General features: G+C 38.6%; 1 protein-coding gene across 2 annotated transcripts; it reads right to left on the bottom strand.

Moving 5' to 3' along the window:
* Positions 1-27550: 27550 nt before the first annotated feature.
* Positions 27551-62912, bottom strand: LOC123852355 (desmocollin-2). 2 transcript variants are annotated; one of them, XM_064577785.1, is made up of 17 exons: positions 62458-62912; positions 54707-54791; positions 53408-53607; positions 52340-52459; positions 50922-51077; positions 47186-47330; positions 46078-46244; positions 41909-42043; positions 41476-41661; positions 39713-39969; positions 39222-39364; positions 34662-34889; positions 32394-32630; positions 31919-32043; positions 30403-30660; positions 29681-29726; positions 27551-29594 (listed from the first exon to the last, which is right to left on the bottom strand). In XM_064577785.1, exons 1-16 carry the CDS (start codon positions 62524-62526, stop codon positions 29691-29693), a joined length of 2547 nt encoding a protein of 848 aa, XP_064433855.1. In that variant the 5' UTR covers positions 62527-62912; the 3' UTR covers positions 27551-29594; positions 29681-29690. The 2 variants fall into 2 exon arrangements, with proteins under 2 accessions (XP_064433855.1, XP_045742349.1); XM_045886393.3 differs by lacking the exon at positions 29681-29726.
* Positions 62913-72089: the final 9177 nt, after the last annotated feature.

The raw sequence follows: 72089 nt of genomic DNA, 5'->3' as shown, positions 1-72089 counted from the left end.
TGCTAAAAGCATAGTGCTCTTATCATAAGAAAATAATACAAATTAAATAAAGAGGGTGGGAGGAAACTTTTAGAGATAATGGATATATGTATGTCATAGATTGTGGTGATGATTTCATAGATGTATACTTATCTCTAAACTCATCAAGTTGTATATATTAAACATGTACAGCTTTTTGTATGTCAATCTTGCCTCAATAAAGTGGTTTAAAAAAAAGGAGAAACAAAACCACATGATTATCTCAATAGATGCAAGCAATTGACAAAATCCAACCTCTATTTACAATTAAAAGCCATCAATAAACTAGGAATACAAAGGAACTTGCTCAACATGATAAAGGACATGTATGGAAAACTTACAACCAACATCATACTTAATGAAGAAAGACCGAACGCTTTCCTTTGACATCAGCAACAAGACAATGATGCCCTCTCTCACCACTTCTATTCAACATAATACAGGAGCTTCTAGACAGGGTGATTGTACATGCACACGCATGCGCACATACAAACACACACATATATACACACACAAATTAAAGGCCTCTAGATTGGAAAGGAAGGAGCAAAAAGTCTCTTTTTGCAGATGATGTGATCTTGTACGTAGAAAATCCAAAGGAATCAAAAATAATAAATGAGTTCAGCAAGGTTGCAAGATACAAGATTAACATACAAAAGTCGACTACATTCCTATATACTAGCAATAAAAAAATCTGAAAATAAAGGTAAGCAACTACTTGCATTCATGATAGGTGTTCCATCTTCATGGATCAGAAGATAAATTTCCAAAATTCACCAGAGTCAATGCAATCTCCATTAAAATCCCAAAAAGCTTTTTTCAGAAATTAAAAATTAATCCTTGTAGAAATGCAAGGGACCCAAAGACCCAAATAAACTTAAAAACAACTAAGTCATAAGACTTACATTTCCTAATTTCAAAATTTACTACAAAGATACGATAATCAAGACAGAGTGTTACTGGCATAAGGGTAAACATATAGACAAATGGAACAGAACTGAAATCCTATAAATTAGCCTTTACATTTGTGGTTAGCCAATTTTGGGCAAAGGTTTCAGAAAGTTCAAGGGAAAAAGTCTTTTCAACAAAGTGTGCCGAGACAATTAAATATCCTCATTAAAAAATGAATTTGTATCCTTACCTCATACCACATGTAAAATTACCTCAAAGTGGATCACAGACCTAAAGAACTAAAACTATTTAGAGGAAAACTGAAAATAAATCTTTATGATCTTGGGTTAGGCAATGATGCCTTATAACACCAAAAGCACAAATGATAAAAGAAAAATGAATAGGACTTAATCAAATTTAAACACCAAAAGCACAAATGATAAAAGAAAAATGAATAGGACTTAATCAAATTTAAAACTTTTGCTCTTTAAAAGATACCATACTGCAGAAAGTGAAATTATAACCTACAGCATGGGAGAAAACATTTCCTAATCACGTAAAAATAAAGGACATACCAAAAAAATATTAAAAACTTTTACAACTCAATAATAAAAAGACAAACACAAAAAATGGGCAATGGATTTGAGTAACTGTCATCCAAAGAAAATATATAAGCAGTCAATAAGTGGATGAAAAGATGCCCAACATCATTAGGCCCTACAGTTAGGCAAACTTAAACCACAATGAGATACCCACTAGGATGGCTAAAATAAACAAGACAGAAAAATAACAAGAGTTGCCAAGGATGGAACCCTCATGCATTGCTGGTGGAAACATAAAATGGTGCAACAGATTTGAAACATAGTTTGGCAGTTTCTGAAAAAGTTAATCATACACTTAACATATAATCTAGCAATTCTACTCCTACCCATAAAAAATGAAAACCTACATCCACACAAAATCTTGTACATGAATATTCACAGCAGCATTACTTATACTTACAATAACGAAAGAGTGGAAACACCCCACAGGGCCATCAACTTACAAATGGATACACAAAATGTGATACATCCAAATGGAATATTATTTAGCCATAAAAAGAGACGAGGAACTGATTGTAATGCTACAACACAGATAAACCTAAAAATCATTATGCTCAGTGAAAGAAATGACACAAAGGAGCACATATTGTGTAATTTCATGTATATGAAATGTCCAAAAAGGGTAAATACATAGAAACAGACTAGAGTAGTTGTGTAGGGCTGGGTGTAGGAATGGGAAGTGACCATAAATGGACATGAAGTTTCTTTTTAAGGTAATAGAAATATTCTAAAATTAGATTGTGGTAATGATTGTGCATTCTGTAAATTTGCTAAAATTTATTAAATTGTGCACAACATATGTGAGTTTTATGGAATGTAAATTATATCTTTAAAACACAGTTTTAAAAAATGGATTACATTGTCATTGATATAAAAATCATTCTTTGCACACCCACCTCTACAAATTGGCAGTGAGAAGCTCTTCCAAATTTACAAATTCACATAAGTAACTTCAGCAAGACAAAACTGGATAATAACCACAAAGAAGTATTGCACTTCTGACATAATCAAATGTAAAACAAATTCCTTCACAAAATTAAGAGTCATGGTGGTAACAAATTATAAATACATATATGCATATACATATGCTTAATCAAATCTTATACTAATATGTTAGTGCAATATAACTACAATGTATGATCTATCTTATCCTTGCTTGAATTAGTAAGGAAAACAACACAAAGATAGCGTCAACATGTAATAGTGTTGTTTAATTTAAATATAATAAGCAAAAAGTCATTTCACAGCATCATAATCAGATTGCCCTGACAATAAAACAATAAGTTGTTTGCTCATAAAAATAATTCAACCATATGATGTATGCTCAATTGAATATTGTCCCTAAGAATATAGTTGTCAGCATGGGTGAAAAATGGTTTTATTTAATAATGCACCCATTGGTCCAACTATGTTTGAACTCTATAGTTGGTATTTCTGACCTATCAAAAGAAAGCCATGTTCAATATATTTTAATCACAACTCTTTAAAAAATATTTGAAGTTAAATGTTAAATATTTAAAACAAACAGAACATATTATAATAAATGTGCATGTGCCTATCCAGATTTTTTAATTTTACAATTTTTGCTTCTTTTTTTTTTTTTTGAAGTTTATTTTAGTAACCTCTACATCCAACATGGGGCTCGAACTCATGACCCCTAAGATCAAGAGTTTCATGCTCTTCCAACTGGGTTTGCCAGGTGCCCTGTTGCTTCATTTTTTTATTAAAATTTACACATCTGGCTTTGCTCTACTCCATTTCCATTTCTCTTCTTCAAGGAAGAGTTTTTTCTAAATTGGCATTTATACTTCATTTTATTATATATGTATGCACCTATAAAATATAAGTTGATATTGTATGCAGTATGTGTCTTCATGCATCTTTTTGCAACTTGCATTTTTCACTCAACAATATATTTAAGATTTTTCTAGGACTACACCACAGTTTATTTTGCTCATTCCCCTATGATAATCATTTAGACTATATTCTTGTTTTCCATTTTCTCTATTACAAATGACACTCCAATAAACAGCTTTGCAGGTGCAGAATATTAGAAGAGAAATACATTACTTCAATTCAATTAACTATTGCCAAGTTGCTGTCCAAAGTGCTAACATCAATTTATATTAATGTCCCCAGAATATTAGATCCCTCTGTTTCTCATATCCTCTACTATAATTAATTATACTTGGCTTTTCTAATTTTTGCCCATTCTATAGCAGTCACTTTAATGTGTATTTTCTTAATTTCTAGTGAGACTGAATATTGTTTCTTCTGTTCATTTGCCATTTGCCTTCTGTAAATCATCCATTCCTCTCATTTAATCATTTCATTTATGGTCTTTTTAAATTATATTTTCCTTATAGATTTATGTAGGTTACTTTTTTACTCTTTTAGTGGTATCTTTCTGGATAAACAGTAATTCAGTTTTAAAGTAGTCAAATTTATCAAGCATTTCCTTTAGTTTTCTTTTTTAAAGATTTTATTTATTTGAGAGAGAGAGAGAGAGAGACAGCACACAGGAGGGGTAGAGGGAGAGAACCTTCAAGCAGACACCACCACCCCCACCTCACCAGTGTGCAGCCCAACTCCAGGCTTGATCTCAAAACCCACAAGATCCTGATCTGAGTCAAAACCAAGAGTTGGATGCTCAACCGACTGAGCCACCCAGTAGTCAATTTCATTAAACATTTCTTCTAGTTTATACTTTTGTGTATTAATATCTCCCCCTCTACCCTGTCATAAACATATTATCCGGTATTTTCTCATAAAAATTTTAAAGTTACTTCCAACGTTTTAATATTTTACTCATTGGGAATGTATTCTGTATGTGATTCACTATAAATATCTAATCTTATCATTTGCCATATGGATAGGCAACTATATAGAATCAGTACTGAGCAACTCTTCCCTTCTTAACTCACAATGATAATGCTGCATACATCACATGCATGGACCCCAAATATAGAATCTATTTCTGGGCCCTCTGCACTATTTCATCAATATATGTGTTTATCTCTACATCAACACTATATTGTTTAAACTAATATAGCTTTATTATAGATTGTAGTATTTGTTATGGTGACCCCAACCCCTATTATCTTCCTTTAAATTATGTTTGTTTTGTTAGCCTCCTACTCTTTCAAAAAATTCTTATGATCAGCTGACCAATTCCATGAAAAATCTTTCTACAATTTTTATCCAGGAAATTTGCTTACTTTTACTAGTTCTGGTAGTTTGTGAAGATAGTGTAGGATCTCCCATGTAGCTAATCCTAAAGCTGGCAAAATGGCAATTAGATTTTCTTTCTTTAAATCCTAACCTCTTTCATTATTGCTATTACATATTTTATATGATGCATGTGCTTGTTAGGACCTCCAGTAGAATGCTGAATGGGAACAGCTATAGTGACCATTCTGGATTTGTTTCTAATTTTAAAGATAATGCCTTTACCATTTCACCATTCATTAAGAGTTCCTTCCTTCCATTCCTCCTTCCTTCCTTCCTTCCCTCTTTTCCCTTCTTTCTTTCTTCCTGTCTTTTTTCTTTTTTAAATTTTTTTAACATTTCTTTTTTTTTTTAAGATTTTATTTATTTATTTATTTGTGAGAGAGAGAGTGAGAAACAGCATGAGAGAGGAGACGGTCAGAGGGAGAAGCAGGCTCGCCGCTGAGCCGGGAGCCCAATGTGGGACTCGATCCCAGGACTCCGGGATCATGACCTGAGCCGAAGGCAGTCACTTAACCAACTGAGAGCCACCCAGGCGCCCCTCTTCCTGTCTTTTTTCATTCATTAATTTTTGTTAGGTGTGCCTCAATATGTTTAAGACAAAAAAAAAAAAGTTCATTCCCTTACATTCCTAGTCTGCTAAGAATATTTTATAGCAATAAATGTAATTTCCACTTATTTTGAAACATATAGTTTTTCTCTCTGAATATGTTACTATGTTAAAATACAATAATAGTTTTCTAGGATGCCTGGTGGTTCAGTCAGTTAAGTGACTGACTCTTGATTTCTGCTCATGTCATGATCTCAGGGTCATGAGATCAAGCCACACTGGGCTCCGTGCTGGGCATGAAGCCTGCTTAGGGTTCTCTCTGTCCCTCTCTCTTTGCCCCTTCCCCCTCTCATGCACGCACACACACACACGCACTCACTCTCTCTAAAAAAAAAAAAACAAAAAACCAATAACAGATTTGGTAATAGGAAACCATCTTTCCATTTCTGAGATAAATCTTACATGGACATGATAATTTTTTTTTTTTAAGATTTTATTTATTTATTTATTTATTTATTTGACAGAAAGATAGAGAGACAGAGAGCACAAGTAGGCAGAGTGGCAGGCAGAGGGAGAGGAAGAAGCAGGCTCTCCGCCGAGCAGGACCCCAGGATCATGACCTGAGCCGAAGGCAGCTGCTTAACCGACTGAGCCACCCAGGTGCCCCGGACATGATAACTTTTTAAATATATGATTGGTTTGGTTTGTTGCTATTTATTTTAGTATTTCAAATATATGTCCATAAGTGAAATCAGGCTACTACTCTTCAATATCATACAATCCTTATAAAATGAGTTAAAAACAATTTCACTTTTTTCAGTTCTTTGAAACAATTTATATACGGGAGAGATTATCTGTTCCATATAATTATGGAAGAATTTACCTATCACAGTCCTAGGCTTGATGGATATGAAGGTGTCTGTATGTCAAAACATTTAACTTTTAATTCAATATCTTTAATCGTTTTAAGTCTATTTAGGTTTTGTATACTTCCTTGAGCCAGTTGGTAATTTGTATTTTGTAGGAAATTGCTCGTTCTGTTTTCAAATTAACTGAATACATTAATATTATTATCTATTTACTTAAAACATCTGTCCTCTCTATGACTACGCCTCCTTTTATTCCTAATATTGCTTTATCTGTGCTTTCTCTATTTCTTACTTGTTCAACCTTAGCAGGGTTTATGTATATTTTCAAAGAATAGCTTTTGGTTTTGTTGATGCTCCGTATTGCTTGTTTCTTTGTAAGATATAAATACAAAAGGCTATATATATAGCATACATGTTTTAAAAATAATAATATGAACACTAGGGTGCTCACTTTCAAAGTTAAGAAATAAAATATTACTACTATTTTCAAAGTTTCTCTATACCTCTCCTCAGGTACATTTTCTTCCTTCCCACAACCCCTAAAACTAATGGATAGTTTTTGTGTTAATTATGTATTTCCCTGCCTCTGCTTAATTTTATCTCATGTATCTGTCCTTAAAGAAGATACAGGGGTTTTTTTGCCAATTTGGGGCTTTTACATATACGTAGTCATATGCTAATTATATGCTACTTGATTTCTTTGCTCAAATTATGTTTGTGAAATTGATCCATGCTGAGCATACAGCAGTAGTTCATTCACATTCATTATTATATAGTACATCACTGCAATGTATAATTAATTCATTAATATAATTTTTGAAAGGGATCATATTCATGTGTAGATTTCAGTTTATGTCATGCTTCTTGAAATTATAATTTGGTATTCTGTTTGTAGAGATTGGCTATATTATTGAAAATAAAATAAAAATGTAAAGACACCATTAGATTAGTAATGGTGAATTAATGACCTTTAAAGCTATTTTAAAAATAACTTTTGTATAAAAGAATGCCCAATTAAAAAAGCAACATTCCAAAAATAATTTTAAGATTAATGAATTACGGATTGACTATTTGAGTTATAAAAGACTCTCTTTGAATGGAAAATCATTTAAATATCTGATTTATGAAGCCTAGAGCTGCAGAACTTTACATTAAAATGTAGCAAATTGAGTTTTAAAAAATGATAACCAAGTATTGTCCATGTGGTCTGGGAAAAATTACTTTGATTCATCTTACAGTATTATTCAAATTTGATTAATTCTGTGATAGAAAGTTTATCATACAAATAATTAAATCCGGATAAGAAAATCTAATGCCAAAGGAGAGTGAAAATGAGAGCGGTTATCTGAAATTGTTTTACTTCTCTCCTGTGTACAGTTTTACTGTGAATACACAGGTAGGCTTTCTAAAATGACACCCTTTTTCAACAAAGGAAAAAGAAGCTAAACAATGGAAATTTATGAAAAGTCTGAAAAATAAATAGGATCTTCTTAGCTGAGCATAATAGTTATGAAATTTTAAATTTCTCATTTCTCCTATAGACACCTGCCTTCTGCAAAATGGAAATATTACCTTTCAAATTCTTACCAGCTCAAAGGTAAATCAAAAGATTGACCTCTCTGTACTCACGGGACTTAGATCATGCTAATAAATTTCTTTCTAACCAAACTCTTTGTAAGACAGGAATTCTAGTTAAATGGAAAGCAGGATTAACCACAGGTGACCACAGATTCCATATATGGAATGCTAACTGCCAAGGGGATTACAACAGGACCAAAAAATGTGCATAGGCTTACATATATTTAGTGATTCAGAAGGTGTTGCAGGATCTAGCTCTATCTCAATACAAACATCAACAATCTCCTTTTAAAAGGCTAGCTGATAATGCACCCATCAAATATATACCAAAACTCTGACTTTCTTAGGATCGTAGTTTTAAAATTAACCAGTTGGCATTTACTTCCTTTGTTTGCCTTAGCGTTTTTGTCACTAATGCAAAAATCAATAGCAATTATTGTACTCTTATTTTTAAAAGATTAATATGTCAAATGTTATCAAGAACAACAACAACAACAAAAAGTCTGCTAAAGGAGTCACATTATTCTTGTTAATTAATGCTATAAAATCTGAAAAGCGAGAATGCCCATTTGTCAGCATAGGTGGCAGGTAGGATTCACATCCTCCGAGGGAAAACAGTATGTTATGCTAGAAAGGAAAACACTATTTTAATTCCTTTTGAAGAGTCCTTTCAGGAAAATGAAAGATTCACTGTGCCCAAGAACATACTATTTAAAATATATAATAGATAACAATTCCCAAAGTGGATTTAGTATGGTGAACAATATTAAACATATTTGAAAGGTACTGTTATTTATAATGTGGCATAACAGCTGAGCAACTAAGCTAATGCAAATTCGTGTTCAATTTTTGTTACATTCAGAGGAGAAACATTTTAAGAGACATTCAGTACTTTCAACAGCAGTGGGATGGTCTGATATGTTTACTTTCCAGTCCCTGCCCCACTCCTCTGCTCTTTTTTTTTTTTCCTGTGAGTTGGGGGGGGGGGGGTTATTAGGAATTTATTTTGTGGCCATAGTGTAGACTGTACTGAGGATAGAGAGCTCTGAAAGGGATGCAGATGCAGGAGAAGGGTGCAAATGGGAAATGCCTCAGCTTATGGGACAGCCGAGTGGGAAGGCTAACCTGTTAAAATCTCAGTTTTGTGTTAAAGACTTGCTTTGAAGAGCTCTCACTTCAAACAAGGAATTGTTTTTGAGAGATCCATTAAAGTATCTATAAAACGAAAACTGTGTCTCTAAAGTGTTATGCCATTAATACTATACTGAGTCCTATGAGTCAAAGGGAAATACCAACAGTAGATGGTCAACAGAGGTCTTCATTTGCCCATCAGGGCAGAAACTGAAGTTATTTGTGCACTGGGGGTTTTGGATGAAAGAAATTATTCTATGTACACTCTCCAGTATTCAAGTCTCCAGAAAATCCCATTCAGTCTAAACTTCAGGAAATTCTTTTAAAAATAATCCTAAACGAGTATGTCTAACACTAGAGCTGACGCTATCTCCGTATAGACTAACACATACTTTCTTGCCTTGCCACACCCCAACACCTGCACCTCCATTCCCGTCACCGTGACAGTTGCTTGAATTCCACACCCTCCCCTCCAGAGAGATCTTGGGAGCAAGGCACCTCTGCAGTTTCTTCTCTCCATTCTCCAATCCCTTTCGCAGAGAAAACACAAACCACTAAATCCATACTTCTAAACGTAAAAACTGGAAACTCTTCCAAATTTATCACAAAAGAGCACACTTTGAGGCCAGTTCTCATTTGTAGAGTCATTTCATCAGCTCATTTTGTTGGAACAGCTGCCTTGCAGATCAACGCCCTCATTTGTACAATTCATTGTCCATAAACATATCTTAGAATATTTCTAACTCGCTGATTCAAAGAGAAGACAAAGCTTTGCTCCATCCACTCGCCCTGCCTGGGGGCAGCGGAATCCGTGTAGCCAGAGCCAACCTACTCCCGAGTTAGGCAGGTCCTCCCCGCACCGCACCCCACGCCCATCCGTGGATGCGGGGATGCGGGTCTGCGGCTCCTCTCCACAGCACTTCCCGAGCGCAACCCCGGGCTACTCTGAAGCTCCGCGCGTAATCGCGCCGTCAGAGTTCCGGATTTTTCCCTGTATGTCTCCCAAATTCTCGGAGAATTGTCCCTAATTTCCTCTCCAGGCGAATCTCGTCCTGAGTCGCGGGTTTCCAGGGCACAGGAGACCCGAAGCTGGGCTCCGGCTTCCCCGAGCCGGACAAAGTACCACCCAGACCCACGCCTCTCCCACCCCTCCACCCACCCGGACTCTACCCTCTCTGCCCCACCCCAACAGCCCCCCTTCCCCCGCATTACACCACCGAGCCCAACCCCAGTCCCGATCCAGCCTTCCCACGCCCTCGTGCCTCAGGCACACTTCGCCTCCGGCCAGGAGACTCGTGGGTGAGCTCTGAATAACCTTTAGCAGAAGGACAACCTGGAAGCCGGTGTTCAGAGTTAATCCCACGCGGGGACCCAGGGACACCACTGCAGCCCCTCCACTCACTAACGTCCCCATCCCAGGGGACCCTGGGGTGGGGCAGCCTCTTGAACCTCATCTCACGTCTGCTTTACTCACTCAGGGATCCTGAAATACCTGACCAAGTACTGTTCGTCCCTCTCCACCCAGATGTGCCCCAATCATCAAAGCCAGCCCGGGGAGCCGGGGGAAGAGGGCGAGCCCCAGGCGCCCGCGAAGGCCCGGGAGAGCGCAGCCACGCCGGAGCGCCACTCGTAATTCAGACAATCGGACGTGATGTCCCAAAGACAAAACTCAGTCCCGAGTCGTCCCTCCAAGGATCGTTTTCTGCTGTCACCGGTCCGGGCCCAAATTTGGCTCGGCGGAGCCGCGGCCGTCAGCTCTCTGTCCGCTTCGCCCCGGTTCCGCTTTCCCCGCGGGACCAGGGCGGGTCCAGCCCTTCCCCATCCCGGCTCCCGCCCGGGCTCCCACTCACCGCGAGGGTCAGCAGCAGCCTGCGGAGGGCTCCGCGCAGGGGGGTCCGAGGCTCGGCGGTGGCCATAGGGGCGCAGGGCGGGAAGGGGGAAGGCGGGCGCCGGGCGGGAGGCCAGAGGTGAGAGCCCACGGAGGTGCAGCGGCGCGCGCGGTGCGGGCGTGCCTCGCTGCCACTCCTCTTTAAGTCTCCTTGGCCTCTGTCCGGCTCGCCTGCCCGGGAGCGTGTTCGCTCCTGCGACGGGATTGGACCCAGGAGACGCCGAGCCGCCCCTCCTGGTTATTTGTCAAGTTTTATCACGCGGGGAGCTGGGGAGCTGCCCTAGCCTGCCCCTCCGCTCCCCGGGGGCCGCGCCGAGTGCTGGCCCGCGAGAAAGCGGTCCCAGCCCCACCCTCTGCCGGCTTTCCCACGCCCCTCGTCTGCCCGGCGGCGCTCCCGCCCGGCCCTCGGTCCGCCCGGCCCCGGCCTCCCAGATTGTCCCGGGGCCTACCCCTCACCCGCGCTGCTTGCGCGCATTCCCGCTGCAGGGCCCAAGTCTGCCTGCAGGGATCCCTGTCCCAACACGGGCGCTCCGGGGTGCCAGGAACACCATTGTGATCGGATCGGGGAGACTCCCTTCAGCTCCTGGTCAGATGCTGGGCCTGTCTCTTGGTTAATACAACATTTATATATTCTTTCCAAATTGGACTAACATGGTAAGATAAAGGACAGAGGGAGAATTATCCCAAGTGGCATGTGTAAACTGGCATTGGGTATACCAGAAATTAAAACCAAGTAGAAGAAATTCTGATATCTGGCCATTTTAAGTACCTAAAATACGAGTGATTACATCCAGAGCTTTCTTTACTGCCAATTTTGTGACCTTATATGAAGCTTCTAAGGAAGAATTTGTTCTTATATGTAAATTGTTGATTTAGTAATTACATGGTAATTGTACTAAGGTGCCATTTTTCAGTTTGCTGTAAAAGGAAAATCTATCACACAAAACCCTCTACTCTAAATTGAGGCTTGCAACTCAATATCACTCAATAAACACGCATCAAGGCTCAGTTGCCTGGGCACTGAGTGAAGGGCTAGCGGAAAGAGAAGTACAAAACCCAGCTCCTGTCCCAAGTAACCCAAAGTCTAGGAGGGAATAAAGGCAAGCATCATAGCCCAACATGGTAAATGTTTTGATAGGTCACTTACAACAACACCTAGGCACATTCCTTTATTTCTCTCTAGATGAAATTTTGTGTCCTCAAAGCCCCCACTTGGCAGATTCGGAAGGAACTCCTTCTTAGATGCGTCACTGCTCTTCAAAGTCCATGTACAAGTTCCACGGTCAGAATCCTCAGATAGTCCAGATTATTCAGGGAAGGTGCCATGGCCTTCATTCATCCTGGCCTGGTCATCCCAGTAGGCTAGTGGACTGAAGTCTGGGGCTTCCCTGAAATGCACAGGCTCTTAGGATTTGGACAGTAAGTTCAGCATCCAGTCCCATCTCTGAGGCATTCAAGGCACCCATCAGAAATCCTGTCTCACCTCTGGAGGCCTCCATATGAAAGAGCTTTCCCAGTTTCAGAGCAAGGTCTCCAACCTTCTCTCCACTCCAATCATTTTCATCCCACACAAGAAAGACCTCAGGGAAAGTCTCTCAAAGATTCCTCTGGCCCCAGCCAGCCTTTAGAAACACAAGTGAATCATGGCTTTCCTGTAACAGAGATGATGCCGTGGATTGAACTGTGTCCTTTCAAAATTCATATGCTGAAGACCTAACCTCCATATGACTGCATTTGGAGACAGGGCCTCTCAGGAAGTAATTAACATTAACAAGGTTATGATGGTAGGGCCCTGATCTGATGGAATTACGTCCTTATGAGAAGAGCTCCCCTCCTCTCTCTCTGTCTCAGTCTCTCCCTCTCTCTCTTTCTCTGTTCCATGTGTGGGCACAGTGAGGTGGTGACTGTCTACAAACCAGAAAGAGAGTCCTCATCAGAAATCAAATAGACCAACACCTTAATTTGGGGTCCTTAGAATCCAGAGCTGAACACTAATGCTTGAGATAAGAACCAACAGAGAAAAGGAGAGGGTGGGAGCATGTTCCAGACAAAGGCCACAGCATTTCTGAAGCACTAGAGAGCCTTGTAACAACTTCCTCCATCAGGGAAACAGGAAGGGAGTTTCTCCAGAAAGCCTGGCATTCAGAAGTTCTATGACTGGGAATTAGATCAGAAAGATAGGCTGTAACAAACCAGGCTGAGGAGTTGAATTTCATCCTGGAAAAAATGAAGAACCTTCCACTCAATCTGTAAAAATGGTTACTAACTGCAGTTACACAGTCATCACTTTTGGTGAGTTAATGAACTCATTAACTTCCTTCGTAACCTGTTTATGTCTTCATACAGCTTTCCCTTAGTACTCAGGGAATAAAAGTCTTTGAAATGTTTTTCTTTATTCGAAGTAGCCCTGCTTTTCAATGATTTCAATTTTATCTACTAGAGTGAGTCCGACCTGTTTATTACTGTCATCCAAATGACTAAAACCATAAGATAGCTATTATCGTTTCAGTCTGTACTGTGTAATTGAGGAGATTGCTGAGCCTACTGACTATGGAACAGTTATTCTGAGCTTCCATTTTTAGCTTCTACAAAATAAAAGTTATAGGAGTCTTTCCAGAAATCCTGTAAGAAAGCATATTGGGGACATTTTCCATTTATACTGCAAATTTTCAGTGCAAAAAGAATACTGAATAACTGGGTGTAGTTTTAGTTACTGAGTTGGCGTGTCCTGTTTTGTTATAGCATGTGCTTGTCCATCATGAGTAGACTAGACTAAGTTCTAATGAAAAATGCATTTTTATAGTTTAGAAGAATCATCATAGGCAGTTAAAATTATAATATAAATGTGACTTGAGGATAAATTAAAATTGCTTTTATTTTTCCTATGTAAATTATAATATGAAATGAGTTTGTTGAAAATCTATTTAAAATACAAGCCTCAGTTTAAGGATAGTGAGACCTGAATCCTTCTATAAAGTTAACTTTAAATCATCACGAGACATCATAAAGCATAAAGAGTTATTCTGAAATGTCTTTATTTTAATACCCCATTTCCCAAACTGCCAAAGCAGTTGGAAATCACTCCTAAAAGAATAGTGTACAAAAATGGGAAGGAAAGGTATTATTTTCCCTTGTTATGTTCTTAGTTTGAAGGGTAAGAACAGCAAGAATAAAGAATCAAAATGGGAAGCGATTTTAGGCTGAAGTACAAAATTTCAGGAATCCAAGTAAATCCTAAAATTTTCAGTAGAAAGTAAACCTAAGATTATTAAGAAGAGTTGTCTGTACTTAGGCAGGACCTCTGGCCACAGAAAGGGTAATGACCTTAAGAGGCAGGAGCTAACCCCCAGCCCACTGAGAAACCTACCTTGCACAACTCAATGCCAACAGGTGCTGGTCTCACACACTTACTCACCTCTGTGGCTTATGTGGGTGGTGACATGGCAAGTGTGGGTCTCCTCACACACACCTATAAAATACAACCAAGACAACTGTATGATGTTTGGAATGAACCTGCTAATAAGGAAAGAGAAATTTGTGAAAAGCTTAAACTAAAACCAAGTAAAAGATTGGTCTTGAATAGTCCTTTTTTTTTAAAGATTTTATTTATTTATTTATTTATTTATTTATTTATTTATTTGAGAGAGAGAGAGAGAGAGAGAGAGAGAGAAATAGCATGAGAGGGGAGAGGGTCAGAGGGAGAATCAGGCTCCATGTTGAGCCAGGAGCCCGACGTGGGACTCCATCACAGGACTCAGGGATCATGACGTGAGCTAAAGGCAACTGCTTAACCAACTGAGCTACCCAGGCGCCCAGTCCTTCTTGAGACATAAAATGAGTTCCGCCATGATACAGCAGGTCAGAAGCACTTTGAGAATACTGCTTAGAATCAATGGTTGCTGTATAAGCAGTAATCGGGCAAATTACTTACTGGATCAGCAGTGAGGAATACTGTACAGATGTGTACTCAAATGCCAGGAGGCCGTGCAGACTTTATTTTTGGAAATTAGCTCTCCTTAACCTACCCACTTGCTCTTTCAGAGAGACACTTTCCTTCTACTTGGGAACCAAGCAGTCGTTTTCCTCCAAGAGTAATCACCTCTGCTACTACCACTCAGGTTCCAGGAAAAGACACTGCTCTTCCTGTACCATCTCTCTGAAGTATGACTAGAGGCCCTCCACTATTTCCCACAATGCCACTGAGAACAGCCTTGACTTTTTGGTCATTTAAAAAGACTGCTGAGACTTGGAATAATAGACAATTGAAGTCAAGAATAACCTATAGGGCGCCTGGGTGGCTCAGTTGGTTAAGCGACTGCCTTCGGCTCAGGTCATGATCCTGGAGTCCCGGGATCGAGTCCCGCATCGGGCTCCCTGCTCGGCAGGGAGCCTGCTTCTGCCTCTGACCCTCCCCCCTCTCATGTGCTCTCTCTCATTCTCTCTCTCTCAAATAAATAAATAAATAATCTTAAAAAAAAAAAAAAAAAAGAAATGTAAAATACCCGTCCATGACAGTCTTACGGTGCTTCTTCTACAAACAGGCCTTTTTAAGGCGGGAAGTGGTCTTCTAGCGACTTCTCACTGGACTGGAAGGAATGGTGATTTCCACACAAAATACAAAACCCCATTGTATGGTTGATAACTTCCTCCAGGAACTGGCCAAAAACAATATAACAAAGCCCTGACTCAGGGTGAAATTTTAGTCCCTCTCATTGTGGAATCATCCCATAATTCTTCACTTCAGTCTCCTTCAGAGTGGAAATCTCCTCCCACTGGGTGAGGCTGTAGTTTCTCCTGGACATTCTCATGTCCCCAGGAGCTCACTGTGTGCATCTGTCTGTTCAAAGGGCATTGCTCAAGCAAGAAGGTTTACAGATGTGAGTGGGCTGACTTCCAGATCCCATGTGTCATTTATCTCCATGTCATCCTCTGATTCACTGCCCCATCAGCCTTCTTTTGTCCTACACATTTAGGAGGACCATCCCTCAACACCAGCTTGGGGAAGCAGCATATCTCCCAGCTCAAATGCCTATCAACTAGCTCAGGACTAGAAAAGCAGCCTTTCCCACCAGTTCCCTATAGGCAGTAAAGTAAACTCAATAATTTACTTCATCTTTTATGGATTTATTGTTATTAATTTGTTCTATTGATTATCAATTATCTATTCATTATTTTTACTTACTCAAGATTTATTATTCTTGATTTGTCTTTTCTTTTCAGCCTGCCCAGTTTCGCAAGCCCTTCTGTCACTAGATGAGGTTTTCCACCCATGAGCTATTTAGTCTTTACTAAATTGTTTAGCCAATGCCACCACAATAATTGGTTCTTTTCTTGCATTGTTTTCAAGTGTCGTATTTGTGTTTGCTTTTCAATGTTATAAGCTACTCACGTTCCTAACTGGTAAACTGGAGTCTTAACTTGCACGTACCTATGTAAGGTTATGCCAGATTCTTACTCCTCTAAACAACCCTAATGCAAGGGTCTTACCCAAACATTTACAAACACAAAAACACAAAAACTGAAGGGCTAGTAATATTCCTAGTAGGCATATGGGCATGTACCAGGAAAGCTATTTTGTTGTCACCTTCTACTAACTTTGTTTTTAAATTTTATTCATTTATTTTATTTTTTTTTAATTTTTTTTAAGATTTTGTTTATTTTTATTTATTTGACAGAGAGAGAGAAACAGCGTGAGGGGGATAGGGTCAGAGGGAGAAGCAGGCTCCCCGCCGAGCCGGGAGCCCGATGCGGGACTCCATCCCAGAACTCCGGGATCATGACCCGAGCCGAAGGCAGCCGCTTAACGAACTGAGCCACCCAGGCGCCCCCATTTATTTAAGTAAGTAAGCTCGACACCCAGTGTGGGCCTCAAACTCATGACTCTGAGATCCAGAGTCAAATGATCTGGGCACCTGGGTGGCTCAGTTGGTTAAGCAACTGCCTTCGGCTCAGGTCATGATCTCAGGGTCCTGGGATCAAGTCCCGCATCGGGCTCCCTGCTCAGCGGGGAGTCTGCTTCTCCCTCTGACCCTCCTCCCTCTCATGCTCTCTGTCTCTCATTCTCTCTCTCGCAAATAAATAAAAAATCTTAAAAAAAAAAAAAAAAAAAGAGTCAAATGATCTTCCCACTGAGCCAGCTAGGCACCCCCCACTTTCTACTAACTTTACAGTGTTCTCAACATGTTCAATAAAATTGGCTGTTTCTCCCAGATTCCAAGTTCTGTTCAGATGGTGGTCAGAGGAGGTCTAATCTTAACTATAATACTTTACTTTTAAAATGAGAATCTTGGGCCAAAATCTCCTTGCCAGGCACCCAAAGTAATAAATATTTTTTATAAATGTCAGAATAAATGATTTCAAACTCAGAGGCATCCATAAGAACTTCTTTATTTCCTCTTCAAGAGAACATTAAGTAGCAATCAGATATTATCTGGAACAGCTTCTCAACCATCTAACGAATTATCTGATCTCAACTGCTGTATTGCTCCAAAGATCTAGGCAGAGACTGGAGACCACTGTCTCCCACACTCCTCTTATCCAGGATGGGTGGACAAGAAGAAGTTGGGAAGGGACAAACACTATGGATGTGGCCTTGAGATCTTGTCTCTTCTATGGTGACCTGTTTTTCTGTAATATTTCCAAGATAATTGACACCGGTGTTACCCAATCTCAACTTTTCTTTTCTCACTTGATACACTGAGAGTCAGGTTTTTCTCTTACCAGAGATCCTGGAAAGTGATAAGTGATAAGCACACACAAGTTTTTACGACATAATGGAAGACAAAGGACATCTTATTTTCTGTCATGTTCCCTTGTTATAACATATAAATGGTCCCCTGAGAATAAGGTCGTCTGAGCCTTGCTCTACCAGGCTCTCCTGTGACAGTTTTCCAAATTCATCTATTCTAGAAGAAAGTACTGTATTATGGCAATTGGCCAGGAATATACCAGGTCTTTTTCCCCAAGTTTGTCCAAAGGCCTCTAGTTCATTTCTCCCCTTAATTACTTCTTTTAATTTTGAACAAATGGGGCGACGTTCTTTAGTTCACAACAAATCTTTGTACTTTGCCATTGTTGAGGCAAAACAAAAGAGACTGTTTGGGCAACAACATAATATTAGTAAAATGAAGAAAACCACTTCAAAAATTACAAGAATTCAAGGGGTGCCTGGCTGGCTCAGTCAGTAGAGCATATGAGTCTTGATCTCAGGGTCAGGAGGTCGAGCCCCATGTTGGGCACAAAGATTACTTTTTTAAAAATAAAAAAAATAAACAAAACAAAAATACAAGTCAGCCTGACCTGGGTACTCTAGCCCCATTTGTTTAGAGGTTCTAAGTAAAGTTTTAAATTGTTTGCTAATGTTTGACATAATTGTCTTATGTCATTTTAGAATCTCTGGCCTCTCCATCTTGTAAAAATATAAAATTTTTAAAAAGATTTTTTCTTTTCCATTTGATCCAACTATGCGATTGATCTATACCAACCTGAGGAGGTTCCAATTTACCTCTCCAGTTGGTCAAACAATGATGCTCCTGGACCCTTCTATTTTTCTCTATTGAGGTATAATTTACATAGAGTAAAATTCATAGACCTCAAATGGACACTTCAGTAAGTTTTGACAAATATATATATGTACTGGTGTTACCATCATTCAAATCAAGATACAGAACATTTCTTTCACCCAAGCCAATACCCATCCCACGCAGAGGCAACCACTGTTCTGCTTTCAGTCACAGAGTAGTTTTGACTTCCTTGTAATTTCACATAAATCAGATCACACACTGTATTGCCATCACACATTGTTATCTATCACTGCTCCACTTTTTATCTGTTGGATGTCACTTTTGTGTTATTCCACAGTTTAGTGGCTTAAGACAAGAACCTGTGATCTCACAATTTCTGTAGAATGTAGACGTGGCTTAGCTGGCTGTCTCTGGTGCAGACACTCTGTAGTAAGGTGTTTAGCTAAGGCTGCATCCATCTCAAGGTTCCATGGGATCTGTGTCTTACTTCACTTCTGTGACTTTTGACAGGGTTTCCTTGATGACTGTTAGCCAGATACATCAGTTCCTGGCCACATGGTCCTCTCTAGGGCAGCCCACAACATGGGTACCTGGCTTCCCTCAGGACAAGCAAGAAGGATAAGGTGACCAAAGCGGATGCCACGGTCTTTTTGTAATCCAGTATCAGAAATGACATTCTTGCACCTCTGTCTAATTTTGTTGGCTAGAAATAAGTCACCAGGGATACTCTAAAGTCAACAGAAGGTGATCACAGGAGGGCATGAATACTGGGAGGCAGAGATCTTTGCTTTTGTGTCTGGCGTCTTTCATTTATCCTCTAATAATTAGAATAATGACTTGTTTTACTTAAAATATAAGAACTTTCACAGACAGGTGTTAGAATTTTAGTGTTTTCTTCTCTCTTTGCTGGTTTATATTATCAGAATAAAAGAGAGTTGATAAGCATTTTTTTATTTAATTCAAGTTTATATCCCTCCCACTTTTGAAAAAGAAGGCTTATCAAATTAAATTATATAAAGCAGATACAAAAAATCAGGTATCAGTAAAGCAACTGAAGTGGGTCAATTACTACCATTGAGTCCTGAATTTTGCTCATGACTTTCTTGATATTCAGGCAAGGTATCATACTTTTAGTTTTGGAGTTACATAGCTCTCAGTGTGCAATAAAAGAAAATATGAAAGTTGATCTATAGTGTTAAACATCATCCTAGCATTGTACTAGCATGCTAGAAAACCATTAGGTGAACAAAATGAATCTCATTTTCAAACATGCCTTTTCAAAAACTTTAGAGCACTATTTAGATGCGATGTTCCAATACTGAACATCTTCAAATGCAAATGGCATTTATATATAACTTCTGTCTTATCTCAAATAAGATGGCTTTTGAATGTGGGGCCATCCTTCTCTACAATATCATCCATTAGCACAGGGAGCCCTGGATTACATCAGGAGATCTGCTGGGAGGCCATTCAGTTCCTCCTTTCTGAGCAGTCAACTTTACAAGTCTTAGTAAGACTTCCTTTAAAGGAAACATGTAAAATGACTAAATAACAAATGATAGAATATTGCCTTTTTAAATTTCCTATACAATGCTGAGAGTCAAGAGAAGAACTTTGTCTAAATTACAAGAGACTAGAAATTGCCAAAAATATTATTGGCAACTTTACTAAAGATGCTCAGGCTAAAAAAGCAGAAGGGAGCTTCCTGAGGAATTCAGTTCCAAGTGAAGACAAATGACACAAATTGAAGCATCGAAAGTCCCAGATTTAGGACAGAGATCTGTGCATCTGCCCGCCAGAGACATTTTCTCAGGGGCACTTACCAGATTCATGTAGGTATGGAGCTAAAACCAAACTAATCCAAGCCCCCTTGTCCCGCCTCTGGCGTACAACCCCACATACCACAGACATTCAAAATGCAATCTCTTTAACTTGGGAAAAGTTTACAATCAAAGTTTTACTACTGTCGAATTACCATTTCACTCATATTTAATTAACATAGAATCATAGAAAATTATAACTGAAAGTGATTCTATGTTGAATCTAGTATAACTCTTTTTACTGAAGATTTATACCCAAAGGAGTTATGTGACTTACCTGAAGATAAGAAGGTTGAGATAAAACCCCAGAATTTTAGACTCCTACTCCTTTTTTTTTTAATTCTTATGTTAATCCCCATACATTACATCATTAGTTTTAGATGAAGTGTTCCATGATTCATTGTTTGTGCACAACACCCAGTGCTCCACGCAGAACGTGCCCTCCTCAATACCCACCACCAGGCTAACCCATCCTCCCACCCACTCCTACTCCTTTTATAGAGATAAATGAGCCAGTTAATCAGAACCAAAATAGTTGAAAGCAATAGCTGTTTTCTTTCTTTTCTGCTTAAACCTAAAATGTTTTGGCAGGGTTTAAATTATTATCATTCTTGGAAGAAATGGTATGCTCAATTATAACTGTCAAAAACAAAACTGTATCTGTAAGTTAAATCCTGTTCTGATTTCTAGGAAACTATCCAAAATCTCTTCTTGTCCTATAGCTTATTTTCTGAAGCCTTATGTGCAATGAATCATATAGAGCTTTAGAAATATTTTATTATGTAGAAGGTTTTTTAAAACCTTTCTATATGTGTTATGCAAAAAAGAGGAATTTAACTGATGTTTATTAAAAAAACTGTAAAAAGAAAACATTAAAATGTAATTATAATAATGTAAGCTGATGAATTTTTTTTCTTGCTTCAATTCAGTCATTTGCTATGAATATAAGAAGTTCACTGTAGGCTTGACACAGTAAGGCTGAGATTTACAGTTTTTCTTCACAGGTCAGCAAATCTTCAAAAATCCTAAAGCTTTTTTTTTTGCTCTTAATTTCATTCTTTTAATTTCCCCCTGATTTTATAAATAATAATATTCATTGTAAAATGGAAACTCAGAAACATATAATGAAGAAACATTCCTATCACCCAGGGATTACTGCTCAATATTTTAGTACATTACATATATTCTGATATTTAAATGAATTTGGGATTATACTAATCTGGACAATTATTCTAGTTTTTCATTAACACTATATTTTATGCCCTTAATTAGTCTTCAAAATAAGATGATTGCATGACATTCCCTTATCATCATTATCATAAAAATAGCAGTAGCTACCATTTATTGATATATTCAGGTGCAAAGCACTAAGAATCTTTATATCTATTTCCTCATTTATTCCTATTTTGTCCCCATTTTGTATGTAAGGAATCTGAGGCTTCTGTGACTTTCCAAGTCTACCTTGTTAGTGAGAACAAAGCTACAACTTGAATTCATGTCTTCCTAACTAGGAAGTCAGTGTCTATGATCATTATATACATTACCCTCGATTGTTGTACATTGTATCACAATAACATATTATAAATCATTTACTTTCCTGTCATGGAGCATTTGGTTTATTTCTAATTATCCACATATTTAATGCCACTGAGATAAACATCCTTGCATGTGTATGGGATCTTTGTGCCATATCTTACTTCTTTAGGATAAAGTCATTTTTTCTGATTTGACTGGTAATTTTGCACTGAAGCTTGTATGTTGACACCCACCCCCTGCCCTCCACCTCTGGCTTTCTGAACTTCTCATTCCCTATGAGTTCCCCTCATGTTTTTGGTTCCTAGAAATTTTCGAACTGGCCCCCTTTCCATGGAAACACTCCTTAAACTGAAAACTCTTGACTCTTCCCACATGGCCTTTTCCTGTTTCATAGGCCCCTATGAACGTCCTGGCCATGATAGTCATCCTATGAACTCATTCCCTGTCACCCTACCTGACATGGCTCCCAACACCACGGCATAGTTCTGCCAAAGAGCTGCCACCTCATGGACAGAGTCACCAGATGCACATGCTGTTGGCCTCTCTGGTCCTATTTGTCTCTGGAGATTTGACAATCCCGATTTGTTTTTGGAACAAACGCAATATAATTTGGATGCATCTTATTGGATAGCCACATTCATGTAGCAAAATCAGTTAGTTTTTATTGAGTATTTACTAACTGTCCTGGTCCCACAATCCTATCTTAAGATTATGCCTCTGGTTCACCTCCATGTAGTGAGTAGGAACCATGGAATACAGAGTACATCTGAAATGGTTCATTTAATGAAAGCGTAGAATTTTACTAATCACTGTCTTTCAACTCTTTGGTACAATTCTAGCATTTAATGCATCTTATATGAAGAAGGAAGCTGCAAATACTTAAGTGTCCTAAATCTCCAAACCATCACATAGACCCAATCAGTAAATCCCTATCAACAGTTCTCAACCTTTAGAGGATGCACCAGTGGCCTAGGAAACTTACTGCAAAGTGAAGGCTGCCATCCTTCCTCCCTGTCATCCTTGTGATTCTGATTCCATAGGGGATGTTTACTTGGACAACCATGACAGGTGATTGGATGCAGATGGTCTGTGAACCACACCCTAAAAAATAGTGCAAATATTTCAGCAGACTTGTTCTAATCTTTGTCAACTGCAAAAGAAACAATATTCTGCTGTGTCCTCTTCTGTATCCTAACATAACAACAACAACAAAAAGAGGCAGCTAGTAGAATCTCTACAGTTCTAAACTCTTAGCTATGCCCAGATTTCCTGCTGGGGCAAAAAGGTACAAGAGCTAAAGGAACTAGAGTGGCACAAAACAGCCCTTGACTTTTCCTTGCACTGTCACTACCAATAGACGGTCACCAGTGAGAGTCTTCTCTGTAGTCTCATATAGATCTAGAATTTAAATCATACCCAATGGGTTTGAAAGTAAAGAGTATGTCCCAAAGCCGTGACACAGCAATATTCCTCTATAAAATAAGATGTGGGTCTTTTTTAATAAAATAAGCTCAGTGTTCTGCGTATTACACTAGTTATAAACAGAGCACTAGTTTTCTTCACATTTCCTGTCTTGTCAACACTAGGTTGTTTTGTTTTACCTGAAGACTCTATGCTGTGTGTTTAATTTAAAATGCAGCTGGATGATGCATTTATTTGCTCTATTTTAAAAAGTGAAGCAAAAGTGACTTACACTGTTCTGTAGCTATGTGGGTAGTCAGGGGCAGGGGAAGGTGGGGACAGAGGACCCACCTAGGAAGGAAAAACAGGATCTCACTTTCTAAGACTTCAGTTCTCAGACTGAAACCCAGACCCGGGGCAGAGGAAATAAAAGAAGGCATATGAACGATTCCCAAAAGCCAAAAACCCAGAAGCATAGCTGACTGGCTATTTACTAAGCCTTGCCCACCATTCACTGAGTGGGTCTGTTCCTTAAAACAGCAGGACAGGCATCTCTGTCTTCTGTGTTATCTTCAGGTCACCTTATCAGCTCACAATGCAGTACAGTCACCGGCTCCCAGGCTCACAGCTACAGGCAACTTTTCCTTTCCTCTCCCAATTTCCTTCTGGCCATGCATTTGAGCACCGTGGTGTCCTATTACAGAGAGTCGTTGGAGGAAGCTCTGAGACCTGCACTTTCCTTGCTTCTGATTTCTCAAGATACTTCTTGAGTCAAGGCCTGACTCTCAACAGTTTATAAATAACTTGACTTTGGCAAACCCATAAGAATCATTTCTTGAATTTCTAAGATACAAGTGGCTCTTGGTTGCTTTTCTTCAGGAAAAGGAGGGTAATTAGCCCTTTAGCAAAACTTTTTTTCACTAGTGTTAGAACATGCTAATAATGAAAAGATGGCCACAAAAAAGATTTCCACATTGGTCAATGAGTTTCAACTGAGGAAAAACTGGCTTGAACTCATGACCTCGAGATCAAGAGCCGCACGCTCTACCGAATGAGCCAGCCAGGCGCCCTGGAAAAAAAATGGTTCTTTAAGCAAAGCTGCCATCTAATCTCAGTCCAGTACCTATGTGAATTCATTCATCCATTCATATAACAAACATATGGAAAGTCTACTGTTCTATATGCTGGGCACACAGTGGTGAAGATGAACAAGAACCTTTGAGAACTACATTTCAATGTGGTGTAGCTAGTTCTGAGAATGTCAGGCAATTGTTGGAGGTAGGAAGGAATTAGCTAAACTGAACCACAATGTACAGATGGTATCTGTCACTCCCACCACCCCAAGGATTCCAAAACCTCACCTCCTCACTTTCTAAGTAGTGAATGTGAATGTTTGCTGTTCTATGTATTCAATGTCCCAGTATTGAAAAAAGAATTCAATGCAGAATCTAATATGCATCACATCTCTAATAGGAAATTTATGTCAAGGGAAAGTTAGGTATTTTACTAGGAATCAAATAACTTAATTTGTAATCTTCCTTTTTTTTTTTCCCTTTGTGACCTGGGCAATATAATTTGGCTCATCAGAATGCATTGATGGCCACAGTTCAATGTGCATACAAATGGGAACACCTTTGTCTTCAATAAGTTTCTCATATGAGAAAACACACACACACACATGAATGTATGAATGCATACACACATACACACATACCTATAAGTGAAAATTTTACAGCAATGTGCTCTAGACTCATAAATGTCATATGGCTAGAGATGGTTTAAGTCATATTTTTGCAAGAAAGAAGTGGATAATGAGTAAAGATACTCACAAGGAGGCCCTATTATGAGCAAGGCGTAAGATAGAGAATGTATGTGGGGGGGGTACAAGAGGATTGGTATTTGAATGTGATTTGCATTTCAAATTTATCCTCTAAAATCACCGAAGGCCCTTAGGCAGGAGAATGCCATGATTCTCTTTGTTCTTTGACAGCAGGGAGAAGGATGGAAGAGCGAAGAGATTGGAGGCATAACCATTGCTGGAGCTGAGTGATGCCAAGGAGTTGAGATGGGATACTGGTGGGACGAACATATGAAGAGGAATGGAGGACAATAGAGGTAGGGTCCTCATGCTCATGAACGCTTGGCTTGGGAGTAATGGAAGCACAACTTCACTCACTGGAACAGTAGAGTTCTTTTGCATCATCTGGAATTTTTTTTACCTGTTTTGAGCACTTGCCATGTGCCAGGTATCATGTAATACGTTTTACAGGCATTGGACCATTCCATAGTCACGTCCACTCAAACCTACATCATATCTTTTCTTGCAGTAGAGTGTGTGGGTGGGGAGAGTAGCTAATTCATCTTGTACCTTCTCATACTTGCACAGTCTTTATTAGGAAGGCCTTGCATGGCTGGGAAGGCATTAAATGACTGTATGCAAATGAATGAATGAATAAACTTGTATTAAAATTCTCAGAAAGTCGGGCAGTTTGGGGCAACAAACAATATGCTATGCAAACAAGATAAAAAGGAATTGAGTTTTATGATGTCTACATGGATATTATGTAACCTCTTGGAGCTTCAGTTACTCAAGGAAGTGAAAAATCTCTATAGGCACAGAGAAGAAAAATCATTGGATTTCCAGTACGTTGCTGCCTAAGGTGTTGACCAGGGCAAAGTCTGGTGTGAAGACTTCAGTGTGGAGCCCAAGAAAAAGCTGGAGATGGGGACTAAAGAGAAAGCCTAGTCAAAGTCGAATTTTGCACAATACAATCAGGAACAAGATAAAAACTAGCCTTAAGATAAGGGATCCAAAAATATAAAGCAGAAAATGATTTCAGGGATACCCCAAATACAGACTGTATTGAACTAACAGTACATCCCTGCTGAAGTAGCTCTGTCCATTTCTTAGGGAAATCCCTCAAGGAGGCAAAATCTAGTGACTAGAAATTGTATCTGTTTTTCATTTAAGTCTCAAGATTTATCACACTCATCGGTGGTCTATGGGTAAGATGTAGCTTCCTGAATACCAATAATGAGAGACCTGAAAACAATTATGAGTCAAGAAGTTCCTAAAGGCCATCACAGGTAAAATGCTAGTTAGGCTTTCGGGAAAGATGAATGGGAACATCATGGCAAGATGTCAGCTGTAAGGCACAGTGAGACTTGAGACTGAAGCTATGATTATCCCAACTAAGGCGTTCTCTTCTCTTATGATAATAAGAGCAGCTAATGTATACTGAGTGTTCCTTTTGTGCCAATTCTTTTCATGAATTAACTCTTTTAATTCTGACAACAAAACTATGAAATGGACTCCTACAACCCCCTCAAATATAGGTCATATAATAGAGGACACTAGACTCCAAGTTTAAGTGACTTCTCAAATCCCACAGCTAGGAAGGGTGGAGTTGGGATTTGCATCAAGGCACTCTCTGGAGTCTTTGTACTTTTAGGGTTACCCTGACGAAAGCCAACAGTCTTAAATTCCCCAGGGAAGCGATTTCTTGTCTTTTTTTTTTTTTTAAAGATTTTATTTATTTATTCATGAGAGACAGAGAGAGAGAGAGAGAGAGAGAGGCAGAGGGAGAAGCAGGCTCCCAAGGAGCAGAGAGCCTGATGCGGGACTCGATCCCAGGACCCTGGGATCATGACCTGAGCCGAAGGCAGACGCTTAACCATCTGAGCCACCCAGGCGCCCAGCGATTTCTTGTCTTTGAGACAAGCAACCTTTCCAGCTGGGAGAGAAGCCTAGGAAGGGCATGGCAGGAAGAGTCTTAAGCATATATAACTTTCATAGGGTTTTAGAATTAGTGCCCATTTTAAGTAGATGTTCTGCTTTCCATCCAATTGGAACTAAACAGTTCCATAGTATTTCAAATTAGGCAATCCTTTGCAGATGCTTCAAAAATCTTTACAATATTCGTTATGAACAATTGGATATATAAGACCCAGTCATCAGGTAATCATTATGAAGAGACATATTCTCAATTGACAAACATTCTAAAGTAAAGCAAAACAAAACAGCTTTCAGTTATCCTATTTTCTTAACTGATCTTTGTTAACATGAATTGAGGTGTATAAGTGACATTTTAAATCATTTAGTATTATAGGAGTGCCTTTTAGGTGGACAACTCTATATGAATTTCATGCTTAAAAACCATTTTTTTATTCAAATTTCTTACAGCCACCCTAGGAAAGGAGTTATATTATCATCCCCCATTTCATGATGAAATTAAAAAAAAAAAAAACACACACACAGAGAAACTATGCAACTTAACCAAATCCCATAGCATGACAACCTTTAGAATAGCAAAATTATATACATGTGGTGATAACAATGGACCAATGATCTCTCCACATCAAACTCTAAAATTCTGAAAAATGTAGAACACGATTCTAAAGAATAGACTCACTTCTCAAAGTAAGACAAATATAATCTTATAAGGACACATGATTAACAAACTCACACTAATATTTTGAAACTACTTGATTTACTTTCTCATAACTAGTAACACACAACATTGTAGACATGATTTATTTAAAATAACTTTGGGAAATCGTATTTTTGACTGAACAATAACAAAACTATTAAAAAGATAAATTGACTATGGAATAATTACCCAATGTTAATTTTTAAAAATAATTTTTATAAGCCAAACTTGTGAATTTAAGATAGGCACAGTATTAACAATTGTTACTATCAGAAACACATTTAAAATGTGTGTTTCATTGACTGAAATCAGCTGTGAAACCTGGCCTGGAACTTGGTTGGCTGTTTAGTTTAATTTGTCTTATTGTTTCAAAATATAAATAGTTTGGCCCACTCTACATTTGTTAAAAACTGTAATCTTAAAATATGAAAAAGAAAGCAACAACTTCTCAAACACATAGATACGACTAGTCGTTTCATCTAAAAAGTTATAAAATACTTATTCCTGGAGAACTTTCACGATCCTGTACCTCAAAGCTTATTTCAAAAACCATCATTATTTCACATTTAAAAACTATACCCTTGCATTGAAGATATGAACTGTAAACATGCTATTATATACTATCCACATTCCAATTTTATTTTTATTTTTATTTTTTTTATTTTTTTAAAGATTTTATTTATCTATTTGAGAGAGAGAGAATGAGAGAGAGCACATGAGAGGGGGGAGGGTCAGAAGGAGAAGCAGACTCCCTGCAGAGCAGGGAGCCCGATGCGGGACTCGATCCCGGGACTCCAGGATCATGACCTGAGCCGAAGGCAGTCGCTTAACCAACTGAGCCACCCAGGCGCCCCACATTCCAATTTTAAATACCCTTTTGTTAACAAAGAATGTTGCATCTAATAAAAGCATGACTTATTTTTAGTTTCAATGGCAAAGTTAGTTCCTTTGTTGAGGAAATAATGAAGCAATGACCAAGATACTTGAAACAATAACATCAACATTACACAGATTTCAAAAAAAACAGAATAATACACTTACATAAAACATAAACAGAATCACTCGCTTTAGAAGAGAAGAGAGATGGCTTTTCAAAATATTTAGATTTTCCAACCCAAGAAGAAATTTAAAAAATAAAGAGAAAGAGAGATAGTGAGACCGAGAGAGAGAGAGAAATAGAGAGAGAGAGAGAGAGATTAGAGACAGAGGCAGACCAAGGACCGAAACTCTGCAGAAGTAAAAATACATTCTTAAAGCAGTTTTTAAACTTAAACTTCTCTGACAAGGTAGGTAACAGAGAAACGTAGATTCAGTGCAGGATTTTATATAGAATGAAACACAGAAACTAAACTCCACCAAAATGGAATTGTGTTACCAGTCAATGCCTGGCTGGGACTCTCCCTTTGCATGAAAAAGAAAGTTAATGTTATAAGAATAAAACATTATCAAGAATGTAATATACACACTTTATAATGTTTAGGAGAACAGCAGTTTTCAAGCACCACACAAAAAATTAATTAGGTAAGTGAAGATAATGTTAAAGCGAGTTCTCTACAATTTTCTAACAGGTTATACTTTAAGTAGTGTAGGACACACACTTGAATTCATTACATTTTATTGCACTATAAATTGGCTATTGTCATTATACCCAAATGTAAACAATAATGTAGACTTCCTTAATTTTTCTATCTGTAGGTCTCCTTGGGTGGAAGACAACTAATTAATAACTATGTAAAACCTGGGAAATTTGTATACGTATATACAGCATTTTTCTGTAAATACCCACTTGGCTAAAGAGATCCCATGGAAATAAAGAGGGGAAACCCGAAACACAGCATCTTTTATTTTTCAAAAATCCTGGCTTGTAATGAAAAAAGCACAGGTGGGAGGGAGATAAAGCCACTGGCTTTTGTAGACTTATTAGAATACACTCATCTCTTTACGCATGCTTCTGCTAGTGTCCTAAATTTGGGTTCCAAATGATCCAAAAATTCAAGCCCATCTTCTTCTTGTCGTTCACTGCAACAACCTATAGAACCAGCCACCGATCCTTTGCCTTCGTAGTTATACGTAAGGACATAGTCTTGAGCATGCTTATGCTTGTCATCCTGATTACACAGTTGCACCTTCTGCCAGGGGAGAAACACAATATATTTTATTATTATTATTTTAAACACCAAAACTTACTAACATAAAAATAATTGCTTTGATTTACCTTTCATTGTTTAATTTTTAATCAGAGTGTGTCCTCTAATGGATTCCTACATATAAAAAATGCACATGATTGGTCTGTATCATAAATCATCTATAAATTCACTCTACAGCATGTTTCTAAAATCTCACATATGTGGCAGCAAACCCAAGTATACAAGGGTTCATGTTAGGTAATCATTAGTTTCCCTTTCAAAATCATGTCTAAAGTGAGATGCACCCATTAAACTGAGCCCAAATTGATGTGGGCTGAGATCTTTCCAGATAGGCTTAGTGACCATAAGGCTATAATTGCCTCGTACCATGCTTCTGGTTTCTAAGATTCGATTTGTCACATGGGAAATATTCACACAAAGTCATGGAAAAAAATAATTTAAATATCATCACACAGATAACTTCTATATTTTAAAAACAAAAACATATAAACTGGGACTGTTCTTATACCAAATAAGACATTTCATGTCCAATAAATAAATAAATAAATAAATAAATAAATAAATATCATCTAACATCGTTTCCATAAGAATTAAAAACCAAACAAACTGAGAGGAAAAGTAAATGTCCTCTTAATATCTGAGCATTACTAAATCAAAATTAAGGAACAACAACTTTACAATTAATAGATTAATCATTAACTGAAAACAAGAGTCAGGCCACTAAATTGAAATAATTGAGAAAGTTGAAAAGAGATCAAAATAAACTTGTAGGACCCTCAGGGAAACTCACTTCACCAAGATGGGTCTGAGTGAAATCATGCCACTCGGAGTAGTTGTATTTGCAGTTGTCCACCTCCACAGGTCCTCCCCTGCAGGAATCCAGGGTGTGATGGTGCCCGGTCCCCCGGCACAGTTCCAGAGTCTGGTGTCCGCCTTTCACCATCTCAATGGTTTCCTGCCCTCCATTTTTCACTCCTGATTCCAGGGTGCCACAAATTCCCTGAGCCGAATTGCCCACAGTATGCATTGTGAAGCCATTCGTGGGGCACTGAAATGCAAACAATTTGCATACAGAGGCAAACAACAACAGCAACATGCAGATAATGCCATACATTTTTGTGTTAGAAGGTAAGCTCCCTGAGGGCAAGAACTAAATCTGTCTTAGCAATCCTGAATACCCGACTTTTGTAACCCCAGAACTTCATGCAGCGCCAATGCATCTGCAAACTGCAGATGTCAAGCGGTCTATACCTTGAGACAAATCAGAAAGCTGAATGTATATTCCTTCTCAAAAAACTTCTTAGAACACTGTACAATGTCATCTGTTAAATTCTTCCGAAATCTCAAGGCTCAAAAATCAGGATTCCGGTATCAACATCTCACGTGAATTTACCCTGCTTGGTTTAAATTCACTCCCTTCACCTAGAAGGACTGGACTAGACTAGAACAGAAACAGAAATGGGGACCGGTATTTTTATTCAGTGTCTACTGTCATTCCCTTCAACTAAAACAAAAATACAGAAAAAAGAGTTGCCATAAAAATCTTAGCTGCAATAATAAATCCTTGCCATCTCAATGAAGAAAAATAAATCAGCAGGGCAAATAAGAACACCAAAGCTCTGGTCACTGATTTTCTATGCTGTGTTTTTGTAGGAAACCCTAAGTTTTATTTTTTTCAATACCTTCCTAGATGTCAACACACTTTTGTTTTCTAAATCTTTCCTGTTCTTATCATCATTATGCTTTCTGTAGAAAATTTACATGTTCCTCATCCACGTACTAGGCTAGAAATCAAAGCTGGAGTTCTGTAGTCACTTGCTAGCATTGCCGTTTCATGTATTTGACCTCAGGCTTCTTGCTAACCCATATTAGAACCAGAAAGACTCCATTAAAGTTCTTCCCACACTGATCAAAGCTTGCAGTCATTTTATTGCTGTTGCCAGAAAAAAAAAATTAAAAATAATTATGCTGATGATCTGTGAATAATTAAATGAAATATTTTTACAACACAAACAGCAGTTTCAATATATAAAAAAGTCTGGACCTAAAGTTGAAGTTCTATTTTAAGTAGAAATAATAATGAGATGCTAAAGGATTTTTACTATTACGTAACACTACATGACCACATTGAAAGGCCATATATCACCATGAGAATCAACATTGTTCTATCTAGTCCAGAGGACCGATGAAATTTTATATATTGTCAGTTACCTGATTTCAAAAGAACTCTTCTCAGAAAAGATAATTATAGTTGGTTAGGCCAATTTGTCCTCTGCATTTATTTTAAAACAGAATGAATTACTTACTATTTTGTCGTCTCCTGGAGCTTCTGTGTTTGACACAATGAGGTTCTGCTGGGCTAAATCATCAGGAAATACTTTGGGCTGCTTCGCTGCCCCAGTACTCCCACAGACTAAGGTAAATAGGATACCTGGAGAATGGAAGAAGTTACTTCAGTTGATCATAAAACAATGTAGAGTTATGAATTTAGGATGATTAATACAAAGACAGCTTTCCAGAAAACATCAATGGCTTGTGGAGAAAGTCTGACCTAACCAGGTATGCCACGAAGACGTGCTAAATGCTGTGTTTCTGCGCTGAATTTTATATCTATGCTGAGATAACACGAGAAGAGTGCTTTCAATATATAAATTCAGTATGTTGTGTTAAGTAGACCTAGAACTATACACAAATGAACAGCTACAGATAGCAATGCTGATTCTAAGAATGTGTCTTGAAAGTTATCGCAAAGGCTATTATTCGAGTTGGTGAAGGACTTACAAAAGAGCAAGGCTATGCCCAACAATATTGCAAGGATGGCCCATTTTCCAAGTCTCACTTCTCTGTGGTCAGTCCTCGGATCTCTGCGAAGCGTGCAGTCATTTTCAGTAATACAGTCACATAACATAACATTCAATGGAGTGATGAGTGACAGGCCGTGTCTATCTGTGACTCTGACAGGTACTCGGTACGTTCCAAACGGAAGGTCCTCCTGAAAGAAAAGACGAGCTGCCGTATCTGAAAGAAAATAAAACTGAGTGATAGAGAATGTCCCTAATTTCTCCTAGCATTAGGATATTCGCCATATTTCCTGACAAACGGATCTTCCTGATGGGAAGGCACCACTGCTAGGACTGAGAATGTGAACGGACTGACGAGTTCTCATCTAGAGCAACGGTAAACATACTGCACATGCAAGTTTCTCTCTGCTGCCTCTCACATAAACTTCCTTCGGCTCTCATAATAATGTATTTTTCTGCCCATAAACAAGCCCTTCTTATCGTAAGTAACAGGCGCGCCAAGACATTGGTCTTTATCATATCTTTGAAAATTTTTAATATCACCATGCAGTGCAATTTGCTTTTATACATGGCTCATCAGAATCTGAAATTCTGGATGTTTCCCCTTACTCTGTTTTCATATATTGTGCCAAACAAACAAACAGTTGTGACTCACTGTCAGAGACTGATTCTGACAACTTAGAACATGGCTGACCTTGAACATAGTGGCAAGCATGAGTTGTCCTGATGCTATACCGTCTCACAGTCCTATAGGACCCTGGGACCAACTGTATACTTTTTAGTTTTGATGTATTTTTTTAGGTGAAGGGTAGAAAATATCCAGGTCAATATCTAATTCAGTCTCGGGTACAGATCCAAAGACAGAATACTATTCTGAATATAAATGCCACATGCCCATGCCTAAGAATAACCCCTCCCCGTTTAACTGGCCTAGGGTGACAGTCTCATTTATTTTTAGGGTGTTTGAAGCTCTAAATATAAATTTGGGTGTTTGGGTAAAGAAATCAGTGAATAAGTCCATTTTAAAAGAAAGCATGGTTAACTTGGTAAGTTTATGTGTAAAAAATGAGAAGAAGACTAGCAGAACCAAAATTTATGATGCATAATGTGCCATGGTCTGATACATTCATTATCTTGTTTACTCCGATGCATAATGTGCCTTGGTCTGATACATTCATTATCTTGTTTACTCCCCCAAATAATCCCATTTTACATATGAGTAAATTAAGCCCCAAAGAAAATAAACAGCATGGTCATATTTATATCACTAATAAACAGGGGAGCCGGCATTGAACACAGCCTATTTGACTTCAAAGACTATTTGGGATACGTTCTTCTTAACTTGGTGTTTCCCAGACTTTTGGGTTATTTCACAGATGAGTAGAATTTTAAAGTAACAAAGTTTTGACTGACATAATCCTGCCAATGTTTTACTCTATGAAGCAGGAATATTAAACAAAATTACTACCTCCTTCCACACAATCTAAAAAGAAATGATGGGGCACCTGGGTGGCTCAGTTGGTTAAGCGACTGCCTTTGGCTCAGGTCATGATCCTGGAGTCCCGGGATTGAGTCCCGCATCGGGCTCCCTGCTCGGCAGGGGGTCTGCTTCTCCCTTTGACCCTCCTCCCTCTCATGCTCTCTGTCTCTCATTCTCTCTCTCTCAAATAAATAAATAAAATCTTTAAAAAAAAAAAAGTTCAAAAACCTTTAAAAAAAAATAAATAAAAAATAAAAATAAAAAAATAAAAAGAAATGATGTTATGACACCAAATCAGCAGAAAGGAGAAAATCTAAAAATAAGGTTAGTTCTGAAAATGCTGTCAGTTCACAGAGCAGGATTCAGGACACAGGGCCTTAACACGTCACTGTAGCTTCTGTGTGTCCTCGCTTTCCTTCTCCCTTCCTGTTCCCCTTCCCTTGGCTTTGTTTTCTAATCGGTCATAAAAGAAAATGGAGGAATATTCATTGGAAGCATGGGGTAGAAATTCACATTCAAGGACACCTTAAAGGCAAACCCCCTCAGTTTATAGCAGGTGGTGAGTCGTGAAGGCTGGAGTGCTGGGTGACCAGGGCTTCAGGAGACACAGGATGCACTGAACTGTTAAGAGCCGAGGTAGGGAGCGATGAAGCTGGCATGGAGAGAGTCCCTTCGTTTTTGTCATTCTCGTCAACACAGATCCTCTCGTGGCTAAAGTCAGAAGCACAAACTAAGAACTAAGTTGGTATCAACTTAGTATTCACGTACCGTTAATTTTTGTCAATCTCCACTTTCTTTCTAAGTCTGAATCAGGATCACTCTCCAAACTGAAGTCGAAGGGCGGGCCATTCGTAGGCCCATCGGGATCGACAGCAACAATATCCGCAGATGACAGGACAGTTTTGCAGATTACTACTGTCTGCTTTGGAATAACTGCGCCATTATCGTTCACATCTTGAAGTATAATTCCCAGGGTCCCAGTACATGTTTTCCCGTCTAGAAAAGTGGATGAAAAAAGCAGAATTTTTTAATGTTCTGAGTTTTCACTAGGAAACTGTACATCGAAAAAAACAGTTTTAAATATGGATGTGGCACCAGTAACATATAAATGGCGGTGACAAGCACAGTCACAGGCTATGCCCTTAAAGAATGTTTTTTAAAAAAAATGATCACTTTCAAATAGGTTGTGCTATTTGAAATAACTGCTATTCGATTTGTCATCCATTCACTAAATAGCTGCAAAAGACATGGAAACTTTCATGGAGGTTAGTTTTGACTGATTTTTTGAAAGGAGAAAATATGACCAAGAGCACTGCCGTACAGTTACATGCACAAGGAGACTTGAGAAGGTGGGAAAGCACAGTATGCACATCCACGTTCTGGACATAAGGAGGGGGATGGACAGATTGGCTGGAATTGATACCACAGAGAAGAGCTAAAAGTCCAGCCTAAGGATATGCATATAGAAAGTGCATATGGTTTTGGAGCAGGGGAATAGAAAGGTAGAAGATATGGATTTGGAAGATGAGAAGAAAACAGTACATAGAAACGTTTGAAGGGTAAAAAGATTCCAGAAGCGGAAAATCACTTGTAAGCCAAACTCATCATAGTGGCTGTAGCCTAAGGAATGCATCTGTCTCTAGACTTAATAAAAACTTACTGAATAACTACTTTGTACAGGGCACCGTACCGGAAAATCTACGGGCTTCAAAGATGAAGTGGATGTGGGTCCAGGCCACAGATCAGTAACACAGTTGTGAAGTCTGAAGCTGAACACAAATCCAGGACTTCTGTGTCTAGATCACTTCTTTCTGCTTAATCAGGAGGCCTTGGGACATCAAGGATGGACAAGAGGATAAACAAACCTATGCTGTCTGGGGCTGTGTCTTACATGAAGCTGCCAACCTGGGAAAGCTGGAAGACCAGGCACCGCCCTGCAGTCTCGACCAAGGCGACAGGACCTGCGATACCTGAGGTGTCATCAAGGGCCAGGAGACCTGGTTCTGAAATGTGAGACCCAGAAAAGGACAAGATGGAGGCAACTATGAGACTGCTATGCGGTAAAGTGGGAGAGAGGAAGAAACCAAAAACAGAAAGCAAACCGAACACCTCATACGTAATACAGGTTTGCAAATCAAAATTCCAGAAGGAGCAAGAGCAATGCTACAAAGAAAACCAACAAAATCACCCACCAGAAGATTAATTTCACTCTATGCAAGACATCTTTGAAACATGTGTATTTAGTATCTCCAAAGACATAAAAAAGGGTAACTGTTGAAAGAACAATGAAATTATAGCTTAAGTTCCAGTGGAAATAAAACAACAACATTCCTCTAATAGGGACTCCAGAAGAAGAGAATAAATAGAATGGCAGGGAAGCACTATTTAAAGAGATAATTGCTGAGAATATCCCAGAATTAAAGAGAAGCATGGATCTTTTTTAAAAATATATTCTGAAGGCAGTGCTACATAAATAAAAATAAACTCACACCATAAACATTCTATTAAAACTACAGAATGCAACCTAGGGAGCCAAAAAAGTTACCTAGACACATTATCTACAAATGGACAAGAATGAGACTGACAGTAGATAAACCTCAGCAACATGAGACATCAGAAGATAATGGAGTACGACCTGCACGGTGCTGAGGGAAAGGAACTTAACTCAAAACTTTACATTAAGTCAAATGATCAGATCAAGCAGGAGAATAACATTAAAATATTTTTCAGAATAAAATGGGTAGGGTTTATCACCTAGACCACACCACTGGGAGAACTAGTAAAGGATGTACACCAGCAAGAAGAAAAGGGAACCAGGAGAGAAGGAATGAGATGTAAGAAACAAGGCAATGATCTCTCCCTTTGGACAACTTAAAAAAAGAGAGAGGAGAGGGAGCCAAAGGAAGCAGGGGGATCTGTATTTTACCTGCCTGGCATACTTTTTTGGAGGGCAGAATAATTTCACATCTCAAAATCTCTTGTCCTCACCCTATGTGCTGTGTTCTGGCTCTCTCTGAAAACTGGGATTGTGGAATATCTCGAACATTTCTTGCCATTGGAGTCCACACAGAGTTGAAAGCACATGGCTTACTGGCTGAATCTGATGGATCGCCTTGTCTTTAAAAATTGACTTCTACGATGTCTGCTCTTTTACCACCGTGCTAAATGCCTGAACTTCCCTTCCATTCAACATTTAGAGTTGTGCAATTCACTCCATTTTTTGAGGCATTGTGATTCGTAGCGGTGTACAATATTTAAACCAAAGATCTTAAACATCTAATTCAGTGTTTCATGGCTGTTTTTAAATCTGCTGTTTAAATAAATACTCTAATTCATTAGAGTGTAGGCATGCAATGCTCACCTTCTAATATAAATGCAATTCTATATGAGTAAGTACTAATTCCAAATATGAAGTCATGGAAAGTGAACTACCCATGGTTTTGTGATTTTTCTGCATGGCACCCTCCTGATCAATGTTTCAAAAATTATGAAAACACACTCCTCCCTAAAGCTGGAATAAAACAACAAACATAGAAACCTAAAGCTGAATGACACTGCCAAGAGAGTTCAATTTGAGAAAACATTGAGAAGAAGAGAGAAATTGAACCCAAGGTGGAAGAAATAGCTAGGCTCAGGAGAGCAGAAGGTAGTACCAGAAAGCATATGGACCACAGAGGAAAGTGTGGAAAAATTTACACACAGAAGCCTTGCAAGAGTTTTAGAAAGAGAAAGCAAGTGCTGTAGAGAAGCAGGAAGTTGGGAAGAGAGAATGGACCTGAGGTCAGTGCTCCCAAGAGAGCATCTTTCATTAGGAAGCAGCTGGGAGGGTCCAAATGAAATTAGCCAGCATAGATTTTAGAAAAAGATAAAAACAAAACAAGGAAAAAAAAAAAAAAAAACCATTTTGTATGATCTCAGTTCATAAAATAAATAGTTGTAACATTTAGCCCCTACCCTCTTCAACAGAAATGAATGGGAAAGGCCCCATGACACATTTATTCTATTCCACAATGATGATTGAGCTCATCTAAACTCCATACAAATATTTGAACTCTCAATTATTTTATCTCTTCTGCAGCAAAGGAGAATGTAGAATAAAATTGTATCCCAAATCACTTAATTCCGGACAACAAATTTATCTGATCCATCAACAAGCCATTTGCCAAGGACTGTTAAAAATGTAAAAAGAACAGATTTGATTTTCTTTTTTTTTTTTTTTAAAGGTTTTATTTATTTGACAGAGAGAAACACAGCTAGAGAGGGAACACAAGCAGGGGGAGTGGGAGAGGGAGAAGCAGGCTCCCCGCGGAGCAGGGAGCCTGATGCGGGGCTCGATCCCAGGACCCTGGGACCAGGACCTGAGCCGAAGGCATACGCTTAACGACTGAGCCACCCAGGCGCCCCCAGATTTGATTTTCATGTTATTCTTCTTTTTCATTTGCCTTTGACCAAAAAGCATGTCCTGACAAAGGGACAAAGGAAACTGAGGCCTTTAAAGGACAGTCAAAGTTAAATTAATAATAACTACAACCTTACCGATTCAATCAATGGATAGGAACCATTTCTCATTCATTTAGAGAGAACTGAAATACCTAAAACATCTTCCAAGATTGCTTCTAAACTCTAATGTTGTAAACCATAGTGTAATAACTTATGTTTGCTGTAGTTAGCATATTTAGTTTATGGATGCACAAAGATCAAATGTATGTTATGCACTAAATGGATCTCATATATAACCACTGCGCTCATATTCTTCTCCATTTTGTAGGACTCACAGAACATTTTACATTTCATATGGTTTTATGGATTCACAGTGTTTGTCTTTCTAATTTTATAATATACCATTAATCATGACTATGATTATTTTTATATAATGTCCTTAATTAGAATTCTAATCCCCAAGTATACTGAGAGTTTCTGTAAAAAGATAGAACAATTTTGTAGGAATGCACTATGGGAGTAATCAGTATGTTCTCCGTGTAATGAATTTTCCTGCCAAAGCGAGTATTTTAAAAAACATGACTAGATAAATTGAAGCTAATTTTATTAAAGTAACTTTCTCAATTTTCAATGATTGTTTACTTTTAATAAATTATGGTTTCCGGTATTTCTATTACTAAATTATTTTATAACTACAGAAAACTGAGGGTGTTATTAGAAAGCAGCCATGAGTTAATAAATTACAGCAAACCTTTCAATTGCTCTATGTCTTCTGGAGAGAAATACATTTTGAGAATATATGCAGTTGATTTCAAGTCGATGTTGGTGGTTTACAAACTGAGGATGTAAGTAGGCGGAAATTGATGGGCTTAAACACAAAGCTCTTACCTTTGTCTGACGCAAGAATTGTGATATTATATATATCATCTCTGATGTTCTCTGCCTCTCTATCCAGGTTTCTGAAAATTGTGATCGATCCTTCCTTTTCATCAATTGTGACCCACCCTTTTGGATCAGTTAATTTCTTATACCTATTAGTAATGATGAATGAAAATAACAAACTGTATCATAGGCCAAATTACAATTCTGGCATCAAAACAAGTTATGAATTTTATTTTATTTTTTTAAGATTTTATGTATTTATTTGACAGAGAGAGACAGCTAGAGAGGGAACACAAGCAGGGGGAGTGGGAGAGGGAGAAACAGGCCTCCTGCTGAGCAGGGAACCCCCCCCCCCCCGATGCAGGGCTCAATCCCAGAACCCTGGGATCATGACCCAAGCTGAAGGCAGTGGCTCAACCGACTGAGCCACCCAGGTGCCCCAACAAATTATGAATTTTGAAAACATGGTAAATTTGGAATTAACTAAAACAGGATACCTTATGTTGCTGCTACTTCTTGTTTCGGGGTCATATGCTTTATATCCATTGCTCTTTGTTCCCACTGGCACATTTTCTTTAATTTGAACGGTTTGCACTGCAGGGCTACACTCGGGGCCCTCATCCTGATTTTTTACATTAACAGTAACTGTTGCTGTGCTCATGACTGATCGTGAATGAGCCTCTCTAGAATACAGAGCTTCATTAACTACGCCAATCTGTAGGTTCACCTGTTGTCTTTCTTCATAATTCAGTGGCTACAAAACACAAGTGTGTTGAAAATCAGATCAAGACATTTAGGATTTGGCCATGCTGGCATACATAACTAGTGTTGAGAATAGTCAGGAGAGTATTAAATATATACCCAGAAACTAGGTGGTGGTTGGAGGAGGGGAATCCACCTGATTCAGTATTTGGGTGGAACCAGAAAAGCAAAACAAAACAAAACAAAAAATGTTTCTCAACTGTGAGTAATATCAGAAGTCCTGATAATGAATTCAAAAAGCATTTAATGAAGGTGTTTCAAGGTTAACACTTGAGAAATTACTTTAGGACCTCCATACCCTAATCAACGGTTATTTACTACTCCATTCATTTTGGGTCAGCTTATCCTATCCTTCTGAAATGAATAGAATTATTTGTACCTGGTTTGGGATGGAAAATGTGGGTCAAATTTATAAAATGTTTCTCAGAGAGGACAGAGAAGAAAATAGAAAGCTCATGGACATTACACTTTCCTTTTTTAGCTCTTCCATCCCAGTTACTTTTTAAAGAACCAGTAGTACCAAATTTAATGGAAGGTTTTTATTTTATCTTGCCTGATATGTAGCTGTAATGAGAATAGGTAAAGCCATTTCCTGCAAGACAGAAATCTTGTCAGGTCTTGGACTTCACAGAGATAAAATTGCTTCTTAGAACACCAAGGATTAGGGCAGGGGTTGGATGAGGCAAGAGATATGATTCAAAAGACATTTCTTTGCTATTTTGAAACATAGAAATTAACCTACAAACTGCACTTAATTTTCATCATTGTAAGAAAAAGGATTTGTCATTCTTGATGCATGCTCTTTGTGAATATGTACAAAAGGGAAACTACATGGACCCAGGATAGAATCATGTTCTAGTTAAAGATGCAGCAGAAATAAGACTATGACTGTGTCCAAAGCAGGTGGCTTTATGGGCTAACTGGCTTCTGAACTGGCAGGGAAGTCTTCTGAGATGCTGCAGAATAGTATTAGAAGGAGGTTTCACAAGTATTTGCATCTTTGAATGGTTGAGGATTCCCATCCTCAACCAAGAAGGAAGCTAAGGTTTAATGTGTGCTAGATATAGATGAACAAATCTACAAATGCTGTCCCTATGGGTCTCACCAGGAATAACTCACCATTTGGGAAATTCAGGAAATAAGTGAAGGCTCCCTGACTCAGCTACAGAAAGAATGGGCTAGGAAAGTTTGGCACTGTCCCATGGGCATCAAAGCTGTGCCAGTTTTTTAATTGTTAAGACTTGTTGGTTACAAAGTGGATACTATTGAACACACACACACATATATAATATTATTTTAAATACCAAGACTTTATAAAAGGTTCTCCAATTTGAATATACTCATCCTGTTATAGTTACGGAGAACATAGCATTTATATTTACCTATGTATCTATTTTATTCTTATATTTACCCAGAATTCCTTCTTTTCATTAAGCTCTAGTATGCTAATCTACGATATTATAAGCTACAAATAACTAATTTACTAATTTATTCTTACCTTAACCACACACAGAACTCCTTCATTGGTTTTGGGGTCTGTTACTATTTTAAAATTCCCATTTTCATTGCCTTTTAAAATGGTATAATTAGCTCTCCAATTCACAGTATTCATTAAATCCTTATCCTCAACAGTAACACGTAAGATTTCCACATCAACTGTATTTTCTTCCACTGACGTCACATACTAAAATAATAAAAACAAAAAAGCCTTAATTAGTAACTGTCACAAATAGAGCACTGTGGGAAATAAACTCAGTTCTTCTAATTTCCAAGGACTATGTTTACATGATTTCAAACCCTAAGTCCAATTTACTGTCATGTGACTGGGGACACTGCATCTGAAATAATGGGGCAGGCATGGTTGGAGTTATGTATGTTTAGCAATTAACACCAGGTCCTACATTCTTCTTTTATTACTATCATGTACTTACAGAAGTACGGGTAAATATTGGTAAGTTGTCATTTACATCTCCAATATTAATGATGCAAGTTGAAGTTGTCTGCAAACCGAAATACTGACCATCCATGTCTTGTACTTTTATTTTCAACTGGTATTTATCAGTTACCTGAAAAGAAAGAATTTAATTATTGAGTGAAAGCAACATTGTAATTGAAATCTTATTTTACACTCTGTAATTTTTCTTGCATTAAAAATTTAAGAAGTAAAATTTCACAGTTTTCATGTACTGGCAAAAAATCTCCTCACACTAGTAATTTTCTATTAATTTATGAAAATAGAGTAGTTTCTCAAATTTAAAGTGCTGCTTTATATAGAATATAGAAAAATTGGTTTTTGTTTTACTCACCAGAAAGGGAAGGGGTAGCCATAGCACATTTTAAATTGCCTAGCAGTTAATCAAAATCTTTTATCTCCTATCCAAAGTACATTCTTAGGCTGAAAAATATATGGCAGTGACTCTTACACCAGTCTTGAATAATAAAGTAAAATAGCCTCCCATAAAAAAGGCAGATTTTTTTTTTAAAGATTTTATTTATTTATTTCACAGAGGGACACAGCGAGAGAGGGAACACAAGCAGGGGGAGTGGGAGAGGGAGAAGCAGGCTTCCCGCGGAGCAGGGAGCCTGATGCAGGGCTTGATCCCAGGACCCTGGGATCATGACCTGAGCTGAAGGCAGACGCTTAACGCCTGAGCCACCCAGGAGCCCCTAAAAAGGCAGATTTTTGAATATTTACATTTATAAAAAGATCTGGAACTGTAATTTTTTTTTCTGTCTGTGGAAAATGTAATCTGTTTCTTAGGGCTTTACATTCATCAGGGACTGTAGAAGGCTCATTGTTAGTTTCAAAAAAAGTGTGTTTCTCCTCATAACGGTTTCATTTATCATAAGTATTGAGGCATGAAAGGATTAAAAGCAATTCTAATAATAATGCATTCTGGATGAATTTTGGGAGCCTTGGGTTCTTTTCCTAACTCTAAAAATAACAAATGTAATCTCTCTGGCAGTTGGAAAAGTCTTTTTAGCTAGGTTTTCTCTTCTATAAAACGATGATACTAATACCTTTCCTATATAATTCACCGCTTTTCATAAGACAAAATAATATGTAAAAAAACATCCTGCCCTTCTACCAAGAATGTTTACCCTTCTCTCAACTCCATCACTTCTTAAACTTTCTTGTCTGTTATGTCTTACCTAAAATAAAACTAAAATTTCTCTATCTCTATGCTTTTTACACATATGATTTTCCTGATGTACTCTTCTCTCATAATCAGTCACATATGCAGAGCTGAAAAATACTGGCCTCATTTAAAAACTCATGCTAGTGTACTTTCAAGGAGAGAATACATATTTTGTTTGTAGTGAATTAAGATTTATTCAAAATAATCAACTGGCTAATAAAACAAAGAAAGAGATGAAGTTCGGGACCTAAATATTAACTTGTGATATCTTCAGATAGAAGAAAAAGTGTAATGTTTAAAGAGCATAAGGGGTTGAAAGGAACAGATGAAAGCTGGAATCCTGGCATCAATAAGTGTCTCCAGAGCACTCTTGGGTAACACTCCATGACACCTTCATTAGTCCAATGTTTTCAACTGACTTAGTAGAAGGAGCTATTCAAGACTTGATAAAAGAGGATTTGGTCTAGGGGCACCTGGGTGGCTCAGATGGTTAAGCATCTGCCTTCGGCTCAGGTCATGAACCCAGGGTCCTGGGATCGAGCCCCGCATCGGGCTCCCTGCTCCGCGGGAAGCCTGCTTCTCCCTCTCCCATTCCCCCTGCTTGTGTTCCCTCTCTCGCTGTGTCTCTCTCTGCCAAATAAATAAATAAAATCTTTAAAAAAAAAAAAAAAAAGAGGATTTGGTCTATAATCTGCTTTTCCCGAGCACATAAATTCCATGAAAAATCTGTATGATTTCTGGAGTTATAACAGCAATTCATTCATTCATTTATTCTGTAAATGATACTGTACTCTTCACTGGCACATACAGTAAAAACAAATGAATTTATGAATAAAATAAATACAGTTGTAATAAAATAAAATATAATTTCACTTAGGAATGTCCTTGTAGCTGCAGTAAAAATGATTAATTTTACCAAATTTTATTAAATTTCAACCCATAGTCTAGTGAAGAAATGGGAGGTATGCATAAAGCAGTTCTGCTACATAACATACAATGTTCTTCTCAAGGGAAGTACTTGTGTGATTATTTAAGAACTAAACTAGCTATTGTTTTGGGGGTTTTACTGCACAAAATACCATTTTTACATGAAAGACATCTATCATTATTCAGACTAGTGTATTTGGAAGACATTATATCTTAATAAAGTGAATCTGTCACTTCAAGGAAAACAACTATTTGTTGTCAATGATAAACTGGAGTTTCAAACAAAAATGAGACTTCTGGAAAACTTTTATCAACCACTGTGATATCAAGGGAGGTGAAAAGGTGACTTTTTTCCTGTATTGCTTAATGAAATGTGTCAATCTCTGCAAGATCTACATAATTCAGTAAAACACTATTTTCCAAATGGTTAACACATGATGTTACAAAATTATACATGGATAAATTGTCCAGAGTACAAGATAGACCAATGGATTTAATATAACAAAGTATGAAAGCTCCTTGATAAGGCTTTAGAGTGCACATTGCAAAAAACACATTTATCAAACTAACATTTATGAAACAAAAATTGTCAAGTTTTGGTGTAGTATCAAAAGAGTAGCCCCAATGACCTAAAATTACTATTAAAATACTCCTCTCTTTTCTAACTTCATCTCATGTTGGATTTTCTTTATATACTTTAGCTAAAGCTACATATTATAACAAACTGAATGCAGAAGGAGATATGAGAATCCACCAGTCTTATATTAAGCCAGGTATTAAAGAGACTTGGAAAAATACATTACAGTGTCATTCTTCTCAGTAAATTATTTACTGTTTTAGAAAGTGTAATTGTTTTTTTATAAAAATGTTATTTATGATAATGTGTAATATATTTATGATTTTTAAATGGGTGAATAAATAAATATTTTAAACTTTTGTCAGCTTTAAATACTAATGGAATAAATATCAATAAATATAGCCCTTATAAACAAAAGACCTGTGAAATCTTCAATAATATTTAAGAGTTTAAAAGGTCCTGAGACCAGAAAATTTGAGGACCACTACTCTAATCCATGAGGAAAAAAGAGAGGAAAATGAAATGAATCTGGTATGAACTTTTAGGAATCAAATACCTGACAAGCATATATTACTATACCTTAAGATTAAGGATTATAAACGTAGTAAGTAGGCCAGATAAACTCTCTAAGAATTCAGATGAATAAATGCCTGGTGGAAGAGGTAATAGTTGAATAGCCAAGTGAATGACTCACTAAACTAGGATAGCTGCAGTGGAAATGGACAGAATATAAATACAAGGTCATTTTAGAGGTAACAGCACCATGTTTGGGAAAGTGATCTGAACAAGGGAGCAAGAGGAGACATTAAATACAATTCTGAGAACATGAACTCAGGGTGACAAGAGAAAAATTATCAACAGGAAAAGAATGTATTAATGTCATTTTACCTAGAAAACACGGCAAGGAGAGCATGTTTAGAAGGCAAAAAGAGTTCAATTTTACATGTATTGCATCTTAGGTATCTGTGAAACATCCAAATCAGGATTTCAAGCAGTAGATTGAAAATGGTAAACTAGAGATCAAAGAGAAATAAATTTTCTCTTAAACTATATAAGGGGAAGAATGTAGATGAGACTGTCAGGGAAGAGATGATACAGGCAAAAAAAAAAAAAAAAAAAAGCATTGTTATCTGTAAATAACAAATGCCTGCACGTTTCCAAAAGTTTCACTTTTCATATTTGACATTTCCTGTTTTTACTACTATACTATAAAAATGCTAATATTAGGTAACTTGACTTTATAAAACATACATTTCAAGAGAGAACAAATTAGCAGTTCAAAATTAGCACACTGCAAGGTTAATGACCTCCATCAGCAAACTTAATAACTTTTCTAAAATTAGATTCACAACATGCTTTTCACAAACACATCTATAGGCGCTATACAAGATATATACAGATATGATTCAATGGCGATGTGACAATCAGGTTTTGTCTCCTCTGATATTGGTGTTACCTCTCGGTCTAGCTGAGATGATGATGTGGTGATCACGCCTGTAGTTGGATGCATGGAAAACAGTGTGGGGTATGCTGGCAACTGCTCTATGATGGAGTACTTGAGACGCGTGTGCATCGTGTCAGGTTCATCTTTGTCAGTTGCACATACCTGTCCCACGGTAGAACCTACATATTGAAAAATCCTCTTTAATTTCCAAAACTTTTACATTTTCAACATCCCCTTTATTTCATTCCTTTCCATCTACCTCAAAAAGCTTTTGGACCACTTAATTATATGGCTGAGTAGTAGTTTTTATACATTTGCAGACTTCTATATAAAGTATCATTTTTAAATATATCCCAGCATTCTAACATTTGGGAATTTGGTGACCATATCCGTATTTACTGTATAATTTTATAAATGTTGATAATATCCATCCATTGCCATTGTATTTCTAGACTAAAGAATTCTAACTACCCTTTAACTTTTTTCTATTTCTAAGTCTGCCCTTACATTGATCAAATGGTCAAAAATGTGTCCAAAACTCTTGGTTTAGTTAGATCTTTCTGGAAGACTCAAAAATTGCATTCTGACTTCCAGCTGATAAGGTCCATTGACATAAGATTGAGAAAACCTTTGTATTACTCTCAATGACCTTTATGATAATGCTCAGAGTACTGCCAATCATTTAATCAGTATGGGATATCAGTAGATCTCTTCAAGGCTAAGACTTTAATTGCTCAAAGACTTATTCTTCTTAGAGTGTTTTCTCTTGCAAGTATTTATTTTATCTCACACAGGAAGTAACTGAGTAATTTCTCTAGTTTTCGGGCACTAGGCTTGGCATTCCAGATGTACGATGCATCATTTAATCTTCACAACAATCTTGCATATCATAACCCATTTTACAGATAAGGAAAACAAGGTTTGTCAAGACTATTAAGTCTGCCCAAGGTCAGAGCACACAGCTAGTGAAAGGCAGAGCAAAATTCCCACCCACAGCCACCCTGATTAGCAAGTCCCTTGTTCTTGCCAGCGGAATATGCTGCCTCCCAATGGCCACAGTGAAATTCAATTTATGAATTAAAATGTTAAGTTGCCATACATTGTTAAGGTAGGTACGCACCAACTCTGCAATTTTCGGAAACTGTAAAAACATAAGTTGTTTCTGTAAAAACTGGGTAGTTATCATTTTCATCCTCAATTCTGATTACCAGGGGCAGTGGAAGTTCCGGAGTATATCCATCCGGAGTTGTGGCGAAGGCAATTAGCTGTGAAGAGTCAAATAAGGAAAAAAGCAAAATTAAAATATGGTTCCAACTTCCTTTGGCTTCCATTTGGAGACTGTTCAGCACGGTGGTGTGAGTTTCACCATTTGTTATTGTTTGGGGATGTGGACGGAACCTTAATGTCACAGGAGGTGGTTAATCCCATGGTGTACTACAGCATTTTATGTTTAATATAATAACGTAGATAATTTTGGTTTCTTTACTAGTACTGTACTATTGTGGATGAGTGTTAACAGCTTTTATTATTATTTTCCCAGAACAGTCTTGAAGATTATTTTGTGGGGTTTTTTTTGTTTTGTTTTATTAAGTTTTTCATTTTAATCCCAGTTGTTAACATAGTGTTGTATTAGTTTCAGGTGTACTATAGTGATTCAACACTTCCATACAATAGCCGGTGCTCATCCCAAGTGCCCTCCTTAATCCCCACCCCCTATTCCCCCCATCGCCCTACCCACCTCCCCTCTGGTAACCATCAGTTTGTTCTGTATAGTTAAGAGTCCGTTTCTTGGTTTGCCTCTCTCTCTTTTATTTTTCCTTTTGCATGTTTGTTTTGTTTCTTAAATTCCACATATGAGTGAAATTCTATGGTATCTGTCTTTCTCTAACTTATGTCACTTAGCATGATACTCTCTAGCTCCATCCATGTCATTGCAATGGCAAGATTCTGTTCTTTTTATGGCTGAGTAATATTCCATTGCATTTATATACCACTCTTCATATCCATTCATCAATCAATGGACACTTGGGTTGCTTCCATAATTCAGCTATTATAAATAATGCAGCTATAAACATAGGGGTGCTTGTATCCCTTTGAATTGGTGCTTTTGTATTTTTGGGGTAAATGCCAAACAGTGTGATTACTGGATTGTGGGATAGTTCTATTTTTAACTTTTTGAGGAATCCCCATACTGTTTTCCACAGTGGCTGCACCAGTTTGCATTCCCATCAACAAAGCAAGAGGGTTCAGGGTGCCTGGGTGATTTGGTCAGTTAAGCATCTGACTTCAGCTCAGGTCATGATCTCGGGGTCGTGAGATGTGATCACATCAAGCCCCACCTGTGTCAGGCTCCCTGCTCAGCGGGTAATCCACTTCTCCCTCTCCCTCTGCCCCTCCTCCCCACTCATGCTCTCTCTCTCTCTGGAATAAATATATAAAATAAAATCTTTCATAAAAATAAAGAAATAATGCAAGAGGGTTCCTTTTTCTTCACATCCTTGCCAATACTTGTTGTTTCTTGTGTTTTGAATCTAGCCATTCTGACAGCTGTAAGGTGATATCTCATTGTGGTTTTGATTTGCATTTCCCTGATGATAAGCAATGTTGAGCATCTTTTCATGTGTCTGTTAGCCATCTGAATGTCTTCTTTGGAGAAATGTCTGTTCATGTCTTTTGCCCATTTTTAAGTGGATTATCTGTTTTTTGGGTGTTGAGTTTTGTAAGTTCTTTATATATTTTGGATACCCTTTATTGGATATGTCATTTGCAAATATCTTCTATATCTTCTCCCATTCAGTAGGTTGCCTTTAGTTTTATTGTTTTCTTCACTGTGTAGAAGCTATTTATTTTGATGTAGTCCCAACAGTTTATTTTTGCTTTTATTGCCCTTGCCTCAGGAGACATATCTAGAAAAAAGTTGCTATGGCTGATATCAGAGAAATTATTGCCTGTTCACTCTTCTAGGCTTTTTATGGTTTCAGGTCTCATATTTAAGCCATTTTGAGTTTATTTTTGTGTATGGTATGGAAAGTGTTCCAGTTTCATTCTTTTCATTCTTTTGCATATAGCTGACCAGTTTTCCCAACACCATTTGTTGAACAGACTGTCTTTTTCCCATTGTATATTCATTCCTCCTTTGGTGAAGATTAATTAACCATATAATTGTGGATTTATTTCTGGGTTTTCTATCCTATTCCATTAATATAGGTCTCTATTTTTATGCCAGTACCACACTATTTTGATTAGTACAGCTTTATCTTTTTTTTTTAATTTTATTTATTTATTTGAGAGAGAGAGGGAGAGGGAGCATGAGCAGGGGGAGGGGCAGAAGGAGAAGCAGGCTCCTCGCTGAACAGAGAGCTGGATACGAGGCTCAATCCCAGGCCCCTGAGATCAAGACCTGAGCTGAGGGCAGATGCTTAACCGACTGAGCCAACCAGGTGCCCTTTGTTTGTTTATTTTTATTTTTTTATTATTTTTTTTTTAAAGATTTTATTTATTTATTTGAGACAGAGAGAATGAGAGACAGAGAGCATGAGAGGGAGGAGGGTCAGAGGGAGAAGCAGACTCCTTGCTGAGCAGGGAGCCCGATGCGGGACTCGATCCCTGGACTCCAGGATCATGACCTAAGCCGAAGGCAGTCGCTTAACCAACTGAGCCACTCAGGCGCCCTGTTTGTTTATTTTTAAAGATTTTATTTTTATTAAGTAATCTTTACACCTAACATTGGCTCAAACTCACAACCCTGAGATCAAGAGTCACATTTTTCACCAAATGAGCCAGCCAGGCGCCCCGATTAGTAGAGCTTTGTAACATAACTTCAAGTCTGGAATTTTTGTTTTTCCTTTTCAAGACTGCTCTGGCTATTTAGGGTCTTTTGTGGTTCTATACATATTTTAGGATTGTTTGTTCTAGTTCTGTGAAAAATGCTATTGGTATTTCGATTAGGATTGCATTAAATCCATAGACTGTTTTGCACAGTATGGGCATTTTAACAATATTTGTTCTTCCAACCCATGAGCCTGGAATATCTTTCCATTTCTCTATTATTTTGTTTTGTTTGAAAGCTTCCAGTGCATGGATTTTAAATACCCTCTCTGGATCTTCAGTAACTTTGGATTCTTAGGACTCCAAATTCCCCAGGCACAGTTAACTAAAATATTATCTTATATACTACTAATTAGAATTTCATGCATATTGGTAGTTATATTTAGATAATTCTCTTCATGAGAATTTTTTACTTTAAAAAAGGAAAGTCAGAAATAGAACAAATGCATGGCTATAAATTGTATGTGGAATGCAATTTATTTCTTTTAATTTTATAATACGAATTTCAACTCCAATTTTTCTCATAACAACTCTCAGAGAAAGCAGAGCATCACAGGTACTTAGAAGGCCATCTTGTAGCAATTCCAAACCTAAATATTTAAATCTAGGAATGCCTGGGTGCTCGGTCTGTTAGTAACTTTTGGTTTCAGCTCAAGTCATGATCTCAGGATTGTGAGATCGAGCCCTGCTCAGCACAGAGTCTGCTTGAGATTTTTTCCTTCTCCTTCTCCCTCCCCCTCTGCCTCTCTCCCCACTCAGGCACGCTCTCTCTATATATAAAATAAATAAATAAAATCTTTTTTAAAAAGTAAAAGAAAAAAAGGTGAAACTATCATACCAAGACCAATCTAAGAATCTAATGCTCTCTATTCTATAAAGCTCTTTTTGCTTCAAGTCTGTGCTATCAGATGTAGCCAGAGCAGAGACAACAAGCTCAGAGAACAAAAAAAGGTAAGCAAATTGAGAATGGGAGATGAAACAGCCAAGCTTAATAATTACTAATACAATATGTAAACTTTAGACTTTACCTCAAAAGATTCATACTCCTCACGATCTACAGGACGAGTGCAATATAAGTTTCCAGTATCTCTCTCTACATAAAATAAATTTATAGGTTCTCGGTCCACCCCAGGTCCTCTTATGGAATAGAATATAGTGTAGTTTTGTGCAGTGTCAGATTGAATCTAGAAAGTAGATATTATATACATAAGAGACAAATTTTTATTTCAGCAAGACTTTCATCTATATATATTTATGCAATCATGTTGCCATTTTTGTTGCAGTAAGTAATTGCCCCCTTTAATTTGTTATCATGTATGAATAAAAAACAGCAATAGAATAAGGAAGCCTAATAATTGAGAAATTTCAAGAGCAAGGCATGAGGAAAATAATGTAGTAGTGTCTTAGTTTTCCCGAATAACAGAGAAATACACTAAATGGTACCTCTGTGAACCAAACATTTAAGACTTTAACTGTCTGAGAAAACAAAGTATTCAGAGCATGAAAAATTACCCTTTCATTAATTTTTTAAACTTGAAGTTTTATTATACATAACATTTGAGACACTAGGTTTAAAGTTACTGTATACGGGGAAAAACCATGGGAAATGCTTTCCTTAATTAGTTTCTATTATTTGTCAGCGTCTTTTTACTATAGAAGCTGAGGTGAAAGGATGGGTGGAAATGAGGGAGAATAGAAATGACATAATATCTTGGCAAGTGTGATATTCTGGTACTTGATTCAAAAAGCAAATTTTTTCCCAAGCTGTTTTGATCCTCTTAGTAAGATCTTGACTATATGTCAGGATGACTAACAATGATTTTCAAACGATTTCTTTCTCAACTTTGAGATGCTCTTTTCTCAACTGTATGAAATTTGTTGGTGGGATATAAAGGAGAGTTCCTCTCAAATTTCAAGAACTGAGAGAAAAGAAACCCAAGTCAAGGACTCAATGGTCGTGGCAATGGATAGTGGAAGAAGGCCAGATTTGCTGGGGTTGCTACTGAAAGTTAGAAAGAGAGAGAAAATGTGGATCCAATACGATTTAAGGGGTGGACTTGGGGATAAACAATGGAAAGGATGTATGTGTCTTTTGCCCTTCATGGCATTTATCCTGGTGTCAGCAATTTCATCTATTATGAAAGGGGTTTCTATACTATGCCCAGGTGACATGCTTGCTAATAGGAAAATTCATTAAGGAACAATGTGTTTGAGAGTGCTAGATGGGTTTTACAATTTCATAAATGGACTTTGCAGGACTAAAACTGCAAAAAAGTGTATGCTGGTATAAAGATATATATTTATACCCATTTACTGAAACATATAATACACATACTCATGTATTCATATAGAACTGCTTTTAAAAATAACTTTATATTCATCATCCAAATTAAAAAAAAAAAATGGAAACCATAGACTTTCACAGTGAAAGGAAAGTAAATTGTACCTGTTGAAGAAAAAGTGGGAAAGGACCCAAGGAATTCTCTTGCATTGAACAAGGAATAGGAGCCCACCGTCTCTTGGCACGTCTTAGAACTTTTTCTTTAGAATGCCTCTTCTTTAATACCTCAATTTAGAACACAGGAAAAAAATAATAAAGTCCATGGTTACTTTATTCGCAAACATTGGAACTCTGACACATCTCTCATGAGGATTAACTGGGAAGGTGTAAGACCATGGTGGTGCTTGAAAACCAAACTAAATGTCAACACTGCAAAAAAGATAACAAAGAAATAACAGTCCTATCTGTTAACACAACAGTACTCTCAAGAAAATAACTTGGTACGAACATGGAAGAAAGAGAGATGGAATTGGAAGCCTAGAAGCAAAATTTTAAAAAAAATAAAATAAAAACCAACAATGTTACTGTTGCCATATTGCCATGCAAAACCATGGGAGGAGAGAGATGCAAGGAAAAGAAATAAAGTGAGTGGCCTTCTAAATATAGCATATGCACCTTCCACTCACCAGCAACTAGGAAGAGCCAGGGACCAACAGAGAATCTGTGTCAGAACGGGGAGAGAAAAATGGTGATAACTCTCAAGCTGCTGCACTGAATTATGGCCGATGGTTGAATAGAAATCATCTGGATCTTTAGTGTCAAGAGTCCAATAAGCATGCATGAGGTCTGAATCTCAACCTAAAATAATCATCTACTTTTTAAGACTACAAATTATGCTGTCTAAGATACATATAGACAGAGTTTCAAAATTTGTTTTGGAAATCTATTCTACAGGAAAAGATTAAGAAATGCTTCTTTGTGTCTAATCTCAAATACGCATGCTGTAGCCTCCCAATTTCTCTGTTTATATCCCAAATGAAAAGCAAAGACAACCTAGAATAACTGATGTGGCAAAACCTTTTTCCACCATTTGAACACTGTTAAGTTGCATGATGGTTTCCATTCTTCATCAAGCTGAACTATCCCACGTCATCTCTGATTCCACGTCTTCCCTGGTAATGTTACACCTGCAGAATACAATTCATTATGCTTCATTTTTATAGTTTGGTGTACCTTTGTTTGATGCTGTAAAAGAACAAGTAGTTTCTTTTCTTCTTGGTTCTCAGTGTTGTAAAGTAATATGGTAAAACTTCTCTCCTCTGAGGACAAAAGAATAGCATTTGTTGTATAGACAGACCCATCTTCTAAAATTTGGAAATCAGGGTCACTTGAATGAATTAGATTTGCAGATTGAAAGCACTCCTTCAGGTTAACTGTAGAAAATACACACAAGCAATCATTTGTAAGGTAAAACAAAACAATATATAGTGCTAACAGTAATCTATTCATTTGGGGGTGGGGAACCAAAAACTTAAAATTACACTGACACTTGTAAATGTTGCATTTTTAAAAGTACATACGAAACTATATGGTTAATTAAATTGTGCATAAACACCTATGTCACTTCAAACACCTCCTTTACGTCCTTTTAAAAAAGAGACATTTGTCCTAAAATAAAGGCATGTGAGTTCCAGTGTTTTAATATGTAAACCAACACCAAAAGAAGTTTTTCTTTATTAACTGAAATTAGCTATAGCGTAACACATGAGAGAACTTAAACAGAACCTAGAAAATTAATCAGCAGTTATTAAATTAAAATATTTCTTAACTCTTTGCATCTATTGTTAGAGTCATTATATTCTGTGTTCTCACTGGTCTGCTCTTTCCTTGTAAGCTTGAGTTATGTGAAAAAAATTAATTGATAAGAGGCACCTGAGTGGCTCAGTCAGTTTAGCGTGGGACTCTGGATTTCAGCTCAGGTCATGATCTCAGGATTGTGGGATCGAGCCCGCGTCATCCTCCACGCTGAGCAGAGCCTGCCTAAGATTCTCTCTCTCCCTCTCCCTCTGCCCCCCCCCACTGCTCTTTCTCCCCCTCTCTCTCTCATTCCCTCTCACTCAAAATAATAATAATAATAATTGATAAAAAGCAATTTCTGGAAATATATATCAGTAAAATACCAAAATGTTTTATTATTAAAATCCAAAAACAATACCTTTAAACTCAATAGATTCAATACTATTTCTCAATTTCATAGAAGTATGTTATAACATATGCCATTACCCCCATGTAATATAAATATTAATAATTATTTATTACTCAAACTAAGCCTTTTTATCTACTTCATATAATCATGTTTTTCAATAAAGGACAATATTCCTTTTATTGGAATGATATTATGTGTATTACAAATGATAATGTAATATATTAGTTTTAACTATTAATTCCAATACAGCTATCCTTCTAAAAATTACACTAATTTTACAAGATCATACCAAGTAAGATCTATTACACATTTTAGCAGTTTCTTACCTCTACCAACAAATTTCTCAGCATCTAGCTGGGAGGGAACTTGTAGTATGACTTTTTTGCAGGCATCACAGGTAAATGTTAAGATCTAAAACATCAAATCAGTATTACACATTAAAAAAAGATCCTTTTAATCTGTACATCATTCATATGTTAGAAATTGGTATAATTATAAATTAGTTTATACAACTAGCAAAATAAAATTTAAAAACATACACTGCAGTAGAAATCAGAACAAAATTACATGGAGAGAAAGAATAAAACAAAAGACCAAGAGTCATGGCTCCCTCCTTCACAAAGCATGTAAACTCCAAGAATTCCTTACCCTCTTGGGTTTTGTTTCCTCTTCTGTAAAAAGGAGCTAATAGTAAATTCACTGACTAATACGATGAGTATACTGAGGAACGAATGACAACCAATGTGAGAGCACTAAAAACTTAGGAAGGCAGCACAGGTATGTGAATAGGAAAAACAAACAAAAACAAATTTAGAGTCAGCAAAGTGTTTCAATTAATAGTCAACTGCCTATGAACTATGGTACCAAATCAATAGTATCTTAAACAAAAACCCAATGCTTTAAAGAGAAGCATCAACTCATTATCACGGAGTGACTTGGAGATTACTTATCTATGACCCCACACAAACAAGCACAGAACTTTGAAATATGAATTTATTTTGAAGGTGCATCTTCTCATAAGTGACCAGTAAGGGCATTTTACAAAATATTTCACTTAAAATTTTTTAAATGAGTTAGTGATTTATGGTAACCAATTCCAATACAATATATATTTGAACACACCGAAATTTAATTCTGTTCCCCCTAAAACTGTATAATGCATGCTTCTGAAAGATTGAACAATTCTATAGTTTTGCAAAGGCTTTTAACCAAAAGCAAGATAGCTGACTAGCATTGATACTATATTTACAAAGTCTATAAACACAAATTAAAATAATCAAAATTTGGATTAGAATTTTTATTTCTAATATACATTTTTATTTCCACTACACATGCCAATATACATTTAATTATCCAATTTAAGTTATATATGGAGGATCAGACAAGGCAGTGATTACATGTCATTTGGAAATTAGGGATGGACACAGTGAAGAGACTATTTGGATTGGAAACTAAAAGATGAGAAGAATGTTCACTGGCTGTATTGTCTTAGAGAAGACAGGCGTAAAATGAGATGTGTGAAGAGTCCAATTCAAGGTGGTTGAAAACATGCATCTACTTCTTCATTCAACCAACATTTACTGGTTGCTTACTATGTACAAGGCAGTGTTCAACAGTGAACAAAGTTCTTGACCTCATGGAGATTACCTTATAATGTGAGACACACAAAAAATAAATACATAAAAGTCATATAATGCCAAGAGATAAATGTTATGAGAAAAATAAAACAGGCAGAAAAGGTGACAGAGGGAAGACCAGAAGCCTGAATGAAATGAGGAAGCAAACCAGTTCACTAACCGGGGAAGAGTCTTCCAGGTGGAAGAAAAAACAGAACAAAGACCCTGGAAGAGGATTTTACCTGGTGTGTTAGAGGAACAAAAAAGCAGTCATGGTAGGAAAGCACAGTGAGGGAAGAGTGATACAGGATGATATTAAAGGGACAGTCATGGGCACATCACATATGGTTTAAAAGACCATAGTAGGAGTGTAGATTTTATTCTGAGTACAAAGAGAAACAATCATAGGTTTAGAAGCTGTGGAGTGGCATAATGTGGTGAGCATTTACACAGACTCATTCTGGTGGCCCTGTGAGAACAGACTACAGAGAAGCAAGAGTGGAAGCAAGATGACCAATTGGGAGGTTCCAGCAGAAATGTAAGAGAGGGAGGATGGTGACCTGGACTAAGGTGAAAACAGCAGAGAAGGTGAAAAATGGCTGGATTAATTCAATACTTTAGAGAACAGTATCCTGGGCATCCATTCATTCCTGCATTTAACTAATATTTACTGAATGTCTACTATGTACCAGACACAGAGCAGTAAACATGATCCTCATGAAACTTTCAATTCAAGGATAAGACATAGTGGTAATTTCAATAAAGTAGGATAAATGCTCTACTAGATGGGTACAGGGTGCTATAGGATAGCAGGGGGAACTAGCCTCATGTAAGAGCCAGGTGAGGTCACCTGAAGAGTGGCTGTACATTAGCCAGTTCAAGAGGACACACAGCTTCCGTGTTCCAAATACAGAAACGGCAAATGTGAAGCCCAGAGATGACACGGGTCTGAAAACAAAATCTTAAAAGGCTGATGCTCACAGCACAAAAGGGACAAAGTTTAAAATGAATTCAGGGGCGCCTGGCTGGCTCAGTCAGTAAGAGCATGCAACTGTTGAACTCGGGGCTGTGAGTTCGAGCCCCACTTTGGGTGTAGAGATTGCTTAGAAATAAAATCTTAGAAAAGAAATAAAAGAAAATGGATTCAGAGAAGTAGGTGTGGGGTAGATTCTGAACAGTGTTAACAAAGTATATGGATCTTTTTTTTCCTAAAGACAGTAAGAAACCAAAGATTTGTTTTAAGCAGATAAACGACATAAGCAGCTTCCCATTGGAACAAGGTGAGTCCGAGCAGTGTGGGGAATGGATCAGGGGAACGATTCTCATTTCCAATAATGGCAGCTAGGTCATTCAGGGGAAAAAAATGCCAAAATGAGAAAGGATGGATATGTTTTTTTGTTAACGGTCCTAAACCATCTAGCAAAGAATTGCTAGGCAGAAACTGAGGATCAAGCTCAAACACAGAGTGGTAATCAGACACAACTTCTGATCTGAAAAGATTGGACTCTGGTTGTTTGGCCTCAATAGAAGAGAAGAAAATCAAGCACAGGCCTGCCTAAGATCTAAGAGAAGAGCTGCCCACATTAATCTGGGACCCCAAATGTAAAACCTTCGCCATAGAGGGAGCCTGAAGCAAACTGGTCCTTGAACAGATTTGTGATCCACATTCACCTTACTTGCTTGGTCTGGGAACCTCAAGCCACTGATTAAAGAAGGCCTGGCATGTAATCACTACCATAGATGCTGAAAGACGTTTGACCAAATTCAATAACAATCCTTAGATTTAAAAAAAAAAAAAAGCCCCCCAAGGAGTTAATAAATACTTCTTCAAGATGATTTTATATTATGTTTTAATCACATCATCTATGGGAAAGCATTAGCAGCAGCCCCACTAAACTCAGAAACAGCATACTTTCCAAGGTCATCATTTATAGTTAACATTACATTAAAATATATTAGGCAAGAAGGAAATATCAGATGACATATAGATTGGAAAGGAAGAAGCAAAAAAAAAATCTCTATTTGCATTTGATATGACTACCTGGAAAACTGAAAGAAATCAACTAATAAATTACTATAAGACTAATAAAATACTATAAATTACTATAATTACTATAGAATTTCAGTAAGGGAGCAGAAACAACTATTAAAATACAGAAATCATTAGTCTTTGCACACATAAATACAAATTAAATAATATAATGAAAGAGAAGGAATCATTTTCAAAAGCAATAAAAAGGTAAAAGGCCAAGGAGTAAACTTAACAAGAAACATGTAAAGCCTATTTGAGAAAAATCTGAAAATATTTCTGAAGGACACAAAGTAGACTCGCACAAAAAGAAAGATATATCATTATTTTGGATAGAAAAAAAATCAACATAAATATATCAATTTCCACTAAGTTAAATTATAAATTTCATGATGTCAATAAAAATCTTAATAGTATTTTTTCTGGAACTAGACAAGCTGATTTAAAAGGTGATAAGGAAAAATAAATAACTAAGAATAGACGGGAAAACTATGAAAAAGAAAAGCAATGAAAGGATATTAGACTTAGCAGGTATTTAAAAATACTATGAAGTCTCAATAATTAAAACTGCCATTTTGTATATGAATAGGCAGAAAGATATTAGATGCATACAAATTGGAAAGGAAGAAGTAAAAGAGTTTCTATTTGTATTTGTTATAACTGTATACAGTCCATAAATGTTCTAACTTTGTTATACTCACCAATTATAGGAGTTCCTATTTCACCACATTCTTGCCTATGCTGTGTGTTTTCAAACTTTTGGGTGTATGCCAAATGAGGAATATGTCACTGAAGTTTAACTACATCTTTTCTTATTATGAGTGAGGCTGAAATATTTTTATGGGCCATTTTTAGTACTTTATGGGACTTTTTCATATCCATGTTCATGTTGGACTATTTGATTTATAAGAGCTCTTTATATACTTGTAGATTAGCTTTTTAAAATATGATCTGCAATTTTTTTTTCTAATTTGAGTTACCTTTGACTTTGCTTATAATATTTTTGTTTGGGTTGTTATTTTTGCCATGGACAAGTGTGTGTGTGTCTTAATATAATTGATTTATGTTATTTATAATATTTATAATATATTTATATTAATGATCATAATTTGATATAATTGGTTTTCTCAATATTAATAAGTGGCTTTTGAAATCTAAGCCATGTGAACCATAGATAGGCCTTCTTGACTCCAAACTTAAACAGGAATTCACCATGTTTTCTTCTATTAACTGTATGGTATCGTATGTTACATCTAAACCTTTCATCTGTTTGGACTTTTCTGTGTTCTACATGAGTTATGGGTTCGACTTCATCTTTTGCCAAATGACTGCCTAGATCAAGTAGTCTCATACTATATATATATACATATATAGTATAATATGATACAGTATAGTATAACATGCTCTATAATATATAATATAGTATATTATACTGAGTATAGTACTATACTAAAATGCTAGAATATATTACTATAATAACTAATATATTAGTATACTATATATATTATATATTATATATAATACTCTCTATAAATCCTCGATGATGTGATATGACGTCCATTATAAAACAGCTTTCCATCTAGTCATGTACAACCTTTATGGAGGGGTGAAGGAGCTGTTAATATCTACCAAAAGTACACAGTCATTTATACTTTTATCTAGCAATACCATTTCTAGTAATCTAATCTATTCTATTCATACACCTGCCCATACATGAAATGACATATATATACAAGTTTAGTCACTATGACATTATTTGTAATAGCAAAAAGTAACAGCAGAGATGATGGACAGAAGCAGAGATATCCATAAGGTATTTCTGAATGTAGATTTAATAGGACTTAATGATGGTTTTGGGGAGGGGAGCAGTGAGGAAGGAAAAGCAAACAGCTTCCAGACACCCTACCTGAGCAACAAGGTGTATGGTAGTGTCATTCACTGAAATACAGGATGTAAGAAGAAAAGCAACATTGTTTGAGAAGATAATAACTGCTGTGTCACACATCATACTGGGTAGATATAAAGACTTATTGTTTAATGAAGACATCCCAACTACCAAAATACATTTCATCTAAGGAGGCACCTGTATGATATTTCACCGACAGGACCTAGAATAGGGAGTCTGATCCTGAGTAGTCAGGAACAGGAAGGTCAAAAGAAAAAAAGGGAGTGATGGGGCGCCTGGGTGGCTCAGTCGTTAAGCGTCTGCCTTCAGCTCAGGTCATGATCCCAGGTTCCTGGGTTCGAGCCCCACATCGGGCTCCCTGCTCAGCGGGAAGCCTGCTTCTCCCTCCTCCACTCCCCCTGCTTGTGTTCCCTCTCTCGCTGTGTCTCTCTCTGTCAAATAAATAAATAAAATCTTAAAAAAAAAAAAAGGGAGTGAATTTCAATAAAGGCACAATCTACAAGGTGGAATTGTATAAGGAATGGTTTATATTTAGCAGTGGAGATCTGGTATGACCTTAAGAGAGTGAGCAGCCTCATTAGGTGTTTGGGTAGAAACCAGAGTTCAAGTGGTTAAGACACGTGTGTGGCGAGGCAGCAGTAGGAAGCAGGGAGAAGCTGATTTGTAGAATGGTCAAAGATTAATTGGGTACATGGAGAGGAGGAAATGTAAAGGGTGTTCCCCCAGTGAAAAGGAATTATTCACTCCTACTTAATAATATCTTCTACTCAAATGCTCTTTACACATCTATCACACTTGAGGCTCACGAGCACAAGAACCACCTGAGCCTGGCAGGACTTGGCCCTGATATGCACACAGACACCAGAGCAGCTAGAAGGACCCGCACCGCGCCTTCCAGCTAGAATGTAGCAGGATGAGGGGTGCTTTGCTATCTATCCACTTCTGGCCAATCCAGCTCTGAAGCTAAAAAAAGTCACCTTTAGTTTATTCACTTCGTCTTTCTTCTACAAAGGACCTGAGAGCACACAGAAAGTTTTGTGTGCAAGCATATGCAAAGCAATGCTATTTATTGCCCATACCTATTACTGTCCATGCTTAATTACACCTATTACTGTCCACGCTTAATTACCCCTTTTCCTTCAAAGAGTAATGGCCACTGGTTTAAAAAGAAGTGGCAACTTTATTAGGGATCTAACCGAAGTCATTTCTTTGTCATCAACTACATATGTTGTGACCGTTATTTATTTCATTCTTGGTTTTCTCAACTATAAAATACTAATTGCTGTACACCTGGCCCTTTCTATGACACTAATGTGCCCTGGGAATTTAACTAAGGGTCTGAAGTCCTAGAGAAAGATAGTGTAATGACAGCACTACAATTTCATGATTTAAAAATGTAAGGAATTCACTGTAAACTAAGTAAAATGTAAGGAATTCACTGTAAACTAAGAGCGGTTGAGAAGTGAAATGATCCGAATATTTCATCCCCCCAGTTCCAGTACTCCCAGAAGGAATCTTCCTGCTGTCTGTTCTCCAGGTTTGTCCCCTTGTCCTTCAGGCAACTTTTGCTCCAACACCTGGGGCTCAACGAGAAAGGTCACTACCGGGTTGAGCACTTTCTGGCACCTGGTCTATTTAATTTTTCTCTTCCTACGGGACTCAGGAAGTCCAGTCTGGGAAACCTCTGATCCCAAACTCTCCCAGGGGCTGTCCACTGGCACTGAATTCCTGTACCTTCTGCCTCCCCCCTCTCCGCCCCTGGCCATGGGATCCCAGGCTTTTCTGCCTGGGCGGGGAACCGTCCGTCACCCCTTCTCACTCCCAGGTTTGGGTGGGTGAGGTCATTGCTACTGTGTTCTTTAAAGTGGGAAAGAAGTTAGAGCGAGAGGGCAAAAGAGAAGAATCCAGATGCCTCTGTGCACAAGAGAACCGGACGAGCATTTCCCTAAAGATTAAGGGGGTAGCAACCGCACACGCTGACAGTGGGAACTATACAAGGGGTCATCTAGGGCCCGCCCATCTACCATTTCCAGGCGCGAGTGTCGAGACCGCTCCTCTACAGACTCGCACACACACCGAGAGCAAGCCCCGGAAAGGGGCGTAGTCCTCCCACCCGAGGGCACTTTCCGTCCCGTCCGCCCAGCGCTCCCCTCCGCCGCCGCCGAAACCCGGCACCGCGCCCGAGGTGCACAGCACCCTCCCCCCGAAAGGCAGAGGCACGGAGGAGCGGCGCTCCCCGCTCGTCCCCAGAGGCCAAGGTTTGGGATGGGTGTTTGCAGCTGGCGTCTGCGTCTCCATCTGCCTGCGCTGACTGTATCTATGGATGACTCCCTTCTCCTCCCCTTCGGGAGCGCGGCGCCCCGGTCGCGAACCTCTTTCTGGCAACCTTCCCCCATTCCAACAACTCCATTCATTCAACCGGCCGGCGACACATTAGCCTCCGCTTTGCCCGCCACCCCCGCCCACTCCTGCTCCCCCAACGGGCGGAGCCCCCTCCCGGGAGCCGGCAGCCGGGCGGCCACTCACCGTGAGGGCCAACAGCAGTTGCCTGCAGAGGGCTCCGCTCCGGGAGCGCGTGGGGCGGGCGGGCGCCATGGGAGCGCTCGGGGACAGGTCGCCGAGAGGCGCCCGGAGGTCGGGGTGGGAAGGCCCGGCGGGGCCAAAGGCCGCGGCGGGAGTGCAGGCTGGGCCGGCCGCGCAGAGCGAGTGGGAGGCACGGGAGGTGGCGCGCGGGGAGAGGCGCTTTTCCTCTGGCTTTCTCTGCAGCGCCTGCCTGCCACCCAAGAGGCTTTTCCTCTGGCCGAGGGTGGGGCTCCAGGCGCGCCCAAAAGACACCGATCGGCCCCTCCTTGGTATTTTCTCAAGTCTTCATTTCTTTAAGAGCGCAACAGGTGGGAACTCCCCTCTCGCCGCCACCCTGGTCCCTGCGCTAGGTGTTTCTCAGCAGCGGACGCCACCTATATGCCCCGTCTCGCCCCCCCCCTCCCGTGTCCGCCTGGAAGATTAGCAGCTGGCCCTGCCCAGCAGAAGCCCTGACTGTACAGAGACTCACTCCCCGGGCGCGGCGGGCGGGGGGGAAGGAGGCTCCCGCGCCCAGGCTCCGCCCCCGCGCGCTGCCCTCTCGGCCCGCGAGCGGCTCCGAGGTCAGAGACCGGAGGAGCTGGAGAGGTCGGGTCTACGCCCCAGCTGCCTCAGGCCTGCCTGCTGCAGAGGAACTCCAGGGCCTCTTCGCTGGAGTAAATGCACTGCAGACATCCAAGTGCGGTTCACACAGGGTTTTCAGCTGTGGCACGCCTTTCTTTGGGGGTCTTGTTTTTGCTTTTAGAAATGTCCTGGCTGGGGCGCCTGGGTGGCTCAGTTGTTGGGAGTCTGCCTTCGGCTCGGGTCGTGGTACCGGGGTCCCGGGATCGAGCCCTTCGTCGGGCTCCCTGCTCCGCGGGAGGCCTGCTTCTCCCTCTCTCTCTGCCACTCCCCCTGCTCGTGTTCCCTCTCTCGCTGTGTCTCTGTCAAATAAATAAATAAATAATCAAAAAAAGAAAAAAGAAAGAAATGTCATGGCCAATATAGCAGTGATGCAAGAAAATTACCATAAATTAAAGACAATAATTAATTAATTAATTAAGGGATTCCAGGCTCCAAAAAAATAACATCAAGGGTAAGTTACAACAGAAAACGCATCGCTTCAGATCCTAGACGTTAACTAAATGTCTGCTACCGCTGTTCTCCAAGACCCTCCCTTGGCCCAAATTAAAGCCATCTAATGACCTTCTTATACCTATCTCCTAAAATGAACTGGACGTTCACTGGAGATTTCTCTCTTCCTTTCCTACCACCAAAACCGGAGTTTGCAGCAAGAAAAGAAAAAGAATGGGATACAATTTATGTTTGGTTTGCAATGTACTTGAACTAGGTGAATTACCTCGGGCCTTCACCTGGAAGATTAAAATATGAAAGCAGTATGCTTGTGCTCTCCAGAGAACAATGACAGGGCGTTCTGACGCATCCTCCTGCACCTCTTTTCAGCTACTGGCTTAAACCAGGGAAGTCTGACCACAAAGGGGAAACTTGTCTGTTCCATTTCATTTGGTTTTTCTCCTATGAGATGTTTGGAGAAACCTGTTTGAAAAGCCCAACCAAGTCACTCACACCATTTCAGTTCCTAAAAACATGTACCATCCTATACCATTATACACAGAGCCAAGATTATTATAATATTGACCATATAATTAAACTCAAAAGTAATGTCAAACACTACATGGCTTGCATTCTATGTATTAGTCCCATGCTCTATTTTATTAATGAATGACACATAATGAGCTGTTCTGTTATTTCTATAGCCACAAAATTTATCATTGCACCTTTGCTAGTAAAATAAGCCTGGGTCATCGGCATGAGACAATAGTTGACATGCTTTTGTTTCCGTGTTTTTTAACCCTCATGTTTTCCCAGCAATGATTTCATAAACACACTTCATCCTATTAATGACATCATGATCTCTAGCATGAAGCTCTTCAGAGGACAGAGAAACAGGCTAGTTTCAGGTTCTAGAAATGTACTCAGGCTATCATCATAGTCCTTGACAATAGGACATTTCCAAACTCTTACCTACACTTCAATCCCTAATGCCTTAAGGGTAGCTTACATTTTTCCTCATTCCAAAAAAGGGCGGAAGAGCAATCTGAAAAGAATTCATCTTAGATATTTATTTTCATCTTTCACATTACCTAATTGAGGCTATTAAAATGGTGACAGGAGAGGGTTTTTTGAATTTTTTTTAAACAAAGGAATGAAATATAAGGGACTTCCTCTAAACAAGTGGCCCAATTTATTATAATGTATTTAGATTAGACTTTATGGTCACTGAAATGGATTCCTCTATAAAACAATTTTGAAATTTCAGGTATAAATTTGAAAAGACAATGAAATGGGTGTAGAAGAATTTTTTTGTAAGAATGTCTTTTGGGGGGGGGGTGCCTGGGTGACTGAGTTGGTTAAGCATCTACCTTCAGCTCAGGTCATGATCTCAGGGTCCTGGGATCCAGCCCCGTGTCTTAGAACTCCCTGCTCAGCGGGGAGTCTGCCTCTCCATCTGCCCCCCCCCCACCTGTGCTCTCCCATTCTCTCTCTCAAATAAATAAATAAATAATCTAAAAAAAAAGAAGAAGAAGAAGAATGTCTTTTGGCTGTGAAGATGACTCTGCTGACTGAACTGGTTTTCCAGTGTGCTATAGCAAGGCGTGCACCAGACCAAAAGTCAGGAACAACTTAAAGAAGTCGCAGTTAAGGAAGATAATTAAAGTAATACTGAATGCTGTCTATATGGTAACTTCCACTTCCAAAATTAAACTACTTAGACTTCTTGTGGCTGCTTTTTGGAAAAGGTTAGCTGGAAATGGATGTTTATTTCCACATGGAAAATCAGAATCAGAGTTGTCCTGAAAGAGATGAGCAAACAGCAGCCCCAGGTCCAGAGCGGCACATGTATGGTGCCTAGCTTCGCAGCTTTCTAATTTCAGAAACCAGAAAGCAAGCATGTTAATGGTGGCCAAAAAAAATCTCAGTTACTCACTGAAGTGTACATAGAGTACCTGAGCTGTACGATTTCTGCCAGTCCTCCCACTACTGGAGGGAGGTGGGTCGACATGCACGTTCTATAGCCACAAAATTTATCATTGCACCTTTGCTAGTAAAATAAGCCTGGGGGCAAATCTCTCTTGGGATGGTATAGGGCACAAAATGGAACCCAGAAGCAAATGAAACACTTAGGATGTTCTAAGTGCTCCCTAAGTGCTACTTAGTTTGGGTATCCCTCCTGTGCTACCATATCCTTGCAACCCACTCCTACCCCCACTCAACCTCATCTCTACCACAGCTCCCTGGTTCCTGTTCTTCCAGTACCCACCTCAGACACTCGTCTAGGGCTGAACCCCAGGGTTAAGGCACTCATCACACGCAAATCCTTCAACCCCCTTCCCCTCCACATGACCCCCAGACCTTCTCTGACCCAAATGGAGCAAGTCTGCTGCATTAAGGCCAGCTGCCACAGTTCGTACTAGTTGTGCAGTTTCTGAAAGTTTAGACCATTTTTTCTTAAAAAGAATCCTTTTATATAATGGGAGAAAGTTTTTTAATGTTGTTTATTGTCCAATAAATAAAATTTTTATTTTTTAATGCTGTCCATATTTCTTTGATGTTCTCTTTTCAAAATTGGTCTCAATAAAGCATAGTGTACTAATCAAACTCAATTTCCATGACATTTCTAAGTATATTTTTGAACTAAATAAGGGATAAAGTGTGAAACAAATCACAAATCAATTCTTATTACAGTACTTTTGACTTAATAAACCCTCAATAAAAACAAGCCAATGAAAGAATTTTGAGGCAATCGTGTTGAACATGACCAGAGACGGTCCATGACACCTGCTTCAGCTTTAATAGATGCCATTGATATATGGCCCCCAGGAGTGCTATGAACAAATAATACAAAAATGTAAAACTACAAAATGTTCATTTGTTTGCCTTACTAATTAACTCATTTGACAAGTATTTATTGAGAACCTGCTATGTCTCAGGCATTGTTCTCAGCATTGGGAATGCTGTGGTGAACAAGACAGGGCCCATGCTCAAGGGTAACACATAGGGAAAAATAAGATAACTGGGTAGGACAAGAAACATGCTCCATCGAGATATACATCCTGCTGACTCCTTTGTAAAACAAAAGAGAAGATTAGTCCCAAGTTAAGTACAAAATGATGTATAAACAGCATTCTATAAGGATGAAAAAATCACCGATATAAACATCATGTGTTAAATCTGTTCATGGTTTATGAAATGTTACCTACTTCTTAAAAGGACCTAGAGACAAGAAATGCACTGTTCCGTGAGATAGCCTAGCCTAGAGCATACTTGCTCTTGGCTTCTTTGACAGCAACGTGTCCTGTTTTCTTCTTCCCTTGCTGGCTGTGCCCATGCATTCTCTGTGGCTAGCTCCTTCTACTCTGACTCCTAAATATTGACACAAACACATCTGTGCTTTTTTCAGACCTTTGCACTCAGGGCCTTTCTACCATAAGTACTCTGTACATGCTCTTTCCTCTACCTGGAACTTTCTTCCATCTCTCCAGCCTGGTTACCTCCCATCCACCCTACAAATATTACCTTTTATTTTCTTCTCTACCAGGTCAAATTCTCTCTATGAAGTCAAGCCTTCCTCATGAAACAGCTCCTCTTGTTTAGAGTACTTGTCACAACTACAACGTTAAATTTGTTTGAATAATTATTTGACTAATGTTTGTTTCTCATCAAAGACGGTAGGGTTTCATGACTTCAGCGACTTGCTTTTTCTGGCTCAACCTTGCATCTCCAGCTCTATCCATGATGAATCCCCGCCCATAGACACCTAGTAAGTATTTGTTGAGTGAGCGAGTAAATGAATGAATAAATGAGTAATGCCAAAGCACTTTTTTGATCAGTAATTCTTTGTTTTCCTTTCTCTATTTTTAATATTTATTGGCCTATTAAAGTGATGTCTTGGATCAAATTTAGCAGGATCAGAGTTCCTAATCTGATCTCATGCATGATGGACATGTATTAGCATATTTGTTAAAATGTGAGATGGGCCTATCAAGAATTTCTGGTGTGTTTTTTTGGCACAAAAACAGATAAATATGCTACTAAATTTTAATATAGAACTCAGAAAGAGACCAGTGCATAAGTGGGAACGTAATATCTGATAAAATGGGGACAGCACACACCATTGAGAAGAGGAGAAATTATTTCATGGTGGCATTAGGAAAACTGAATCATTATTGGAGAAAAACAAAACTGATTCCCTACTAAATACCACATAAAAAGCGGCCTCCAGATGGTTTAAACTTTCCCATGATGACAAGACATAAAGTCCACAGAAGATGATATGGGAGAATATCTATGTGACCCAGAGGTAGAGGAAGATTTTTGAAATGATACCCCAAAAGCATGTATCACATAGGAATAATAATAAAATAAGATATATTTGATTACATTAAAGTCAGGCTTTCAATTCAACAAAGGACACCATGAATAAAGGTGAGACACAGGTGATAGATTGGGAAAGACATTAGTTATGACTAACACAGACAAAGGAATGATATCCAGAACATGCAAGGAACTCCCACACATCAATGGGAACATGACAGGAACCTCAATAGAAAAAAAAAATGGGCAGAGCATGACCAGGTATTTTACAATAGAGGAATCTCAAAGCTTACAAAGTATATTTTTTAAAAATTAGGAAACTACATGTTAAAATCGTAAAATATCCTTTTACACCCGTTGAACAGACAAAATCAGAAGATGATTCTCTCTGGTCAAAGTTACTCCCCAATTAAATCTAACTCTCTAGCTTTCCAGCTACTCTTCCCACATACTCTGAATGTGGCTGAAGATGAACTCATACCCAAGTTCAGGAGTTTCACTTTAAGGTCATGATCAGTGTCTTAAGTTGGAGTTAATGCTGTCCGCTGCCTTACTGTATCTGCCTAGTCTACCCAACCACCCCCCATTCTCCTTGGCATTTTTTTCCCCAAAATCTCCTTTTCTGGGGTGCTTGGGTGGCTCAGTCAGTTAAGCATCTGCTTTCCTTTGGCTCCGGTCATGATCCCAGAGTCCTGGGATGGAGCCCCACGCCAGGTCCCTGCTCAGCGGGGAGCCTGCTTCTCCCTCTCCTTTTGCCCCTCCCCCTGCTTGTGCTCTTTCACTCTCTCTCAAATAAATAAAATCTTAATAAATAAATAAATAAATAAATAAATAAATAAATAAATAAAAACCTCCTTTTCTCTGCTCAAACCTCCTGTATATCTTCCTCGATTCTCACTTTCCATTCTGACTTAGCTTTCCATTTCACAGAGAAAAAAGAAACTGTGAAGAACTACAAGCTTCCCCACACCTACCACCTGCCTGCATCTGTACCATCCACGTGGCCTTTTCTTCTGCGCTATGGATGACCGGCCTCCGTTCACAGCTAAGGTCACCTCCCTGGGTGCATCCATTCTCCTCTCCTCCCCCCCTACTCAAAGGCATTGCTCTGGTAGTTCTGCTCTTTGTCTCCAACAGCATCAGTTTAATCCATCACTATCCTCCTTCGTAGCAGATCAACTAAACCTAAAAAAAACAAAAACAAAAACAGCAGGAGTCTCTGCCTTTCTAAGTCCCATCTCTCTGTCCAGCGATCACACCCCATTTCTCGGCTCTTCTTTACAGAAAACAATTCTAGGAAAAGTTGTTTTGTATTTATGGTCTTCAATTTCTTTCCTCATTATCTCTTGAGCTCTTTCCAATCAGATTTTCTCACCTACTGCTTCACCAAAAGTGTTTTTACAAAGGCTGGGGGGACTTTCAGATTTCTATACTGGTCATTTTTCAGCTTCACATTACTGTCTTTATTGCAGAGAGTTTGCACACCGTCCTTGAAACACGTTCTTCACTTGGTTTCTCTTTTTCCTTCTGTGCCTCACTGATTGATTCCGTTTTCTCTCCATGACCTCTAACTAGTCAAACGCCCAGGACTCGGGGATTAGACCTTTCTTCTGGTTCTATCCCTGCTCACTCCCTTGTTGGTTTCACCCAGGCTTCTGACTCGAAATACCATCTCCGTGCTGATGTTTGGTAAACGGAAAGCTCTATCCCCCACCTTTCCCTTAAACTCCAGGCTCTAACTGTCCATGTGACACTTTAGCTTAGTTGTCCAGAAGGCACTGCAGAGTTAATCTTTCCAGTTCTGAGTTTCTGATCTTCCCCATTGACGATGCTCACGGTCTCTCCCCTTTCAGTGAATGGTGGGTGATTCCATCCTTTCCAATTATTTCCGTCAAAACATCTTGCAGACTTCCTCTTTTTCTCTTATACAAGAAATCCATTCTGTCAGTAAATTCTATGAACTCTACCTTTAAAATATACCCTGCATCTCCCCCTTCCCACCATGTCCATTCTTGTCCAGATCACTATCGTCTCCCACCTGGGTTATTTGAAAAACCTCCTAACTGGTCTTTCTGCTTCCAATATGCCTCACCTCAGTCTCTTTTCAATCCAGCAGCCAGACTGTCCCTGGTAATAAATAGGTCAGATTATGACATTTCTCTACCCAACCTCCTCTAGAAGGATTCCAGAGTTAAAAGATTAAAAACAAAAAGTCCCTCTGAGGCTTGTTATCTCATTTAGATCAAATCCAGAGTTTGTCCAGTGGTCCACGGGCGCTGACACATTCCACCGTGTGTCTCTCAGATTCCAACACTTACTCCCCGATCACATGCTCTGCTGGGGTGGGGGCCCTCGGCTGTTCCTTGAACGTGCCGGGCATATTCCTCCTCAGGCTTTCACTTCTGCACTCAACACTCCTCCCTCAGACAGCTCTCTCACCTCCTTCAGCTTTTGCCCCTTGTGCCCCCTTCTCTTTGGGGCCTTCCCTGTCCACCCTAATTGAAACTTCAAACCTCTGATTACTTCCTGTGGATTTTAACTAAGAGCCTGGTGGGTTCACTGTGACTCCTGCCCCAGGCAGGTCTTTGTCTCTTGAGCTACGAGACTGTGGAAATGGCTTTCTGTTTATTGGAGGGTTTTGCCTTTTTTTTTTTTTTTGAGAGTTTTGCTTTTATTAGCTTCCCACCCCATGAAGGTTTAGAACCCAGCAAATGTCTCAAAGGGAGAGCCGGAGGTAGGTGCAATCCGTCAAGTGTCTTTGTTACTCTAGCCCTGAGCAATTGCCAAAAGCTCCCCGTTTCTCTCTTCCTAGGCAGTGGCCTTCTGCTTGGGCCAAGGCTGGGTTCTTAGCTGCTAGCCCGTGTCCAGCAGCTTCAAATGCTCCCTCGGGAAAAAGTGAAGTTATCTTACAGGGGATAAACTCCCCTTTCTCTGGTGCTGTCCCCTCTGGAAGATCAGCTTCTCTTGCTCTTGTTGATTCTGCAACTTTCTGATATATCAAAACAGATAAATTTTTGTATTTTATCCAGGTTTCTTGGTTGGCTTTGGTGGGAGTTTTGGTCTTCCATATACTACTCCATCCTACCATCTATCTGTCTCTCATATTTTACTTATTTTGCTTTCTTGGTCTATCTCTGTCTATTAGAATGTCATTTTCAGGGCACCTGGGTGGCTGTCATTAAGCGTCTGCCTTCGGCTCAGGTCATGATCCCAGGGTCCTGGGATCGAGTCCCACATCGGGCTCCCTGCTTGGTGGGAAGCCTGCTTCTCCCTCTCCCACTCCCCCTGCTTGTGTTCCTGCTCTCGCTATCTCTCTCTCTGTCAAATAAATAAATAAAATCTTTAAAAAAAAAAAGTGTCATTTTCATGAGGTCTTATATTCCTCTCCACTTTCAGTGGCTACAACTTGTGCCTGTCACAGTGTGGGCCCTTGGTAAATATGTGTTGAACAAATACATATGCTATCAAACTACCAAACTACCTGTAATCCATAGACTAATTATTAACAAGTTATGATGTTACTCTGAAATACGCATAGGTAAAATACTGGCTATAAGCAAACCTGAAATTTATACTCGGGCATCTGAGAAGTCACCCCATATAGAGGCTGTGATCCTTCAAAACAACTGAAAATGAGGCATGAGAGATTTATGTAATTTCCAGTTGTAGAAAGCATATGAAAAAACATTAATAAACAGTGGTCATAAACATGAGGCTCAAACCAAAAATAAAAAGTCCCAGGATTCTTAATTACAAGCATTGGTTTGCAACAAAGATGTATTCCATATAGACAATTCTATGGAGCTTGCTCCAGAGAAAGTAATAGCGGGGATTCATGTATTTAACTATGGTTGGGTTTTTCATCTGATCAGTTTTGGGGAAGCCAGCTAGTCAATATTGGATAGATAGAGAGATAGATAGGGCTATAGATATAGATAGATAACCTGATGAAGATTAAAGTGTGATTATCAGGGCCCGAGAGGTAAGGGGGAGACGAAAATGCCAGTCAAAATGTACAAGCCTTCAGTTATGAAATGAATAAGCTTTGGAGATCTCACGTACAGCCTGGTGACTATAGGTAACAACACTTGTGTACTTGCAATTTGCTAAGCAGGTAGGTAGACCCCAAAGCATTCTTACCATACATGCAAACCAAACAAGGTAACTATAAGAACTGGTGGATTTGCTAATTAATGTGATTC

The sequence above is a fragment of the Mirounga angustirostris genome, unplaced genomic scaffold (assembly GCF_029215605.1).
Source record: "Mirounga angustirostris isolate CCGP_5_RB_7025 unplaced genomic scaffold, mMirAng1.0.hap1 SCAF_14, whole genome shotgun sequence".
Classification (NCBI taxonomy): Eukaryota; Metazoa; Chordata; class Mammalia; order Carnivora; family Phocidae; genus Mirounga; species Mirounga angustirostris.
Note: the sequence above shows the minus strand (reverse complement) of the source record. Positions and strands in the feature narration are given on the sequence as shown.

Bases quoted from the DNA above. Each gene is read 5' to 3' on its own strand.
- LOC123852355 (XM_045886393.3), bottom strand. From the start codon at position 62,526: ATGGCGCCCGCCCGCCCCACGCGCTCCCGGAGCGGAGCCCTCTGCAGG. The intron at 54,792-62,457 runs GTGAGTGGCCGC...TTGATGTTTTAG, and splicing joins AACTGCTGTTGGCCCTCACG to ATCTTAACATTTACCTGTGA. The intron at 39,970-41,475 runs GTAAGAATAAAT...TGTGTTTTGTAG, and splicing joins GAGTTCTGTGTGTGGTTAAG to CCACTGAATTATGAAGAAAG.